The sequence below is a fragment of the Triticum urartu genome, chromosome 3 (genome assembly GCF_003073215.2).
Source record: "Triticum urartu cultivar G1812 chromosome 3, Tu2.1, whole genome shotgun sequence".
NCBI classification, from domain to species: domain Eukaryota; kingdom Viridiplantae; phylum Streptophyta; class Magnoliopsida; order Poales; family Poaceae; genus Triticum; species Triticum urartu.
The window spans coordinates 490,111,954-490,184,042 of NC_053024.1; the positions used below are offsets into that span (position 1 = coordinate 490,111,954).

General features: G+C 43.8%; 2 protein-coding genes across 3 annotated transcripts; one reads left to right on the plus strand and one right to left on the minus strand.

The window, feature by feature from the left end:
- The first annotated feature begins 20,808 nt into the window (after positions 1 to 20,808).
- LOC125544538 (glycosylphosphatidylinositol anchor attachment 1 protein) lies at positions 20,809 to 25,115 on the plus strand. Of its 2 annotated transcripts, XM_048708264.1 has the most exons (6): positions 20,809 to 21,336; positions 21,429 to 21,520; positions 21,805 to 21,901; positions 22,607 to 23,429; positions 23,522 to 23,655; positions 24,007 to 25,115. In XM_048708264.1, exons 1-6 carry the CDS (start codon positions 21,245 to 21,247, stop codon positions 24,878 to 24,880), a joined length of 2,112 nt encoding a protein of 703 aa, XP_048564221.1. In that variant the 5' UTR covers positions 20,809 to 21,244; the 3' UTR covers positions 24,881 to 25,115. The 2 variants fall into 2 exon arrangements, with proteins under 2 accessions (XP_048564221.1, XP_048564223.1); XM_048708266.1 differs by lacking the exons at positions 20,809 to 21,336; positions 21,429 to 21,520 and having other exon boundaries at positions 22,587 to 23,429.
- Positions 25,116 to 26,103: 988 nt separating this feature from the next.
- Positions 26,104 to 35,609, minus strand: LOC125544539 (splicing factor SF3a60 homolog). Its single transcript, XM_048708267.1, has 12 exons — positions 35,227 to 35,609; positions 34,688 to 34,798; positions 34,036 to 34,140; positions 33,187 to 33,329; positions 30,979 to 31,075; positions 29,808 to 29,969; positions 29,658 to 29,729; positions 29,457 to 29,570; positions 28,761 to 28,838; positions 28,546 to 28,674; positions 27,030 to 27,176; positions 26,104 to 26,465 (listed from the first exon to the last, which is right to left on the minus strand). The coding sequence occupies exons 1-12, from the start codon at positions 35,398 to 35,400 to the stop codon at positions 26,319 to 26,321; spliced, it is 1,479 nt and encodes a 492-aa protein (XP_048564224.1). The 5' UTR covers positions 35,401 to 35,609; the 3' UTR covers positions 26,104 to 26,318.
- Positions 35,610 to 72,089: the final 36,480 nt, after the last annotated feature.

Here is a 72,089-nt window from a genome sequence, read left to right on the forward strand (position 1 = left end):
TTACTGCACAGAAGAATTACATCCTGGAAGCACCGTTGGGTGCCAGCCTGGTGCAGATGCTACTGACAATGTTAAGAACGTTTGGCAGAGTAAAGCTGATGACTACTCGATAGTCCAGTGTGCCATGCTTTACGGCTTAGAACCGGGACTTCAACGACGTTTTGAACGTCATGGAGCATATGAGATGTTCCAGGAGTTGAAGTTAATATTTCAAGAAAATGCCCGGATTGAGAGATATGAAGTCTCCAATAAGTTCTATAGCTGCAAGATGGAGGAGAATAGTTCTGTCAGTGAACATATACTCAAAATGTCTGGGTATCATAATCACTTGACTCAACTGGGAGTTAATCTTCCTGTTGATAGTGTCATTAACAGAGTTCTTCAATCACTGCCACCAAGCTACAAAAGCTTTGTGATGAACTATAATATGCAAGGGATGAATAAGACAATTCCCGAGCTCTTTGTGATGCTAAAGGCTGCGGAGGTAGAAATCAAGAAGGAGCATCAAGTGTTGATGGTCAACAAGACCACTAGTTTCAAGAAAAAGGGTAAAGGGAAGAAGAAGGGCAACTTCAAGAAGAACAGCAAACAAGTTGCAGCTCAAGAGAAGAAACCCAAGTCTGGACCTAAGCCTGAGACTGAGTGCTTCTACTGCAAGCTGACTGGTCACTGGAAGCGGAACTGCCCCAAGTATTTGGCGGATAAGAAGGATGGCAAGGTGAACAAAGGTATATGTGATATACATGTTATTGATGTGTACCTTACTAATACCCGCAGCAGTAGCACCTGGGTATTTGATACTGGTTCTATTGCTAATATTTGCAACTCGAAACAGGGGCTACGGATTAAGCGAAGATTGGCTAAGGACGAGGTGACGATGCGCGTGGGAAATGGTTCCAAAGTTGATGTGATCGCGGTTGGCACGCTACCTCTACATCTACCTTCGGGATTAGTTTTAGACCTAAATAATTGTTATTTGGTGCCACCATTGAGCATGAACATTATATCTGGATCTTGTTTGATGCGAGACGGTTATTCATTTAAATCAGAGAATAATGGTTGTTCTATTTATATGAGTAATATCTTTTATGGTCATGCACCCTTGAAGAGTGGTCTATTTGAATCTCGATAGTAGTGATACACATATTCATAATATTGAAGCCAAAAGATGCAGAGTTGATAATGATAGTGCAACTTATTTATGGCACTGCCGTTTAGGTCATGTCGGTGTAAAGCGCATGAAGAAACTCCATACTGATGGACTTTTGGAACCACTTGATTATGAATCACTTGGTACTTGCGAACCGTGCCTCATGGGCAAGATGACTAAAACGCCGTTCTCCGGAACTATGGAGTGAGCAACAGATTTGTTGGAAATCATACATACAGATGTGTGTGGTCGATGAATATTGAGGCTCGCGGCGGGTATCGTTATTTTCTCACCTTCACAGATGATTTAAGCAGATATGGGATATCTACTTAATGAAACATAAGTCTGAAACATTTGAAAAGTTCAAGGAATTTCAGAGTGAAGTTGAAAATCATCGTAACAAGAAAATAAAGTTTCTACGATCTGATCGTGGAGGAGAATATTTGAGTTACGAGTTTGGTCTTCATTTGAAACAATGCGGAATAGTTTCGCAAATCACGCCACCCGGAACACCACAGCGTAATGGTGTGTCCGAACGTCGTAATCGTACTTTACTAGATATGGTGTGATCTATGATGTCTCTTACTGATTTACCGCTATCATTTTGGGGTTATGCTCTAGAGACATCTGCATTCACGTTAAATAGGGCACCATCTAAATCCGTTGAGACAACGCCTTATGAACTATGGTTTGGCAAGAAACCAAACTTGTCGTTTCTTAAAGTTTGGGGCTGTGATGCTTATGTGAAAAAACTTCAACCTGATAAGCTCGAACCCAAATCAGAAAAATGTGTCTTCATAGGATACCCAAAAGAGACTGTTGGGTACACCTTTTATCACAGATCCGAAGGCAAGACTTTTGTTGCTAAATTTGGAATCTTTCTAGAGAAGGAGTTTCTCTCGAAAGTGAGTGGGAGGAAAGTAGAACTTGATGAGGTAACTGTACCTGCTCCCTTATTGGAAAATAGTTCATCACAGAAACCGGTTCCTGTGACACCTACACCAATTAGTGAGGAAGTTAGATGATGATCATGAAACTTCAGATAAAGTTGTTACTGAACCTCGTAGGTCAACCAAAGTAAGATCCGCACCAGAGTGGTACGGTAATCCTGTTCTGGAGGTTATGTTACTAGACCATGACGAACCTACGAACTATGAAGAAGCGATGGTGATCCCAGATTCCGCAAAATGGCTTGAGGCCATGAAATCCGAGATGGGATCCATGTATGAGAACAAACTGTGGACTTTGGTTGACTTGCCCGATGATCGGCAAGCCATTGAAAATAAATGGATCTTTAAGAAGAAGACTGACGCTGGCGGTAATGTTACTGTCTATAAAGCTTGACTTGTTGCAAAAGGTTTTTGACAAGTTCAAGGGATTGACTATGATGAGACTTCTTAAGTCTGTCTGAATCATGTTAGCAATTGCTGCATTTTATGATTATGAAATTTGGCAAATGGATGTCAAAACTGCATTCCTGAATGGATTTTTGGAAGAAGAGTTGTATATGATGCAACCAAAAGGTTTTGTCGATCCAAAGGGAGCTAACAAAGTGTGCAAGCTCCAGCGATCCATTTATGGACTAGTGCAAGCCTCTCGGAGTTGGAATAAACGTTTTGATAGTGTGATCAAAGCTTATGGTTTTATACAGACTTTTGGAGAAGCCTGTATTTACAAGAAAGTGAGTGGGAGCTCTGTAGCATTTCTAATATTATATGTGGAGGACATATTGTTGATTGGAAATGATATAGAATTTCTGGATAGCATAAAAGGATATTTGAATAAGAGTTTTTCAATGAAAGACCTCGGTGAAGCTTCTTATATATTGGGCATCAAGATCTATAGAGATAGATCGAGGCGCTTAATTGGACTTTCACAAAGCACATACCTTGACAAAGTTTTGAAGAAGTTCAAAAATGGATCAAGCAAAGAAAGGGTTCTTGCCTGTGTTACAAGGTGTGAAGTTGAGTAAGACTCAATGCCCGACCACTACAGAAGATAGAGAGAAAATGAAAGATGTTCCCTATGCTTCAGCTATAGGCTCTATCATGTATGCAATGCTGTGTACCAGACCTGATGTGTGCCTTGCTATTAGTTCAGCAGGGAGGTACCAAAGTAATCCAGGAGTGGATCACTAGACAGCGGTCAAGAACATCCTGAAATACCTGAAAAGGACGAAGGATATGTTTCTCATTTATGGAGGTGACAAAGAACTCGTCGTAAATGGTTACATCGATGCAAGCTTTGACACTGATCCAGACGATTCTAAATCGCAAACCGGATACGTGTTTTTATTAAACAGTGGGGCTGTCAATTGGTGCAGTTCTAAACAAAGCGGCATAGCGGGATCTACATGTGAAGCAGAGTACATAGCTGCTTCGGAAGTAGCAAATGAAGGAGTCTTGATGAAGGAGTTCATATCCGATCTAGGTGTCATACCTAGTGCATCGGGTCCAGTGAAAATCTTTTGTGACAATACTGGTGTAATTGCTTTGGCAAAGGAATCCAGATTTCACAAGCGAACCAAGCACATCAAGAGACGCTTCAACTCCATCCGGGATCAAGTCCAGGTGGGAGACATAGAGATTTGCAAGATACATACGGATCTGAATGTTGCAGACCCGTTGACTAAGCCTCTTCCATGAGCAAAACATGATCAGCACCAAGGCTCCATGGGTGTTAGAATCATTACTGTGTAATCTAGATTATTGACTCTAGTGCAAGTGGGAGACTGAAGGAAATATGCCCTAGAGGCAATAATAAAGTTATTATTTATTTCCTTATATCATGATAAATGTTTATTATTCATGCTAGAATTGTATTAACCGGAAACATGATACATGTGTGAATACATAGACAAACAGAGTGTCACTAGTATGCCTCTACTTGACTAGCTCATTAATCAAAGATGGTTATGTTTCCTAGCCATAGACAAAGAGTTGTCATTTGATTAACGGGAACACATCATTAGGAGAATGATGTGATTGACTTGACCCATTCCGTTAGCTTAGCACTTGATCATTTTGTTTGTTGCTATTGCTTTCTTCATGACTTATACATGTTCCTATGACTATGAGATTATGCAACTCCCGTTAATCGGAGGAACACTTTGTGTGCTACCAAACGTCACAACGTAACTGGGTGATTATAAAGGTGCTCTACAGGTGTCTCTGAAGGTACTTGTTGGGTTGGCGTATTTCGAGATTAGGATTTGTCACTCCGATTGTCGGAGAGGTATCTCTGGGCCCACTCGGTAATGCACATAACTTAAGCCTTGCAAGCATTGCAACTAATGAGTTAGTTGCGGGATGATGTATTATGGAACGAGTAAAGAGACTTGCCGGTAACAAGATTGAACTAGGTATTGAGATATCGACGATCGAATCTCGGGCAAGTAACATACCGATGACAAAGGGAACAACGTATGTTGTTATGCGGTTTGACCAATAAAGATCTTCGTAGAATATGTAGGAGCCAATATGAGCATCCAGGTTCCGCTATTGGTTATTGACCGGAGACGTGTCATGTCTACATAGTTCTCGAACCCGTAGGGTCCGCACGCTTAAAGTTCTATGACGGTTATATTATGAGTTTATATGTTTTGATGTACCGAAGGTAGTTCGGAGTTCCGGATGTGATCACGAACATGAAGAGGAGTCTCGAAATGGTCGAGACGTAAAGATCGATAAATTATACAAATATGTTTGGACACCGGAAAGGTTTCGGACATTTATCGGAGTACCGGGGGTTACCGGACCCCCCCCCCCCGGAACTAATGGGCCTTGTTGGGCCCTAGTGGAGAGAGAGAGGGGCCGGCCAGGGCAAGAGGCGTGCCCCCTCCCCTTGAGTCTGAACAGGACAAGGAAGGGGGGCGGCGCCCCCTTGCCTTTCCCCTCTCCCACTCCTTCCTTCCCCCTCCTTCTTGGACTAGGAAAGGGAGGGGCAAACCTACTTGGAGTAGGTTTCCCCCCTCCTAGGGCGCGCCACCCCCTTGGTCGGCCCTCTCCTCCTCCCCCCTTTATATACGGAGGAGGGGGCACCCCATAGACACAACAATTGATCTCTTGATCTCTTAGCCGTGTGCGGTGCCCCCCTCCACCATAATCCACCTCGATCATATCGTAGCGGTGCTTAGGTGAAGCCCTGCGTCGTTAGAACATCATCATCGTCACCACGCCGTCGTGCCGATGAAACTCTCCCTCAACACTCGGCTGGATCGGAGTTCGAGGGACGTCATCGAGTTGAACGTGTGCAGAACTCGGAGGTGTCGTGCGTTCGGTGCTTGATCAGTCAGATCGTGAAGACATACGACTACATCAAACGCGTTGTGCTAACGCTCCCGCTTTCGGTCTACGAGGGTACGTGGACACACTCTCCCCTCTCGTTGCTATACATCACCATGATCTTGCGTGTGCGTAGGAATTTTTTTTGAAATTACTACGTTCCCCAACACATTTATACAAATAGTGCAGTAATCAGAAGGCTATTTAATATGCCTTAACCAAGGAAGAGCTGCGTGTGGATCCTGATAACAGGTAGAGGGATCGTTAAACAAACCACCTAAAAATTCCCTAGTATGTCCATGCTTCGTGCCGTCTTGGTGTGTTTATCCTTCGAAAAGAACCGATGGTCAAGCCGTCAGAGAAGGCCTATGAGAAAGAAACCTGAAAAGAAGAAAAAAGAAAACAGTGAAAGTATGTGTGTCTGGGAGCGGTTGAGCCGTATTGTGGATCACAAGCTAGTTGTGCCTCCATCTATGCCCATGGTATTTTGAGTGCGTAGTTATGTACGCGTGGTACGGATGCCACCGCTTGATCGGGGCTGGGACGGAGGTTGAATTGCTAGTCGAGCTCTTGACGAGCCGAGCTGTCGTGCTGCAGAATAGTTCGGACTCTTTTGACAGTGTCCGGGAGCTCATCCGTTGAATTAAGGTTCTGCTTGAAAAGGCCGCTCTGTACTTCTGCTGCTAAGGCAGCGGTGTGCTCCTCAGTGCGGAGGGAGCGTTCTGTGTTTCCATTAACTGTTATGATGCCGCGTGGTCCGAGCATCTTGAGCTTGAGACAAGCGTAGTGTGGCACCGCGTTGAATCGAGCAAATGCGGTTCGTCCAAGCAGTGCGTGATAGCCGCTGCGAAAAGGGACGATATCGAAGATTAACTCCTCGCTTCAGAAGTTATCCAGAGATCCGAAGACAACCTATAGTGTGATTGAGCCCGTACAGCGGGCCTCTACACTTAGTATGACTCCTTTAAAGGTAGTCTTTCTGGCCTTGTGGGCTCGATCCTGTTGGGGACCGTAGCAGAAATTTAAAATTTTCTACGCATCACCAAGATCAATCTATGGAGTAATCTAGCAACGAGGGTAAGGGGAGTGCATCTACATACCCTTGTAGATCGCTAAGCAGAAGCGTTACTAGAACGCGGATGATGTAGTCGTACTCGTAGCGATTCAGATCACGGTCGATTCCGATCTAAGCGCTGAACAACGGCGCCTCCGCGTTCAACACACGTGTAGCCCGGTGACGTCTCCCATGCCTTGATCCAGCAAGGAGAGAGGGAGAGGTTGGGGAAGACTCCGTCCAGCAGCAGCACGACGGCGTGGTGGTGGTGGAGGAGCGCGGTACTCCAGCAGGGCTTCGCCAAGCACTACAAGAGACGAGGAGGGAGAGAGGTAGGGTTGCGCCTTGGGAGAGAGAGACTCATGCGTTGTGCAGCCCCAAAACCTCCACTATATATAGGGGCAAGGGCAAGGGGAGGCGCCCTAGGGTTTCCCCTAGGGGGGCAGCGGCCAGGGCAGATGGGATCTCCCCCTTGGGTGACTTGGCCCCCAAGCCAGGAGGTGGGAACCCTAGATGGGGCGCCCCAAACCCCCTGGTCACGTGGGAATAGGTGTGGGGGGCGCACAGCCCCTTAGTGGGCTGGTTTGCCCCCTTCCCTTGGCCCATGAAGCCCCCCAACACTTGTCGGGGCTCCCGAAACACCTTTCGGTCATGCTGGTCATCACCCGGTACCTCCGAAACACTTCCGGACTCCAAAACCCTTCGTCCAATATATCAATCTTCACCTCCGAACCATTCCGGAACTCCTTGTGACGTCCGGGATCTCATCCGGGACTCCGAACAACATTCGGTAACCGCGTACATACTTTCCCTATAACCCTAGCGTCATCGAACCTTAAGTGTGTAGACCCTACGGGCTCGGGAACCATGCAGACATGACCGAGACATCTCTCTGGTCAATAACCAACATCAGGATCTGGATACCCATGTTGGCTCCCACATGTTCCACGATGATCTCATCGGATGAACCACGATGTCAAGGATTCAGTCAATCCCGTATACAATTCCCTTTGTCTACCGGTATAGTAGTTGCCCGAGATTCGATCGTCGGTATCCCGATACCTTGTCCAGTCTCGTTACCGGCAAGTCTATTTACTCGTTTCGTAACATATCATCCCGTGATCAACTCCTTGGTCACATTGTGCACATTATGATGATGTCCTACCGAGTGGGCCCAGAGATACCTCTCCATTTACACGAAGTGACAAATCCCAGTCTCGATTCGTGCCAACCCAACAAACACTTTCGGAGATACCTGTAGTGCACCTTTATAGCCACCCAGTTACGTTGTGGAGTTTGGTACACCCAAAGCATTCCTACGGTATCCAGGAGTTGCACAATCTCATGGTCTAAGGAAATGATACTTGACACTAGAAAAGCTTTAGCAGACGAACTATACGATCTTGTGCTAGGCTTAGGATTGGGTCTTGTCCATCACATCATTCTCCTAATGATGTGATCCCATTATAAATGACATCCAATGTCCATGGTCAGGAAACCATGACCAGCTATTGATCAACGAGCTAGTCAACTAGAGGCTTACTAGGGACATGTTGTGGTCTATGTATTCACACATGTATTACGGTTTCCGGTTAATACAATTATAGCATGAATGATAGACAATTATCATGAACAAGGAAATACAATAATAACCATTTTATTATTGCCTCTAGGGCATATTTCCAACAGTCTCCCACTTGCACTAGAGTCAATAATCTAGTTCACATCACTATGTGATTGCAATGAATCCAACACCCACGGGGTTTGTTCATATCTTGCTTGTGAGAGAGGTTTATTAGTCAATGAGTCTGAACCTTTCAGATCCATGTGTGCTTTACAAATCTCTATGTCATCTTGTAGATGCAGCTACCACGCGCTATTTGGAGCTATTCCAAATGACTGTTCTACTATACGAATCCAGTTTACTACTTAGAGTCATCCGGATTAGTGTCAAAGTTTGCATCGACGTAACCCTTTACGACGAACTCTTTTACCACCTCCATAATCGAGAAAAATTCCTTAGTCCACTAGTTACTAAGGATAAGTTCGACCGCTGTCGTGTGATCCATTCCTGGATCACTCTTGTACCCCTTGACTGACTCATGGCAAGGCACACTTCAGGTGCGGTACACAACATAGCATACTGTAGAGCCTACATCTAAAGCATAGGGGACAACCTTCGTCCTTTCTCTCTCTTCTACCGTGGTCAGGTCTTGAGTCTTACTCAATACTCACACCTTGTAACACAGCTAAGAACTCCTTCTTTGTTGACCTATTTTGAACTCCTTCAAAATCTTGTCATGGTATGTATTCATTCGAAAGTACTATTAAGCGTTTTTTGATCTATCCTTATAGATCTTGATGCTCAATGTTCAAGTAGCTCAATCCAGATTTTCCATTGAAAAACACTTTTCAAATAACCCTGCATGCTTTCCAAAAATTCTACATCATTTTTGATCAACAATATGTTAACAACATATACTCGTCAAAAGTTCTATAGTGCTCCCACTCACTTCTTTGGAAATACAAGTTTCTCATAAACTTTGTATAAACCCAAAATCTTTGATCATATCATCAAAGCATACATTCCAACTCCGAGATGCTTACTCCAGGCCTTAGAAGGATTGCTAGAGCTTTGCATACTTGTCAGCATCTTTCAGGATTGACAAAACTTTTTGGTTGTATCACATACAACCTTTCCTCAAGAAAAATGTCGAGGAAACAATGTTTTGACATCCTATCTGCAAGATTTCATAAATAATGCAGTAACTGCTAACATAATTCCAACAGACTCTTAGCATCGCTACGAGTGAGAAAGTCTCATCGTAGTCAACTCCTTGAACTTGTCGGGAAACATCTTAACAACAAGTCGAGCTTTCTTAATGGTGACACTTACCATCATTGTATGTCTTCCTTTTAAAATCCATTTGCACCCAACAGCCTTACGACCATCAAGTGGTTCTTGCAAAGTCTATACTTTATTTTATACATGGATCCTCTCTCGGATTTTATGGACTCGAGCCATTCTTCGGAATCTGGGCCCACCATCACTTCTCCATAGCTCGTAGGTTCATTGTTGTCTAGCAACATGACTTCCAAGACAGGATTGCGTACCACTCTGAAGTAGTATGCATCCTTGTTGACCTATGAGGTTTGGTAGTGACTTGATCCAAAGTTTCATGATCACTATCATAAGCTTCCACTTCAATTGGTGTAGGTGCCACAGGAACAACTTCCTATGCCCTGCTACACACTAGTTGAAGTGACGGTTCAATAACCTCATCAAGTCTCCACCATCCTCCCACTCAATTCTTTGAGAGAAACTTTTCCTCGAGAAAGGACCCGTTTCTAGAAACAATCACTTTTGCTTCCGGATCTGAAATAGGTATACCCAACTATTTTTGGGTATTCTATGAAGATGCATTTATCCGCTTTGGGTTCGAGCTTATCAGCCTGAAACTTTTTCACATAAGCATCGCAGCCCCAAACTTTTAAGAAACGATAGCTTAGGTTTTTCTAAACCATAGTTCATACGGTGTCATCTCAACGGAATTGCGTGGTGCCCTATTTAAAGTGAATGCGGTTGTCTCTAATGCCTAACCCATAAACAATGGTGGTAATTCGATAAGAGACATCATGGTATGCGCCATATCCAATAGGGTGCAGTTATGATGTTCGGACACACCATCACACTATGGTGTTCCAGGCGGTATTAGTTGTGAAACAATTTCCACAGTGTCTTAATTGTGTGCCAAACTCGTAACTCAGATATTCATCTCTATGATCATATCATAGACATTTTATCATCTTGTCACGATGATCTTCAACTTCACTCTGAAATTACTTAAACCTTTCAATAATTTAGACTTGTGTTTCATCAAGTAAATATACCCAACATCTACTCAAATCATTTGTGAAGTAAGAACATAACGATATCCACTGCGTGCCTCAGCACTCATTGGACTGCACACATCAAAATGTATTACTTCCAACAAGTTGCTTTCTTGTTCCATCTTACTGAAAACGAGGCCTTTCAGTCATCTTGCCCATGCGGTATGATTTGCATGTCTCAAGTGATTCAAAATCAAGTGAGTCCAAACGATCCATCTGCATGGAGTTTCTTCATGCATATCTACCAATAGACATGGTTCGCATGTCTCAATCTTTTCAAAAACGAGTGAGTCCAAAGATCCATAAACATGGAGCTTCTTCATGCGTTTTATACCAACATGACTCAAATGGCAGTGCCACAAGTACGTGGTACTATCATTACTATATTATATCTTTTGGCATGAACATGTGTATCACTACAATCGAGATTCAATAAACCATTCATTTTAGGTGCAAGACCATTGAAGGTATTATTCAAATAAACAGAGTAACCATTATTCTCCTTAAATGAATAACCGTGTGGTGATAAACATAATCCAATCATGTCTATGCTCAACGCAAACACCAAATAACAATTATTTCGGTTTAACACCAATCCGATGGTAGAGGGAGCGTGCGATGTTTGATCACATCAACCTTGGAAACACTTCCAACACATACCGTCATCTCACCTTTAGCTAGTCTCCGCAGCCTTTTATTTCGAGTTACTAACGCTTAGCAACTGAACCGGTATTTATTACCCTGGTGCTACTAGGAGTACTAGTAAAGTACACAATAATATGACGTATATCCAAAATACTTCTGTCGACCTTGTCAGCCTTCTCATCTACCAAGTATCTAGGGTAGTTCTGCTTCAGTGACTGTTCCCCTCATTATAGAAGCACTTAGTCTCGGGTTTGGTTCAACATTGGGTTTCTTCACTAGAGCAGCAACTGATTTGCTGTCTCATGAAGTATCCCTTCTTTCCCTTGCCCTTCTTGAAACTAGTGGTTTAACCATCAACAATTGATGCTCCTACTTGATTTCTACTTTAGCGGTGTCAAACATCGCGAGTTGCTCAAGGATCATCGTGTATATCCCTGGTATGTTACAGTTCATCACGAAGCTCCAATAGCTTGGTGGCAGTGACTATGGAGAACCATCACTATCTCATCTGGAAGATTAACTCCCAATTGATTCAAGCGATTGCAGTACTCAGATAATCTGAGCACATGCTCAACGATTGAGCTTTTATCCCTTAGTTTGCAGGCTTAAGAAATTTGTCAGAGGTCTCATACCTCTTGATGTGGGCACTAGTCTGAAATTCCAATTTCAATCTTTGGAACATCTCATATGTTCTGCGATGTTTCAAAAATGTCTTTGGTGCCACAATTCTAAACCGTTAGTATTACGTACTGAACTATCACGTAGTCATCAAAACGTGTATGTCAGATGTTTCCCAACATCTACAGACGATGCTTGAGGTTCAACACACTGAGCGGTGCATTAAGGACATAACCCTTCTGTGCAGCAATGAGGACAATCCTCAGTTCACGGACCCAGTCCGCATAATTGCTACTATCAACTCTCAACTAAATTTTCTCTAGGAACATATCGAAAACAGTAGAACCAAAGCGTGAGCTATGACATAATTTGCAAAGACCTTTTGACCATGTTCATGATAATTAAGTTCATCTAATCAAATTATTCAATGAACTCCCACTTAGATAGACATCCCTCTAGTCATCTAAGTGATACATGATCCGAGTCAACTAGGCCATGTCTGATCATCACGTGAGACGGACTAGTCATCATCGGTGAACATCTTCATGTTGATCGTATCCACTATACGACTCATGTTCGACCTTTCGGTCTTCCGTGTTCCGAGGCCATGTCTGTACATGCTAGGCTCGTCAAGTTAACCTAAGTGTATTGCGTGTGTAAATCTGGCTTACACCCGTTGTATGCGAACGTTAGAACCTATCACACCCGATCATCACGTGGTGCTTCGGAATAACAGACCTTAGCAACGGTGCACAGTTAGGGGGAACACTTTCTTGAAATTATTGCGAGAGATCATCTTATTTATGCTACCGTCGTTCTAAGCAAATAAGATGTAAACATGACAAACATCACATGCAAATCATAAAGTGACATGATATGGCCAATATCATCTTGCGCCTTTGATCTCCATCTTCGAGGCGCGGCATGAACACCATCGTTACCGGCATGACACCATGATCTCCATCATCATGATCTCCATCATCGTGTCTTCATGAAGTTGCCTCGCCAACTATTACTTCTACTACTATGGCTAACGGTTAGCAATAAAGTAAAGTAATTACATGGCGTTTTCATTGACACACAGGTCATAAATAAATTAAAACAACTCATATGGCTCCTGCCGGTTGTCATACTCATCGACATGCAAGTCGTGATTCCTATTACAAGAACATGATCAGTCTCATACATCACATATATCATTCATCACATCCTTTTGGCCATATCACAACACATAGCATACCCTGCAAAAACAAGTTAGACGTCCTCTAATTGTTGTTGCATGTTTTACGTGGTTGCTATGGGTTTCTAGCAAGAACGTTTCTTACCTACGCAAAACCACAACGGTGATATGCCAATTGCTATTTACCCTTAATAAGGACCCTTTTCATCGAATCCGATCCGACTAAAGTGGGAGAGACAGACACCCGCCGGCCACCTTATGCATCAAGTGCATGTCAGTCGGTGGAACCTGTCTCACGTAGTGTACGTGTAAGGTCGGTCTGGGCCGCTTCATCCCACAATGCCGCCGAATCAAGATAAGACTAGTAACGACAAGCAAATTGAACAAATCATCGCCCACAACTACTTTGTGTTCTACTTGTGCATAGAATCTACGCATAGACCTAACTCATGATGCCACTGTTGGGGATCGTAGCAGAAATTTAAAATTTTCTATGCATCATCAAGATCAATCTATGGAGTAATCTAGCAACGAGGGGAAGGGGAGTGCATCTACATACCTTTGTAGATCGCTAAGCAGAAGCGTTACTAGAACGCGGATGATGTAGTCGTACTCGTAGCGATTCAGATCGCGGTCGATTTCGATCTAAGCGCCGAACAACGGAGCCTCCATGTTCAACACACGTGCAGCCCGGTGACGTCTCCCATGCCTTGATCCAGCAAGGAGAGAGGGAGAGGTTGGGGAAGACTCCGTCCAGCTGCAGCACGACGGCGTGGTGGTGGTGGAGGAGCGCGATACTCCAGCAGGGCTTCGCCAAGCACTACAAGAGACGAGGAGGGAGAGAGGTAGGGTTGCGCCTTGGGAGAGAGAGACTCGTGCGTTGTGCAGCCCCAAAACCTCCACTATATATAGGGGCAAGGGCAAGGGGAGGCGCCCTAGGGTTTCCCCTAGGGGGGCGGCGGCCAGGGCAGATGGGATCTCCCCCTTGGGTGACTTGGCCCCCAAGCCAGGAGGTGGGAACCCTAGATGGGGCGCCCCAAACCCCCTGGTCACGTGGGAATAGGTGTGGGGGGCGCACAGCCCCTTAGTGGGCTGGTTTGCCCCCTTCCCTTGGCCCATGAAGCCCCCCAACACTTGTCGGGGCTCCCGAAACACCTTTCGGTCATGCTGGTCATCACCCGGTACCTCCGGAACACTTCCGGACTCCAAAACCCTTCGTCCAATATATCAATCTTCACCTCCGGACCATTCCGGAACTCCTTGTGACGTCCGGGATCTCATCCGGGACTCCGAACAACATTCGGTAACCGTGTACATACTTTCCCTATAACCCTAGCGTCATCGAACCTTAAGTGTGTAGACCCTACGGGCTCGGGAACCATGCAGACATGACCGAGACATCTCTCTGGTCAATAACCAACAGCGGGATCTGGATACCCATGTTGGCTCCCACATGTTCCACGATGATCTCATCGGATGAACCACGATGTCAAGGATTCAGTCAATCCCGTATACAATTCCCTTTGTCTATCGGTATAGTAGTTGCCCGAGATTCGATCGTCGGTATCCCGATACCTTGTCCAGTCTCGTTACCGGCAAGTCTATTTACTCGTTTCGTAACACATCATCCCATGATCAACTCCTTGGTCACATTGTGCACATTATGATGATGTCCTACCGAGTGGGCCTAGAGATACCTCTCCATTTACACGAAGTGACAAATCCCAGTCTCGATTCGTACCAACCCAACAGACACTTTCGGAGATACCTGTAGTGCACCTTTATAGCCACCCAGTTATGTTGTGGAGTTTGGTACACCCAAAGCATTCCTACGGTATCCGGGAGTTGCACAATCTCATGGTCTAAGGAAATGATACTTAACATTAGAAAAGCTTTAGCAGACGAACTATACGATCTTGTGCTAGGCTTAGGATTGGGTCTTGTCCATCACATCATTCTCCTAATGATGTGATCCCGTTATCAATGACATCCAATGTCCAGGGTTAGGAAACCATGACCATCTATTGATCAACGAGCTAGTCAACTAGAGGCTTACTAGGGACATGTTGTGGTCTATGTATTCACACATGTATTACGGTTTCCGGTTAATACAATTATAGCATGAACGATAGAGAATTGTCATGAACAAGGAAATACAATAATAACCATTTTATTATTGCCTCTAGGGCATATTTCCAACAGATCCGTGATGGATTAATGCCCATTTTGCGCACTGTATCCTGATAGAGCAGGTTGAGGCTGCTGCCACTGTCCACCAGGACTCGCGTCAGGTGGAACCCATCAATTATTGGGTCCAGGACCAGTGTGGCTGAACCGTCGTGGCGGATACTGGTCGGATGATCCTGACGATCAAAAGTGATCGGGCATGACGATCATGGATTAAATTTTGGGGCGACTGGCTCTATCGCGTAGACGTCCCTGAGCGTGTGCTTGTGCTCCCTCTTGGGGATGTGGGTAGCGTATATCATGTTAACCGTTTTGACCTGAGGGGGAAACTTCTTCTGCCCCCCTGTGTTTGGTGGCCGGGGCTCCTCGTCGTCGTCCTCGCTTTGTGATCCCTTCTCCTTGCTTTCGGCATTTAACTTGCCGGCCTGTTTAAAAACCCAACAATCTCTGTTGGTATGATTGGGTGGTTTGTCTGGGGTGCCATGGATCTGGCATGGACGATCGAGTATGCGGTCCAAGCTTGATGAGCCCGAATTGTTCTTTTTGAATGGCTTCTTCCGCTAACCGGACTTAGAGCCACTGAATCCGGCATTGACCGTCGTATCATCGGTGTTGTCATTGTTGTTTCGACGCTTGTGTCTGTTGCGTCGGGACTTGTCGTTGCTATTTCTGGCTTCAGGGGTGCCGACGTCACTTGCATTGTTTTTGCTACGGGCCAGCCAACTATCCTCACCCGCACAAAAGCGGGTCATGAGTGTCGTGAGGGCTGCCATGGACTCCAGCTTTTCTTGGCTGAGGTGGCGAGCGAGCCATTCGTCGCAGATGCTGTGTTTAAAGGCCGCTAGGGCTTCAGCATTCGGACAGTCGACGATCTGGTTCTTTTTAGTTAGGAACCTAGTCCAGAATTTCCTGGCTGACTCTCCGGGCTATTGAACTATATGGATTAAGTCACCAGCATCCGGAGGTCAAACATATGTACCTTGGAAGTTGTCCAGGAAGGCTTCTTCCAAGTCCTCCCAGCTGTCGATGGAATTTTTGGGCAGGCTGTTCAGCCAGTGCCGGGCTGGCCCTTTGAGTTTTAGGGAGAGGTATTTAATGGCATGAAGGTCATCGCCACGGGCCATATGAATATGGAGAATGAAGTCTTCGATCCATACCGCGGGGTCTGTGGTTCCATCATATGATTCGATATTCACGGGTTTGAACCCTTCCGGGAATTCATGTTCCATGACTTCATCAGTGAAGCAGAGAGGGTGTGTGGCGCCTCTATATCGGGCCAGTTCGTGACGTAGTTTGGATGGAGTCCGTCTACGGCTTACGGCTCAGACGTAATTGTACTTGCCATGCTCGGCTTGATAGCCGTCCTCGCGCGTCGAGGCACGCCCCCGTGATCCGTAGATCGATCTGGCCAGACTTGTTTTATTCTTCAGGCTCTGCCGGAGATCATACATGTATCCCTGAGCAGTTTTGTCTCTACCTTTACGGCGAGGTAAGGCGGGCTGGTGTGCGGCTTGTGTTGCTGCTTTGTCCCGGCCACGTGGTGGTCGGTCAGCCGCATTGTGTGCTGATGGCATGGGCTCCAGCACCTCGTCATCGAATTGAGGTAGTAACTTGCGCTTCGGGTAACTTTTGAGTGGTCGCTTGAGGTCATATTCCTCGGCTTCCAGGACGTTAGTCCATCTGTCGTTGAGCAGGTCTTGATCAGCTAGAAGTTGTTGTTGGTTCTTTTTCAGGCTCCTTGCAGTGGCTATTAGCTGGCGCTTGAAGCGCTCCTGCTCGAGAGGTTCCTCGGGCACGATGAAATCCTCAGTGCCAAGGCTCGCCTCATCCTCGGAGAGCAGAAGATAATTACTGTCCTCCGAGTATTGTTGTGTGGCATGTTCATCAGGGCTAACTTGCATGTCTTCCCGTTCGTTTTGTTCGGCAGTTGCCTCAACGGGGTCTTCGTGGTCTTCGGCACCTTCTAGAGTGTTATCTTCTCATGTGCCAGTGTTGTTGTCTTTGCTGCGGCGTGACTTAGAGCGGCGCCGCTGACGCCAGCGCTTTGATTGTATCTCGGGAGGTTTATCCTCAACTGGATCTTCCTTGTCATCGCCGCTATTCTCTTTTGGTGCATCCACCATGTATACATCATACGAGGAAGTGGCCGTCCAGCGTCCGGTAGGTTTTGGGACTCTTCTTCTCCGGCATTGTCATCCATACCACCGATGTCATCGGAGCCGTAATCTAGCATGTCAGTTAAGTCTTCGACAGTGGCTATGAAGTGGGCGGTGGGTGGGAAGCGAAATTCTCCATCATCAGCCTCCGGTTCGAACCGGATACAATTCGGATGTGAGCCCCCTGCTAAGGATAGTGCTCTTAACGAGTTTAACACGTTGCCCAAAGGCGAGTGCCGGAAGATGTCTGCGGAGCTGAATTCGACGATCGGTGACCGATCAAGCTCAACGTACGCGGACGCGCAAGGTTCGGAACCTGTAGCCAGAGACGAGTCCATGGTTCTGGTGACACAGATGTCACTTGAAGTTAGGTATGTGTGCGGCTCCAATGCCGCTGAGTCTGCGGCTTCCGCGGTGGGGTTGAGCTTCCCGTCCTTGGATGGCGTGATCTGCTCCGAATCTAAGGCCAGAGAAGCTACGGGTACTATCTCTTGGGTATGGTCCGATGACAGATTTACGTCATGTTCATCGTGGTGGCAGGGAGCGGCTGCCGTGGTCTCGAATCCGTCGAAGATCAAGTCTCCGCGGATATCCGCGACGTAGTTCAAGCTTCCAAATCTGACATGATGTCCAGGGGCGTAGCTTCCGATCGGCTCCAGCTGGCCAAACGAGTTGGCCCGCAGTGTGAAGCCGCCGAATACGAAGATTTGTCCGGGAAGGAAGACTTCTCCTTGGACAGCGTTGTTGTAGATGATCGAAGGAGCCATCAAACCTTTTGACGACGGCACAGTGGAACTCTCAATGAAAGCACCAATGTCGGTGTCAAAACCGGCGGAGCTCGGGTAGGGGGTCCCGAACTATGCGTCTAAGGTCGATGGTAACATGAGACAGGGAACACAATGTTTACCCAGGTTCGGGCCCTCTCTATGGAGGTAATACCCTACTTCCTGCTTGATTGATCTTGATGAATATGAGTATTACAAGAGTTGATCTACCACGAGATCGTAATGGCTAAACCCTAAAAGTCTAGCATGTCTGACTATGATTATGAGGATATATCTGTCTACGGACCTAGCCCTCCGGTTTATATAGACACCGGAGGGATCTAGGGTTACATTAGGTCGGTTACAGAGAAAGGAATCTTCATATTTAGACGCCAAGCTTGCCTTCCACGCCAAGGAGAGTCTCATCCGGACACGGGTAAAGTCTCCGGTCTTTGTATCTTCACAACCCATCAGTCCGACCCATGTCTAATAGGTCGAACGCCCGAGGACCCCTTAGTCCAGGAATCCCTCACCCACTGCCACGGGAGGGTAGGACAAAACATGTCATGCAAGTTCTTTTTCATAAGCATGTATGACTATTTACGAAATATATGCCTACATTATATTTATGAACTGGAGCTAGTTCCGTGTCGCCCTAGGTTATGACTGTTATATGATGAATATCATCCAACGAATTCACCGATCCAATGCCTATGAGTTTTTCACATATTGTTCTTGCTGCGTTACTATTGCTATTGCTACTGTTACAACTACTACAAAACTGCTACTGATGTTACCATTACCATTGCTACTGTTACCACTGCTATCAAAACTATCATATTACTGTGCTACTGATCACTATGCTACAGATATTTAATCTCTATGTGTGGTTGAATTGACAACTCAGCTGCTGATACTTACAAATATTCTTTGGCTCCCCTTGTGTGATTAAATAAATTTGGGTTGAATACTCCACCATCAAAAACTATTACGATCCCCTATACTTGTGGGTTATCATGTTGTAGCGGCTACGAACGGCAGCCTGATTCCTTCAGGATGAAGCTCCCGGCAACACCGGCGTCTTGCACGAGCGGAGGTGGCGGCATCTGCTCTCGGCTGCTGCCCCCGGCGAGCCTCAGCTGGTGCTCCAGGTCACCCTGGGCTATTGCTCTTGACGCCCCGTCCGTGAGGAAGGAGGGTCGATGTGGCTGCTCCGGGCTGTTGCTGCTCCCGGCCAGGAAGACAAACTTGTCTCAGTGCCAGCAATGATTTCTTGTGTAATTGGGTGATTGTTTTCTGATATTTTCATGATTTTAGAAAAAAAATGCTAAACATGGCTTAGCGCCGCTATAGCTTCCTTAGCTGCCTGAAGAAGGCGCCGCTAAACACCTTAGCCCGCTATTTAAAACATTGGGTCGAACCCACGAAGACAACTTAGACAGAGATCACCCGAGTGGATCCACTTCCTATGATCTCGAGTGCTTCAGCCGGTACATGCATGCCACAGACATTCCGGCCAACTTCAGGTTGGCGACTGGGATCAGCAAGTTCATCGGTGAATCAAAGTCAGAAACTTGGTTGGAAGATTACCGAGTGACCGTCCAGATTGGTGGCGGCAACCATAATGTGGCTATGAAGCATTTGCCTTTGATGCTCGAAGGGTTCACAAGAGCCTGGCTCAACCAGCTACCTCCTGGCAGCATTTACTATGACCTGGCCCGAGTGTTCGTGAAAAGCTTTGAAGGCACGTACAAACAGTCGGGTGGACTGGCAGAGCTGCAACACTGTGTGCAGAGGAACAACGAGACTCTCCGAGAGTACATCCAGCGATGGACCACTTTGCACAACACAATGGAGAATGTTAGTGAGCACCAAGCAATCTGTGCTTTCAAGGCAGGTATCAAGTACCGGGAGCTCATCCTGAAGTTTGACCGAACGAACACTCCAGCTCTGAGCCGAGTGATGTAGATAGCCAGTCGGTATACAAATGGCAAAGAAGACTAAATGAGAAGCGGCAAGGGGAAGGCTGGAGAGCCCAATTAGCTTGGTAACAACTTCAGTCGAAAGCAGAAGCGTAAGGCCGACGCGACCGGCAATGTCGAAGCAGCGGCCCTGGCTGGATAGGGGAAAGGCATGGGTCTATCGAAGCAAAAGAAGGAATGGGCTTCCAAGAAGAAGAAACACTCAGAGAGTGACATACTTGATCAGCCCTGTCAAGTTCACACAAAGAAAGATGAAGATGGCAACCTGATTTTGCCAAAGCACACCACTCGAGAGTGCAGATTGCTAAAGCAAGCTGCGACAGAAGACCCTTCAAATGACAAGGATCAGGACGATGATGACAGGGGGAAGAAGCCCGCTAGAGGTTATCCCACTGTGGAGAAAGTTCTGATGATTTTTGCAGATGTCGAATGCAAAAGAAATCTGCGGGTGTGGGCTGTATGGCCCACTCACGGCCCCGCGGGCTAGTTACCCCTTTGGGGGTCTACCGGCGCAGGATCAGATGGTAGGGTTAGTGGCCTACTACCGAGGTTAGTGGTGGTACTCCTTTGCCACATAGGCACAATCAACGGGTCTAGACCAGCGTCTACCGGGTGGTAGCCTGTTAGCTTTACCATCGCTGTGTATGGTGGTAGACTAAAGGGTCAGACCGTGCAAAACTTTAAACCAGAGTCATTTTATGCTAAACTCAATGTTACAATGTCAAAAGCAATGTTTTTTTTTAACATGAGTAATTCCATGCTAAAAACACAAAATCAAAACAGTGATTTTGGGCTTTTGGCCCTCCCATGCGATTGATCGAAATGACATAACATTTGGGCCCGATTCTCTCTCAAAAAATAAACTGGGCCTGAGGAATCATGTATAGTCCAAATATCCAAGAGATTCCAAGGTCCTGTCTGGCCTTCTTCAACCCCACGCCGCGATCTCCCATCGTCCTCACTGAGACCGACCACTCGCCGTCGTCCCCTTCCGAGCAGCAGCAGCGCGCGCGCTCGCTCTTCGGCTTTGCCTCCTCGACTTGCTCCGCAGCTTCTGCTCCACCCCCGGCTATACGGCGCGCCTTCTCGGAGAACCTTCCTCGTTGACCTCCTCGCCTGGAGCCGCATCGCTTCTGCCGCGCTGGGCGCGGCGGCTAGCGCTACTGACTCCTGCTGGCCCTTCCCCCACCACTCGCCACCCCAACCCCACCTTTCCTCTTCTAAGACGAAACCAAGGGCCGCCACTGCGTCAGTCGATGGGAGATCGTGCCCCGCCGGCCGAGATTCGGTAAGGATCTGCACGCCCACCTGAAGACCTAGACCAAATTGCAGCCATGGAGCCGTCAGCTAAGGAAGATAAGCAGCCGAAGCCGCGGCTCATCGTTCGCCTTGGCATATTCCTCGCTTCTCACCACATACTCTTCAGGTCTGCTCCCCATCTCTCCCTATTTAGCACCATGCTCAGTCATTTCCTTTTTCTTGTTCCACTGACAAAGTTCTTCGCCATTTTGTCGCCAGCGCCTTGTGCTGTTCCGCGGGCATTATGGCACTCCTCTTCCTCCCATCGCTTGCAAAGAACACATACCTCTCGGAGAACGCTCTTATACCTGGTACGCAATCTTCTTTTTCACCGTGGTTATTCAGATCCCCTGTACAATAAATTTGTAGTGGAGCGATCGGTACCTTAGCAAAATTAAGGGTTGAGTATGATATACCCGAGTGGCTTCCCATGGTTATGATTCAATAGTGAAGGCAAACCATCCATATCCACCGCGTCAAGTATTCATCTTATCGTGCTAGTGGCAATTTATCAGTTCATATGTTCATGTAACGCAAGCAGCATATGGCCGTTCAAAGACGGAACATAATGTTGATTTGGAACCTTTGCATGTAGGCTCTGCAAATCCATTGTTCTCCAGCGAGGATGTCACGGAAGCTAACAAGTTTATCAAAGGAATTGAAGCTGCAGCTGGGGAATCAAGAGGAGGAATGTAGGTTATTCTATCTAAATCCCTTGTTCTATGTTCAACTTCCTTTTCTGACAACAGTGGGTTCATCCTTATTTTTATTATGCTGAATCTGCATCCTTGTTTGTACAAATGTATGGATAGATGTGTAATGTTCAATATTTCAAGCCTGCCATTAAAGCGTTTGTCATGATGAAATCTGTGATGGTTATTCCAACAATATATAGTAATTTTATTAATAAACATACGCATGGTATCCATGGAATTCTAAATTCGAAGAGTAATGCTTGTAAACATACACAAAGAATCAATTTTGTCCATATGTTAGTTAAACTGAAGTTAAAGACATGCCAATTTCAGATGGTGATATAACGCAAGTGAAGGGTGTCATACTAGATTGTCAAGAGTAAATAGTACAACCTCCGTCCAGAATTAACTGTCGCTGAAATGAGTGTATCTAGACGCGTTTCACTCATTTCAGCGACAGTTAATTCCGGACGGAGGGAGTAGTTCTTTCCTGTCTCTGCTTTAATGTACAGTTTTATTACAAATGTCGCGGGGAAATGCCAAAATTCCTAGTGCAACAAATGAAAGATCTGGGTGCAAAAGTGTGTTACCGCGAATTCCTCCCTCATAGCAAGCATTTTCAGCGACATGCCTGTGTCTGCTTTAATTCATAGTTCTTACCTGTGTCTGCTTTAATGTACAGTTTTATTACAAATGTCACAGGGAAATGTCAAAATTCATAGTGCAACAAATGAAAGATCTGGGTGCAGAAGTGTGTTACCACGAATTCCTCCCTCATAGCAAGCATTTTCATCCTCTGAAGTTCTTTACTTCCATGACAAACGATTTGGCAGTTCGACCCAATGGCACCTATTCCAACTCTGGAACTAATACAATTGGCATTATACGAGCTCCTAGGGGTGATGGAAAAGAAGCTATAGTATTGGTTACTCCTTACAATCCTCAGAAAGTTCAGGCAAATGAAGTATTATCACTCGCACTTGGTTTCTCTGTCTTCTCCCTCTTAAGTCGAGCTGCATGGCTGTCAAAGGATATTGTGTGGTTATCTGCAGACTCGCAATTTGGGGAGTACACCGCAGTCTCTGCATGGTTAAATCAGTACCATAACCCTATGTTTGTGGGTGGTGTTAAACATGAACCTGATGGTATTGCAGAAAAGGCTGAATTTACGGATTTCAAACGTGCTGGAACGATGGCTGCTGCTCTCATATTTAAAGTTGGGGAAACTAGGAACTATGGTGATAGAGATAGTGTTACAATGTACGCGGAGGCATCTAATGGCCAAATGCCAAACTTGGACCTTCTGAATGTGGTGCACTATCTAGCTGTTCATAGACAAGGTTTTCGTGTGAACATTGAGACAATTAGTTCGTTGTTAAGTTCTGCATGGCTTAGGGCTATTGCTGAAGTGATTCATACTCTTGGGAGTATATTGAGAAAAATAAATCCTGACTGGAAGCTTGATATTACTGCCTCTGATTATGTGGAGGGGACTGCCAACCTTGCTAGCTCTATTTATAATCAGGTAATTGGACTGGGTATTTTCCATTCTATCTTAAACAACACTAGCTTTTCAACTGAACCTAATCACTTCTTGTTGGGTTTTTGTTAAAGCAGGCTCTTGGAGTGCCCACTGGATCTCATGGTGCGTTCCGTGACTATCAAGTTGATGCCGTTTCTTTAGAATTTTCACCAACATTTTATATCAGAAATGAGAATGCCAAATCGTCATTTCTTGTAAGGGGTGGAAGGTCAGTTCTTACCGGGTTACTTCAGGATGCATTGCTATGAAATATTTCAAACGTCTTGTGATTATTGACATGTGTTGAATAGCTTAGTAAGAGGAAATATATAAGGTTAATGTTCTTGATTATCAGAGACAAGATAATTATAGACCCTGGAAGTTGTAACAATTAGCTATGGATCTTAAGACTTGGCCTGCTGATAACCTTACGCTGTTATAATAGGCCTGTTCAATTCCAAAGGTTTATTTTCATTTTTCAGCAAAAGATGCCTACTCTACATTTTATACAGCGCATGATTGAAACATAGTTTATACTGATTTGTTCAGATATTCATTTGACATGCTGCTTTTTGTTCAGGTTACTTGAAGGTGTGGTACGTTCTGTGAACAATCTGCTCGAGAAGTTCCATCAATCATTTTTCCTATATTTCCTCACAGCTCCGAGCAAGTTTATTTCAGTTGGTGTCTATATGATTCCTTTTGCACTGCTTGTGGCACCCCTCCCAATAGTTGCTGCTGCTCTTGCCGATGGCAGTAGAAAAAAGGGAGAATCAATCGATGCCAGTAAAACAAAGGGCAGTGCTGATAATCTCCCAACCGAGGTTGGATCATGGAAATGGCTTCAAGCTGCAAGAGTTCTGCTTGTTATCCAACTTTGGGCAGTGATTGTTTCACTACTACCGTACTATATCAGTCAAATTCCCGATGGTACACCAATACAAAGTTCAGTGATCTGGGTGGTGCTCGCCATTTTGACGTTGATCGTCCTATATGCCATGTTTGGTTCACCATACTCTGCTGGTGTTGAATGGAAACTTCTGAAGGCCACGATGATCACTTCAATCTCAATAGGGCTGGGGCTTATGTCGATAATAAATTTCGCTACTGCTCAGCTTGGGGCGTTGATTGTGATCCCAATGTGCCTGTTTTCTCGACCGCTGAAAGCACAGCTTGGTATGAGCTTCCTTCCACGGACAGTATTGTGTGCTTCAAATATACTTCTTGCCATCTTTGGTTTCCCTCCAGCTGCATTGTTGATTATGAAAGGGCTGTCCAAGGGGTCCTGGACGGTAGACCTTGGAGATTTCTGGGCGTCAATGGAGTTCTTGTGGGAATGGAGTAGCGCCACATATCTGTATCTGTTTCTTGTCCATCTTCCCTGCTGGCTTCTATGCATCCATGTCTTGCTGCATCCATGTCGCCAAGTGGGATCAAAGGTTAAGCGGGAGTAGATTGTTTGATCTGGGAATGTTTCAAGATCTAGAACAGTGTAACAGATGTGTCAATTTCTACGTTCTTCGGTTTGCTAACCTTTTTTATTATAAGAATTGCTTATTTTTTTCTGAGATGGAGGATCTACAGGCGACAGCAAGTGGGAGAAAATTGATCTGTCTTACAGTGTCAACTTTGCAAAACAATGTAAAACATTGCTGTTCGTAAGGATGCTGGATTGTTGTGGACGCATCACAACTTCACAAGTAGTCCAGAGATATGTGCAAAAGCGCAAATGGTGCATCCTCAGTGGGCTGTGCAAATACCAATGCTGTTCCTGAACTACCTGGTCTGATTTGAACCATGAAACTGTTTATATTGAACAGTGAATTTATTTTTAAGCATAACCTATCCTGGTTTTTAAAAGTGATTTTGTAGTTCATGATTTTCAAATTTAAACGGAAAAATCATTGGTGCAGGAAAACTTTCGAAATGATAACCTGCAAAACTGGAAGACATGAGAATTCATTCTTTTTTTTTACTGGAGCAACATTGATTCTGCATATCATATGACTGAAATTTATTGTCTCGCACTCCCTCTGTAAACTAATATAAGAGCGTTTAGATTACTAAAATAGTTTACATCATTCTTTGGCACCAACCAATCGTTTCAGATTTTTTTTTTGGGTCCCTTCTGAGACATAACCACTACTCGAACCTTAAGACCGGTTCTTACCTCTAGGGTCTAAATTTTTTGTGAAAGAATTCATGTACATGGACATGTGGCCATTTTTGCTTTGTACAATGCTGAAATGATGCAAAAACCACTTTCAAACACCTGCCTGGGGTTCAGCTTATTTTAGAAAATAAGGTACTCCCTCCATCCCATAATATAAGAACATTTTTCAATCTATGTTAGCTCAAAAAACGTTCTTACATTATGGACAAAGGGAGTAATACAAATGATTTCAAGCTTCAAAGGCTGAGACCAACCAAAACGCCATGGTTCAAGATTTTACCAGGCTTCTTAGAGAGAGAAAATGGGTACACTAAACCGCCTTTGCTTCCGTTTGCCTCAGTTTGCAGATTCATACTTCGATGCAGATTTATACTTCGATCGAACAGCACACAACTTTCAGCCCACCCCACTGAGCGCTTAAGCATCAAACTGTCACTGACTAAGATTGCTTTCTCCAGGTTGACACTATAAAGTAAGCATAATGAGATAGGAGATTTGGTCGAATAAACAAAGACCGCTGACTAAGATTGACCAGTAAAGCATAATATGCAATGCAACCCAAAGAAGGAAATTGTAACTCCGAGGTGCCATCTGGCTACATATAATGTAATCTAATAAAAAGTCACAACGACCATCAAGTTCAGCAGGTATCAATAGAACAGTAGACCAACGATTTTAGCGTCGCGTTCCTTCAAAGCACTAGAATCACATCCAGAATTCTATATCAGGCCTTGGCGCTGCAGATCAGTATAGGTCTTTTTGTTGTAGATGTTTCCATCCTTATCTTCATACTCTTCTTCCAAGTCTGGCCGCCACTTGTTCTGCCCTTGCTTTGCTTGTATTCTCTCCCAGAGTGTCGTCGCCTCCTGGAGATACAAATCAGAGATGTCAAAGCAACTTCGTGACGACCAAACAGAAACAGTACATGACACAGCACATGTTCAATATGATTCAGATCAACTTACGGGTCAAATTTAATGACATTTTCTCCTTTTTTCCTAATTTAACTTCTTTCAGCAATTATGACCACACTCGACAATAATTTATCTCTCTTAGTCCGAGACATTAATACAATGGACACCATGGTCTCCCTCTATTAATATCTCGGTTTCATGACTTCTATCCATGTGACTAACCAAAGTATGGCTTACAAATTATTCAAACATGGGGGATGCTTCATAAACCCTAAACATGGTATAGTGTTCATGTATCCTTGAGGAAAGTTAAACTCAACTTCAAATTACTGTTTATTCCAACATTATGAAGTTGGAAAATATGAAGCAAGCAAAAGGCATGACTATCAGTTTAAAAAAACTAAGTTACAGGCACTTGCTCACAATGTACACGACCCTGAGCCCGAGAAGAATATTTTGCAAACATTATCCTAAAGACAGGACACAAACAAGACAACAGTAAAACGGCAGGTGTACCTTGATGGATGTAATTTCATTGAAGTTCTTAGTATTAGGAATGCCAAGGCATCGCATCCCATGCTGATGGCGCCACTCCTTGAAATGGCGCTCATAAGCCCTTCGCCCCCAGTAACTGTGGTTACCACATATTTCACACTTGAATTCCTGACAAGAAATAGTTAAAACATTAGAAGTCTAGTACCAAATTTGATGCTGATATCTGGGCATATAATAGAAATGATGCTATCGATGTTCAAGTCGAGTCTAATATTTGAAAACAAGTAAAACACAATAACTAGATGAAACTATGTGCAAGCTATCAAACATTAAAATTTAGCATTCATTTTTGGAAACATACCATTCTGTAGCTCCAAACATCATATTGATAGTAGTATTAAAGAAAGATAAAATCATAAAAATGTGAGCCTTTATTTGTTGGTTGACAGTTCCTCAAATTACAGAACATATATAAGTAGTTGACACCCAGCAAAGCTGATCCAAGATCAAGTAGTTGAGATCGGTCCTCGCCTGGACCGATGTTGGACGGCCGACCGCCTCGCCCGCCGTGGCCTGCAACACCCCGCACGATGCCCCCTCTGCGACCAGGCCCCCGAGACCATGCACCACCTCACCCTTGCCTGCCCCTTCGCCAGGCAGATCTGGCACGAGGTGCTGCACTGGCTCAGACTCTCCTGCGCCCCGCCCGACAGCGAGACTTCCCTCAACGACTGGTGGCGCACGGCGCGACAGGACACCCCAAAGCCCATGCGCAAGGGCCTCGCCTCCGCGACCCTCCTCGTCCCATGGATGAAACTGCGTCTTCAACAGTGGCCGGCCCTCGACGACTGACCTGCTCACAAAGATCAAAGACGAGGCCGCCCTCTGGGCCAGAGCCGACGCCCTAGGGCTTCGTGCCATTTTACCGCAAACATGGGACGTGCACTGATATGCCTCCAGGTACTGTAATTCCCTCCTAGGAGGATTGTAACCGAAACTTCATTTCTTTCCAAAGCAATGAAATGCAAGCTCTTCTTGCGTTTTCTTGAAAAAAAAGTAGTTGATATAAATAATATAGGCGCATTTGGTTCGCTACCACACATTGCCACATCTAACAGTGTCAAACTGTGGCAAGCCACAAAATTGTGGCTAACAAATTGATGGCCATCTCTTGAGCAATGTTTGGCTAGAAATGTGCCACTGAATGTGGGGTTACAAGACTAAGAAAGTATGGCATGACAAGAGTTTGGCAATGAAGCCATACTAGCCTAACTAGGTTAACTTACATGCAGCATGTCGTGGTATACAACCGTACATGCCCTATACAGGTTGCCACTGCCCATCAGTCAATTAATTGGCGGTCACAAACATTAGGTGACTATCTATACATTCATGTAGGAAGAACATGTAATAAAATGACATGGAAATATTCAGCAAAACAGCAAGATGAGCTATTGACGTAGACTGAAGGCAAAAAAAAGTATGGATAAATGATACTGACTAATTAAGCTGTTAGCGATAAGATAAGGCCGGTTACCTGACCAAGACCGTGAAGCTTATAGAGCCAATAAGGGATAGGTTTCCCGTCCCAGCCCATTGGTAACTTGAGGGGGTTGTAGATTTGTTGGTCTTCATCATCACTTTCACTATCAGCTTGCACTTCTTCCTATAAGAAGTCACAGAAGATAGAAGTTCAGATAAACAGACAGAAGAAAATGTAAGTAAGTTGAAGTTAAGGGAGAAACTAAGTACCTCTTCCCGCTCTGCTTCCATTTCTTCATAGGTCAAGGTCAGCTTCTTCTCCGCGTTTTCCTTTGTTCTTACAATGACCTGCACACAAAAAAAAAGATAGACATAAAAAATTAAAAAACATGTCGTGAACAATGCTGATGACCCGTAGTCCTACCAAGATAAAAGGGAACTTTGTAAACTATACCACGAAAAGTAGATCATGCTAGAATTCCATACACATGGAAACACTGATTTGAAATCTAGGAGCTTCTGGTTCACCAATGATCACTTTCGTGGGGAACATGATAGAAAAGGTGCATCATGGCATTGGTGGCAGCAGGACTCAGGCGATGGCAACTTTTGCTATTGTCTTCATTATAGATGTTGTTCAATCATTTTGTTCACTTGCTAAGTTGCTATATACATCATGCCGAGGATCACTTTTAGATAGGTTGATAAATGTTGAGATTCTAGGGTAAGTTAGGATATAATGGTCCCAGTACTTATATTCACGACCATCCTACATTCCTAACCTATGCACAAATAAACCAAAAGATGGCTCATTACATGGTGGGAGCATCTGCAAGGGATATTAGCCTATCCTAGCACAAGGCCATTCCTCAAGCTGTGATTATGACCTTACTAACCGACCCATGCTGAAATGGATAATTGACTGCACATGTTACTGCACAACACATAAAAGGAATAAGAGCTGACCTCATCGAGAATCTCACATAAGCGCTTCATCTTCATTTCAGTCAAAGCAATTTCCTTCTTCAAATCATCACCTTTGGCAAAATGCTTACGATCCAGTTTTTCCAAGGGTGTATGCTGCAAAAGTATGGCCAATGATAATAAATTTAGGACTGATAAATAGCCATAAAAACAATAAAATTAGCAACAGCCTTTGGTAGTCACCTTCAGCAAGAAAAGCCGCTCAGCACGCTGTTGAACAGTGCCGCCACCCTTCAATCCACGAGCAGTTAAAGCCTGAAAAAAAATGTTATTACATAAGGCCATTTCAAGTACGAAGTAAAATAGAACCTGAACTATGTTACAAGATCAAACCTCCTTCAACTTTTCCGGACCAAGCTCTACAAGCTCTTCAACAGTACTGTAGTAATCAAGGTCTACTGCAGACTCTTGCAACACAGATTCTTTCTCTGTGCCCTTATTCTCCCATCCAGGAACTTCGCCATTGGTCCACTGTTCTTCAAACTCACTTTCCAACTGCACAAGTATAGATACTATTTGCTTGTCAGTTGTCACTTATCAGTTATCATAGAAGTGCGAACCTATATGTGGATGATAGTGGTTCTTTCTAGCTCTATGTTAAACTTGTATCATAGAAGTGCAAACCTATATGTGGATGATAGTGGTTCTTTCTAGCTCTATGTTAAACTTGTATCATAGAAGTGCAAACCTATATGTGGATGATAGTGGTTCTTTCTAGCTCTATGTTAAACTTGTATCATAGAAGTGCAAACCTATATGTGGATGATAGTGGTTCTTTCTAGCTCTATGTTAAACTTGTATCATAGAAGTGCAAACCTATATGTGGATGATAGTGGTTCTTTCTAGCTCTATGTTAAACTTGTATCATAGAAGTGCAAACCTATATGTGGATGATAGTGGTTCTTTCTAGCTCTATGTTAAACTTGTATCATAGAAGTGCAAACCTATATGTGGATGATAGTGGTTCTTTCTAGCTCTATGTTAAACTTGTATTCTCAACCCACCACCAGCAATGCTACAATTAATCATAACAGTGATAGATAATGGGTGAGATCTGCTTAAAAGTATTCCTCCGTCCACGGTCTGCTTAAAAGTATTACCTCCGTCCACGAATAAGTGTACATATAGAAATTTTAGGACAGAATATGAAGCGAACTAGAAAATGCATTGGAAAGATGCAAGGCACCATCTCTCTCCTCTTCAATTACCCCACCCCCAATGAGCTAAGTGCATGTAGAAAGTGAGGAGACCATGCGTTGAATGTTATTGGTCTTGATTACCGTGTGATGAGAGAGAAGCATCTTTTTCTACTTTATTGAAAGTGCATTGGGAAGATAGAAGTACACTCTTTTGTGGACAAAATTTGAATGCCAAACGTACATATTCATGGACGGAGGGAATATATAACAAGTCTCAAGTAATGCACTATGTCATCACATAAGCAGGTGTGAGCACAGACCACAGAAGAAAGACAGTATACTTGAATGTACACAAGAGGATTGACCTTTGTAAAAATCTTCTCAATATCTTGCAACGGTTCTGTACGATACAGAAATGACATCAGATATTCCAAAATATGCTCCAAATATTCTTTGTAAGGCCTGCGAAATTGAAGAAAATGGAAGATAAATCATCTTTACAGAAATGTATGGACTTCAAAAATATATGGTTGACCAAACAAATGTTAGACATATTAATAGTAAATTTTAGTTAATCCCATATACTTGAATACAGATCTTACTACGACCCCACCACTCTAGTAATTACCTGTTATGTTAAATGAACACGGTATTCTTAGTTTAATAAACAGATTGCAGTGGAAAAGAGGGAATTCAGGGACAATGGACAAAACTAATACTCCCGTTCCAGAATACTCCCTCCATTCCTAAATATACTGTGCGCTTTGTTCAGTTCTAATACCAATGTGTGTGCTGGCACTTGTACTTTGGACAAATATAACCCTCCACCAACTCTGTCTCTGGCCCATGTGCACGTCGCCTCTGCCACTCTGCTAGCGACCTGCCCCACCCACACCGCTCAGCCATTTTCCTCTCCCCATCGCATTTCTCTCTAGTTCTTCACCCAGCAATGGCAGAGTTAGATTTAAAGAGCCAAATCAACTGGGAAGATGTCCAAGAAGATTACACCGGTCTTGCCGGAGAGCTAGACTACGATCTGGAGCTGATCGTTTCGGATGAAGTGAAGGCGCCCTCTCTCTCCTTGCTGCAGTTCATTTTTTTTGTTGGAGTTCTCGTCTCGGATGTGTATGCTGAAGCTGAGCCCCCGCGCGTACTGGAACTCGGAGAAGGAAATCAAAGCGCCGGCCACCGCAAGCATGCACTTGAAGTTGGAGAAGGAAGCGGCAGCATGTTGTTGCGGCTCGGTCTTGTCGGCGGCCTGGCCTTGCATCTTGGTGTTGCTAATCGTGGACACGGAGAAGGCCATGGTCGCGGAGACGCCAGCCACGGTCATGGAGACGCCAGCCATGGTCATGGACACGCCGGCTGCGGAGACACCGGATGCGGTCATGGCCGGCGCGAATGCGGACGGGCGGGGATCGTTGGGGAGGTCAGGAGGTGGGAGGCCGGAGTGGATCAAGGTGAGCAGGGAGGTCAGGAAAAGCGGCGACAGGAAAGAGACAAGGGGGAGAGAGAGACGATGGAGCTATGCGGTGGGGTGGGGCTTTGGCTGTTCGGTGGGAGGGCAGTTTTGTCCAAAGTCGCTCGTCGCGAGAGATACGCACTACATTGCGGAATTTCTCTAGAAAGCTTATGCGCACTAGATTTAGGAACAGAGGGAGTATAATGTGTATCGATTTCCGTGCAAGTCAACCATTTGAATGTTTGACCAAGATTATAGAATAAAATAACAACATCTTCAATACCTAATAGATAAAATATGAAACTACTTTTCATGATGGATCAAATGATATAAATTTCATATTGTGGATATTGATATATTTTTCTAAAAACTCGGTCAAACATGCACTCGTTTGGCTTTTGAAAAACAAATACACCTTATATAAAGGAACGGAGGGAGTACTTGTTGGTAACTTGAGATTCATGCACAACCTATATCTCCTTGTATATTAGAGATTCCAGCTCCATGCAAAGGGAAGGGGAATCCTAACATGACTAATCCTGACCTGATAAGAACCTATCAATCTGGTATTCAGCACATCAGGATGAAGAAGTGGTGTGGCAATTCCATCGTGAGTGGCATCCAGCAAGAAGGTAGTAGGCTTGGCTGGAGCTAGAGGTACAAGGGTGATCCCGTCCAGTGTGGGGAACATCATTGGCGCAAGTTAATTTGGAGGAGGTTTGGATGGAAAGAGGCAGTAGGTGACTCAAGTACAACCTAGAAATTGGGTGAATGGGGCTAACGTTACTTTGTGTCATGAGCTTTTCATCATGGGCACTGGTATTCGACGGGGTTGTTACTGCATGCGACAGATTTTTCGGATTTCCATTTCCTTAGTTTATAGCATCCATCACGTGATTATTTTGTTGCTACCATACCGAATACCAATAAAACTGGATTGGCTGGGAAGGTATGCCTTTCGGGGTTCCATTTGGTCGGGAATTGGCCATTCTAGTTCTAACCAACACAAGATGAAATCAAGGGAAATATATCTAAGATGGATGTAGAATTTTGAGATAAGCTCGCGCCAGGAGATATGTTATTGGTCTTAGAGAAAATGCTGATAACATACCTGGTAGCTTTTAGATTATGTGCGATTTTTTCAGTCTGAGCAAAAGTGCCAACATATGCTGAGTATTCCATTAGTGATCCAAACTTGGAATTTATGAACTCGTTGTAGAGCTCATGTAGGTCCAAGTACCGGCCAAATGCTTCCTATCAAAACACAGCGCAAGAACATTAGCAAACTTAAAAGTGACTGCGATTAGAACAGCATATAAATATAAAAAACACCAACGGGATGAACGTGCAATGTGGATTAGAACTACATGATAATGCAAACAGTAACAATAAATGAGCAGTAATTGGTTCTCAAGTTATCAAGCTCCATCTAGTATCTTGTCATTAACCTAAATCTTACCATGCATAGCACCGTGATCCTACAAGAGGAATCAAATAACCCTGCAGAAATTAAAATACACGTATCACAATAGAGATACCCTCGAGTTCAAGACTGCTGCAGTAAAATGGAAAACAAGGCTGCTACTTGACGCTAAAATGTTCTTAGCAGACATTATTGATGATTTACCCCAACTTTGCCACTTAATATAATCAGCTAAGTAGTTCTTAGCAGAGACTTTATGGATGATTTACACCAACGTTGGCACTTAATAATCAGCTAAGTATGGCAGAACGAAGCAGTGCTAGACAATTTAGAAAAAGGCGTCCAGATGAGGTTGCCATGAATTTCACTTCTCAAAAAAGGAATATATAAACATAGGTAAGTAAAGAAAATCAAGTAAACATGGCTTAGGATAATCAAGTAAAGAAAATCAGATCAACCACAACATGGCTTAGGATAAAACAGTGCGCAAATCATCGCAACCAGGATTATCTAAGTGAAAATTATACTGGACAGTACCTCGCCAGTGAATTCAATAGCTGGTTCCTCCTTCAGTAGCTCCTCATAATCATCAGTTTCACTGACGAAACGGGCAGAGTGATTCCGTCTATGGTAATCACGAATCTGCAAGCATGCAACAAACTGTAAATGAAAGATTAATCACCACTGAAGAAACAGTATAAGTTCAAGTTTTCCGATAACACTCAGTTCTGATCTGCCTCACGTGTGTCAACCAGATGGTCATGGTTGAGATGAAGTGCAGGATAACATAACCGGAAAATTCACCAGTGTGTATGTAGTGTAATTTCCAAGTAGGATTGCTAGAAAACATGTTCTAATCTTATTATTTGGCTTTCTGAGGGTTGTCATGTCGTCAAGAAAATCTAGATAGTCACTGAATAATTTGGTTTCCTATCATCCAAATTTTGGTGCGAGGGTCCGAGATCAAATTATTGAAAAGAACTACACCCTCCGTGTACTAAATTAGAGACACTTAATATGGAACGGAGGGAGTACCAACTAAACAACGATAGCATGGAATGCTTTTGTCAGTGCATGAACTGCAGCATCCACCGCCTGGCTAGCATTTTGCCACTTTTAACTGTCTGATTCCATGGCGTGCTTAAGTGATTCTTGGGCAGAGTCAGACAAGCTAGAGTTGATTATTTACCTCTTTCAGCCTTTCATAGTACTTGGGGAAGATGTCACTTTGCACCGGCGCGGTAAGATGGGTGGAGATCTCATCCTTCCTAGCACCGTCCTTGTCTTCATAGATTTCCACCTAATTAGTCATATTAGCAAAAATCGCATTAGAAAGAAAAACAGACGATTCCCAAAACAACAAAAACGGGGAAATAGAAGCACGAAAATAGAAGTCCTAAGATAATCCAATGAGTTTATCTACCCTCGCCCGTATATTATAAAAATAAGGCCGAGAAATCAATTTATCTAGCTAGAGTTCGGAATTCCCCAGAATTAGCACGGGTCGACCAACGCCAAACCATAACAGGTGGAGCTAACACACAGGCAACCCTAGGCATCTCAATTCAAGATGTCGCAAATGACATGGAACAAAACCAATCCTAACCAACAGAAAGCAGAGATGCGACACGGCCAAGCTCTGGCCACGGCAGACAAGCATTGTACGAAAGCTACAGCCACTAAAATCAGGCACGAAACCCTAGATAGACAGGAGGAGGAGGAGCTTACCAGCTTGTCGGACGTGGAGACGACGAGATCGAGCATGTGACGGACGCGGTGGGACTGGAAGAGGCGGTCGCGGGCGTTGGCCGGGTCGCGCTGGAGCTCGCGCACCGCCAGGCGCTCCAACCGCTCGAGGTCCTCGTGCGCCGCCCGCGTGGCCTCCAGCACAGACGACGCCATGGCTGCCGCTTCAGGTAGGGCGCCCTAGCCCTCTCCTCTGCTGGTACCCCGTGTGGTACCAACAGAGCCCGGGGGTCACGCTGCGCCGCAGTGAGTCTGGGAGCGGCGAGGGGAAGTCGGGAGGGGAGAGCGTCGTGGCTAGGGTTTTGAGATTTCGCGGCCAGGGACCGACTGTCGGGAAGACGAGCGGAGAGGAACGGCTCGGGTAAATCGGGTTCGTCTATTTCTCCCTCGTAGCGAGAGGGAGCGAGCGCTCGCTCAAGTTTTTCGCCGTCGTGCCGCTCGCGTGCTGGGCCGGCCCATCAGTTACCCTGTACCCGATTTTTTCCTGCGATCTGCGTAACTTTCACTCATTTTGCTCCGGTAGGGACTGTTTGGTTTATGCCTCAATTAGTCGCACCAAAATTTTGGTATGATCAATTTTTTGGCAAGTCATTGTTGTTTGGTTGCCATTGTATCATCCAGAAGTATGTCAAAATAGCCCTTTATTTGGTTTGCAACCATTCGTGACTTGATGATTAAAACATTTTTTGCAAAATTATTAATTTAAATTAAGATGTTGTTCCCTGTAAAAATTCTAAGATGCACCCAACAGAAAAAAAAAACAGAAATGTCACGCGATTGTTGTAGCCTGCAAAGTGTTATTCGTGGATAGTTGCATCACTGCATGCACTTGCTTAATTGCGGGAGGACCCACCAGTTAATTACTACCTAACGGAATCAAAACAGCTTTGCATGCACCGATCCGACTTAGTCCATGTTTGGTTCATAAGTCTTAGGATTTTTTTTAGTCCCAACTTATAAGTCCCAAGTCTCTAAAAAGTCCCTATATGTTTGGTTCCTGAGACTTAACATGGACTAAAAGACCATATTACAATTATAAGTCCCTCCTTGAGAGTCTTATTTCATAAGTTCCAAATGCCCACTTTAAGTCCCTATAAGTCCCTCATGTTTGGTTTAGATGAGACTTATAGAGACTTATTTAAGTCCCTAAATTAATAAGTCCCTGGAAACAAACACCCTCTTAGGGATAGCTTAGCTATGACGCCAAAAAATTGGCGAAGGTTTTCCACGCCACGATTTTGCCCGCGCGTTGGCGGAAATTATGTGGGCGGACGACGAGCGCACGGGGCGAGCCAACTTTTTGGTACTGATCCAAACAACCACCAAATATCATGGGCTAGCCAATGTTTTGGTATGGTCACTGTTGGTTGCAATCCAAACAGATCCGTAATTCATATTAGAATCTCTAAAAAGACTTGTATTTAGAAACAGAGGGAGTATGATTTAAGTTCTCTGCCCGAAGATATTTTTTTAACCATTGATTCATACCTTCCATTGATTCCTTTGTTGATATCTCGAACCACCTGTTTCGAGTCACATGCAATAACGAAGTTTTGAAGTAGGAGATCTTCAGCCGGTGAGAGAGCCTCACGACAAGTGATCGCCTCGAGAGTTGCAACGTCGTGCACGCCTAACATGACCAACGTCGAGCTGCCAATATATTCAACTCGTTCATCACGACAGATTGCGGTTGCCATTCCTCCCCTCTGATTTCTTTCTACAGTTGCGTCCACACGATTTTTTGTAAAACCCCTAGGGGGTGCTTTTGGCCGAGTTACTCTTGAAGCGGTTGTACTAACTGTGGTTGCTCCAGTGCTCTTCTCCTTAGGGATATCCAAGTCTGAGATAAGCCTCTGGATGAATGCTAGTGTAGCTTGTGGGCTTTGAAATATCCCCTTGTGGATCGCCTGGCGTCTAGCCCACCACGATGCCCAAAGGGTTACTGCTAGCTTGATGAACGCCTCATGAAATAAGGAGTTCAGTATGGTGAAGAGCCATTGCTTCGTGTTTGGTTCAGTAGTTGCAATCAAATGACCCACAAGTTCCTCATCGACGAGCGCCCAGATGCATCTCGATATGGTAAACTCTAACAATCAGTGCCGCCATGAATCAGGAGCACCACAAAGACCACATGCGCATGAAGGAGACATTTTTCGATGGGCTCGGACATCTTCGGTCGGGCTTTGAGGGTACTTGTAACACCCCATATGTAACTTTTCCCAATTTGGCAATATATCCATTTTGGTCTTCATCCAATTCCTTGGGTCTATCATGGTTGGCTTCTTTTTGTTTGCCTCTGTTTTGTTTCTTTATTGCATTGCTATGCCATCATCTTGTTGCATCATGGCCTCATCATGTGTTTGCATTGTGCTTGGTGTCATTTTGCATATCCCCATCATCATGTGCATCTTCATATTGTAGCATATTGCATTGTGGCATGTTTGGGATCCACGCTTCATCACTTCCCCCCTCATCACCACCTCTCCTTCTCTTTTCTTTCACTTTTGCAAGTGCACCTCTACCCTCCTTCATTAATGTTCATCTTTTCCCCAAAATTCTAGCATCATGCCCTAAACCTCTGTGCCAAGTTTCACCTATTTTGGAGTTGATTTGGTTAGGTTTTAAAATGACTCAAGTTTGAATTTAATTCAAACTTGAATTATTTTACTTCCTTTAAAAATCTCCAAACCAATTCTATTAAATAGGGCATAATTCCATGAGCTTGGGGATATTTTACTATTCTCAGATTCTTCTTCTAGCCCCCTGCACTTTTTCTTTTAGTTTTCTGTTTGAGGAAAATGATTAAGGGAAAAGAGAGAGGGGCAGCGCAGCAGCAGACACCTGGGCCTCGGCCTCCAGGCCGGCCCAGCAGCGCGCGCGCCAGCCCACCCGCGCGATGCCTCCGCCTTTTCTCACCAACGCACCCTCTCACCCCCCGCTGCTTCGCGACCACATGGCCAAGCTGGCCCCAGCCGTCAGCGACTGCCCTGTAGCCCGCACCCACCTTTTCCCTCTCCTCTCGCCTTCGCCATGGGGACCATGAGCACGAGCGTGACAGTGTGCTCCGTCTCGTCGCCCTAGCCCCCTACTTAACGCCTCTCCTTGCCCAACCACTTCCTAGGGTTCCCCTCTTCCTTCCCCCGCCGCCGTTGGGCGTTTAGACCACCAGATCCGTCGCGCCACCACCGTCCCGAGCGCACCCGAGCGCACGGCCTCGTCGCCGGCGTGCTCATCGTCGACCTCCGCCTCGCGAACCGTGTCCTTCTTCTTCCCCGTCGCCGTCTACCTCCACGACGTCGACTACGTGGAGCCGAGGGCCACGTCCGCGTCGTCTTCTTCCTTGTCTTCGACTCCGGCAACCGCAGCTGTTTGATCACCCTCACCGTCGACTCCGTCCACCTCCCGATCAGCCGAGGCCACCGCCGTGATCGTGGTGAGCAGCCGCGTCACCCCGCCCTTCTTTCCCCTTCATTCGCTCGCTCTAGCATCCCTAGCCGCGCACGCCCGAACGCCTCTCCGTCGGACCTCGTCGCCGGCGAGGACCCCGACCCCCGTAGAGCTCTCGCTCTTGCCCGTCTACGACGTTGATACGTCTCCAACGTATCTATAATTTTTGATTGCTCCATGCTATATTATCTACTGTTTTGGATGTTTATGGGTTTTATTATACACTTTTATATCATTTTTGGGACTAACCTATTAACCCAGAGCCCAGTGCCAGTTTCTGTTTTTACCTTGTTTTAGGGTTTTGAAGAAAAGGAAAATCAAACGGAGTCCAATTGACCTGAAACTTCACGGAACTCATTTTTGGAACGAAAGAAGTCCAAAAGTCTTGGAGTGCACGTCAGGGGACCTTCGAGGAGGCCACGAGGTAGGGGGCGCGCCAACCCCCCTAGGGCGCGCCCTCCACCCTCGTGGGCCCCTCGTGCCCCCCTGACGTACTTCTTCCGCCTATATATCTCCATATACCCTAAAAACATCGGAGGGCACAATAGATCGGGAGTTCCGCCGCCAGAAGCCTCCGTAGCCACCGAAAACCAATCTAGACCCATTTCGGCACCCTGTCGGAGGGGGGGAATCCCTCTCCGGTGGCCATCTTCATCATCCCGGTGCTCTCCATGACGAGGAGGGAGTAGTTCTCCCTCGGGGCTGAGGGTATGTACCAGTAGCTATGTGTTTGATCTCTCTCTCTCTCTCGTGTTTTTGAGGTGATACAATCTTGATGTATCGCGAGCTTTGCTATTATATTTGGATCCTATGATGTTTCTTCCCCCCTCCACTCTCTTGTAATGGATTGAGTTTCCCCTTTGAAGTTATCTTATCGGATTGAGTCTTTAAAGATTTGAGAACACTTGATGTATGTCTTGCCGTGCGTATCTGTGGTGACAATGGGATATCACGTGATTCACTTGATGTATGTTTTGATGATCAACTTGCGGCTTCCGCCCATGAACCTATGCATAGGGGTTGGCACACGTTTTTGTCGTGATTCTCCGGTAGGAACTTTGGGGCACTCTTTGAGGTTCTATGTGTTGGTTGAATAGATGAATCTGAGATTGTGTGATGCATATCGTATAATCATACCCACGGATACTTGAGGTGACATTGCAGTATCTAGGTGACATTAGGGTTTTGGTTGATTTGTGTCTTAAGGTGTTATTCTAGTACAAACTCTAGGGCTGTTTGTGACACTTATAGGAATAGCCCAACGGATTGATTGGAAAGAATAACTTTGAGGTGGTTTCGTACCCTACCATAATCTCCTCGTTCGTTCTCCACTATTAGTGACTTTGGAGTGACTCTTTGTTGCATGTTGAGGGATAGTTATGTGATCCAATTATGTTAGTATTGTTGAGGGAACTTGCACTAGCGAAAATATGAACCCTAGGCCTTGTTTCAACGCATTGCAATACCGTTTGCGCTCACTTTTATCATTAGTTACCTTACTGTTTTTATATTTTCAGAGTACAAAAACTATTATCTACTATCCATATACCACTTGTATCACCATCTCTTCGCCGAACTAGTGCACCTATACAATTTACCATTGTATTGGGTGTGTTGGGGACACAAGAGACCTTTGTTATTTGGTTGCAGGGTTGCTTGAGAGAGACCATCTTCATCCTACGCCTCCTACGGATTGATAAACCTTAGGTCATCCACTTGAGGGAAATTTGCTACTGTCCTACAAACCTTTGCACTTGGAGGTCCAACAACGTCTACAATAAGAAGGTCGTGTAGTAGACATCAAGCTCTTTTCTGGCGCCGTTGCCGGAGAGGTGAGTGCTTGAAGGTATATCTTTAGATCTTGCAATCGAGTCTTTTAGTTTCTTGTTTTATCACTAGTTTAGTTTATAAAAGAAAACTATAAAAAAATGGAATTGAGTTTGTCTCATACGCTTCACATTTTTAATATCTTTCATAAGTATGATGGAAAGGAAAATTGTGCTCAAGTGCTAGAAGAAGAAATCTATAAAATGTTTGGCACTAAATCTTTGAATGATGAGCATGATTGCAATGTTGTTAGTACGAATTCTTTGAATATCCATGATACTAATGATGATTGCACTAGTTATGATGTTTCCTATAAACATGTCAATTTTTGTGGAGTACATTGGGTTTGTACGAACACACCAAATAGGGAAGATAGATATTGCAAGAGCCATACGCATTTAGAAACTAAATGGTTGCAAGAAAGGCTAGATGATTGTGCTGAAAATTTATATTTTCTTAGCCGTACTTGTGAACTTTGAAGTGAGCATGATCATTTCAATACCCAATGCAAATTGTTTCATGATCGTATCGTGTCCAAAAATTGTGATGACTTGATTTCCCTTGCACATCATAATGAACTTAGTTTGCTCTTGGGTTATGAAGAAATGAAACGTATAACTAAGGATATTCCAAAATTTGCCCTTGATAGAGTTCTTCATTTTGATCTAGAGGAAATTTATATGTATTGTGCGGTGAATTGTATTGAAAATCCTTATATTGCCAAATGCATAAAGAAAATAAAACAAATAGAAGATGAAGAGAATACTAATGAAAGGGAAGAGACTTCCCAATATCCTCCTATTATTTCTTATGATGAATTAGGTAACGAGGAGGAACCTCCTATTCAACCAATCTCATTAATAAGGAGCTCCAAAAAGAGGATTGAACCCACACATGATGTGGTAAAGAAGAAGAAAAGAAAAACGAAGAGAGGTAAAAAGACATCTCTCCCAAATAGTGATGCTCCTATTACTATTGTGCCTCATGAAAATATAATTGTGGAAGATAATGATACTTATTATGATCTTGAAAATCTTTTTGGCACTTGCTTGGAAGAATATGATAATTGCTATACTATTGGTGTTATCCATACTATTAATGATGAGAGTGATTATGCTTATGATATGAAAAGGCCCAAGCTTGGGGATGCTATGTTTGATGAAGATGATGTTTTTGAGAATATATTTGCTGCAATTAATGTTTGTCCCAAGCTTGGGGATGCTACGTTTAACGAAGATGATATTTTTAGTCTCCCAAGTTTTGATATGCAAATTTATAATGATGATAGCATGCCTCCTACTTATGATGATTATTGTGATGATACTTATGCTATAAAAAGTAGTGATTATATTTATAAAACTTGTCATGATTATGGTTACCCCTTTTCTGAACATTACTCTTTTAATGTGGAAACAATTTATAGTATTCGAGTTTCTTATGATACTCCCACTATTTCGAATGAGAATAGATTTGCTTATGTGGAGAGTAATAAAATTTCTATGCTCGTAGATCATGAAAAGAATGCTTTAGGTGCTGGTTATATTGTTGAATTCATTCATGATGCTACTGAAAATTATTATGAGGGAGGAATATATGCTTGTAGGAATTGCAATAATATCAAGTTTCCTCTCTATGTGCTTAAAGTTTTGAGGTTATGCTTGTTTTGCCCTCCTATGCTAGTTGATTATTGTTCCCATAAGTTGTTTGCTCACAAAATCCCTATGCATAGGAAGTATGTTAGGATTAAATGTGCTAGTCATATTCTTCATGATGTCCTATTTATGTTACAATTCTTATCTTTTATGTGAGCATCATTGAAATCATCATGCCTAGCTAGGGGCGTTAAACGATAGCGCTTGTTGGGAGTCAACCCAATTTTATTCTTGTTCCTTGCCTTTTGTTCCTGTTTAGTAATAAATAATTAATCTAGCCTCTGTTTAGATGTGGTTTTATGTTTTTAATTAGTGTTTGTGCCAAGTAGAACCTTTGGGAAGACTTGGGAGAAGTCTTGTTGATCATGTTGTAAAAAACAGAAACTTTAGCGCTCACGAGAATTGCTGCCATGTTTATTTGGAGAGTGCTATTTAGTTAATTATTTTTGAAGATGATTAATAGATAAATCCCTCAGGTCCAGCAATTTATTTGAGAATTTTATGAGTTCCATAAGTATACGTTTGATCCAGATTACTACAAACTGTTCTGTTTTTGACAGATTCTGTTTTTCATGTGTTGTTTACTTATTTTGATGAATCTATGGCTAGTAAAATAGTTTATAAACCATAGAGAAGTTGTAATAAAGTAGGTTTAACACCAATATAAATAAAGAATGAGTTCATTACAGTACCTTGAAGTGGTGATTTATTTTCTTATACTAACGGAGCTTACGAGTTTTCTGTTAAGTTTTGTGTTGTGAAGTTTTCAAGTTTTGGGTAAGGATTCGATGGACTATGGAATAAGGAGTGGCAAGAGCCTAAGTTTGGGGATGCCCAAGTCACCCCAAGGTAATATTCAAGGATAGCCAAGAGCCTAAGCTTGGGGATGCCCCGGAAGGCATCCCCTCTTTCGTCTTCGTTCATCGGTAACTTTACTTGGAGCTATATTTTTATTTACCACATGATATGTGTTTTGCTTGGAGCGTCATTTTATTTTATTTAATTTTGCTTGCTGTTTGAATAAAATACCAAAATCTGAAATTCTTAAATGTTAGAGAGTCTTCACATAGTTGCATAATTATTCAACTACTCATTGATCTTCACTTATATCTTTCGGAGTAGTTTGTCAATGCTCTAGTGCTTCACTTATATCTTTTAGAGCACGGTGGTAGTTTTATTTTGAAGAAATAGATGAACTCTCATGTTTCACTTAGATTATTTTTTAGAGTCTTAAATAGCATGGTAATTTGCTTAAAATCCTAATATGCTAGGTATTCGAGATTAGTAAAATTTTCTTATGAGTGTTTTGAATACTAAGAGAAGTTTGATGCTTGATGATTGTTTTGAGACATGGAGGTAATAATATCAAAGTCGTTCTAGTTGAGTAGTTGTGAATTTGAGAAATGCTTGTGTTGAATTTTGCAAGTCCCGTAGCATGCACGTATGGTAAACGTTATGCAAGAAATTTGAAACATGAGGTGTTATTTGATTGTCTTCCTTATGAGTGGCGGTCGGGGACGAGCGATGGTCTTTTCCTACCAATCTATCCCCCTAGGAGCATGTGCATAGTACCGAGGTTTTTGATGACTTGTAGATTTTTGCAATAAGTATGTGAGTTCTTTATGACTAATGTTGAGTCCATGGATTATACGCACTCTCACCCTTCCATCCTTGCTAGCCTCTTCGGTACCGTGCATTGCCCTTTCTCACATTGAGAGTTGGCACAAACTTCGCCGGTGCATCCAAACCCCGTGATATGATACGCTCTTTCACACATAAACCTCCTTATATCTTCCTCAAAATAGCCACCATACCTACCTATTATGGCATTTCCATAGCCATTCCGAGATATATTGCCATGCAACTTTCCACCATTCCGTTTATCATGACACATTCATTATTGTCATATTGCTTAGCATGATCATGTACTTGACATAGTATTTGTGGCAAAGCAACCGTTCATAATTCTTTCATACATGTCACTCTTGATTGATTGCATATCCCGGTACACCGCCGGAGGCATTCATATAGAGTCATCTTTGTTCTAGTATTGAGTTGTAATCATTGAGTTGTAAATAAATAGAAGTGTGATGATCATAATTTTCTAGAGCATTGTCCCAAGTGAGAAATAAAAAAAAAGAAAGGCATAAAAAAGAGAAGGCCCAAAAAAGAAAAAAAAAGAAAAAAAGAAGAGAAAAAGGCCATAAAAAGGAGAAGGCCCAAAAAATGAGAGAAAAGGAGAGGAGGGACATGCTACTATCCTTTTACCACACTTGTGCTTCAAAGTAGCACCATAATCTTCATGATAGAGAGTCTCTTGTTTTGTCACTTTCACATACTAGTGGGAATTTTTTATTATAGAACTTGGCTTGTATATTCCAACAATGGGCCTCCTTAAGTGCCCTAGGTCTTCGTGAGCAAGCAAGTTGGATGCACACCCACTTAGTTTCTTTTGTTGAGCTTTCATACATTTATAGCTTTAGTGCATCCGTTGCATGGCAATCCCTACTCCTTACATTAACATCAATCGATGGGCATCTCCATAGCTCATTAATTAGCCTCGTTGATGTGAGACTTTCTCCTTTTTGTCTTCTTCACATAACCCCCTCATTATTCTATTCCACCCATAATGCTATATCCATGGCTCGCCCTCATGTATTGCGTGAAAGTTTATAGGTTTGAGATTACTAAAGTATGAAACAATTGCTTGGCTTGTCGTCGGGGTTGTGCATGATGAGAGCATTCTTGTGTGACGAAAATGGAGCATGACTAAACTATATGATTTTGTAGGGATGAACTTTCTTTGGCCATGTTATTTTGAGAAGACATAATTGCTTAGTTAGTATGCTTGAAGTATTATCATTTTTATGTCAATATGAACTTTTGTCTTGAATCTTTCGGATCTGAATATTCATGCCACAATTAAGAAGAATTACATTGAAATTATGCCAAGTAGCTCTCCGCATCAAAAATTCTGTTTTTATCATTTACCTACTCGAGGACGAGCAGGAATTAAGCTTGGGGATGCTGATACGTCTCCAATGTATCTATAATTTTTGATTGCTCCATGCTATATTATCTACTGTTTTGGATGTTTATGGGTTTTATTATACACTTTTATATCATTTTTGGGACTAACATATTAACCCAGAGCCCAGTGCCAGTGCCAGTTTCTGTTTTTACCTTGTTTTAGGGTTTCGAAGAAAAGGAAAATCAAACGGAGTCCAATTGACCTGAAACTTCACGGAACTCTTTTTTGGAACGAAAGAAGCCCAGAAGTCTTGGAGTGCACGTCAGGGGACCTTTGAGGAGGCCACGAGGTAGGGGGCGCGCCCTCCACCCTCGTGGGCCCCTCGTGCCCCCCTGACGTACTTCTTCCACCTATATATCTCCATATATCCTAAAAACATCGGAGGGCACAATAGATCGGGAGTTCCGCCGCCAAAAGCCTCCGTAGCCACCGAAAACCAATCTAGACCCATTCCGGCACCCTGTCGGAGGGGGGGAATCCCTCTCCAGTGGCCATCTTCATCATCCCGGTGCTCTCCATGACGAGGAGGGAGTAGTTCTCCCTCGGGGCTGAGGGTATGTACCAGTAGCTATGTGTTTGATCTCTCTCTCTCTCGTGTTCTTGAGGTGATACGATCTTGATGTATCGCGAGCTTTGCTATTATATTTGGATCCTGTGATGTTTCTTCCCCCCTCCACTCTCTTGTAATGGATTGAGTTTCCCCTTTGAAGTTATCTTATCGGATTGAGTCTTTAAAGATTTGAGAACACTTGATGTATGTCTTGCCATGCGTATCTGTGGTGACAATGGGATATCACGTGATTCACTTGATGTATGTTTTGGTGATCAACTTGCGGGTTCCGCCCATGAACCTATGCATAGCGGTTGGCACACGTTTTCGTCGTGATTCTCCGGTAGGAACTTTGGGGCACTCTTTGAGGTTCTATGTGTTGGTTGAATAGATGAATCTGAGATTGTGTGATGCATATCGTATAATCATACCCACGGATACTTGAGGTGACATTGCAGTATCTAGGTGACATTAGGGTTTTGGTTGATTTGTGTCTTAAGGTGTTATTCTAGTACGAACTCTAGGGCTGTTTGTGACACTTATAGGAATAGCCGAACGGATTGATTGGAAAGAATAACTTTGAGGTGGTTTCGTACCCTACCATAATCTCCTCGTTTGTTCTCCACTATTAGTGACTTTGGAGTGACTCTTTGTTGCATGTTGAGGGATAGTTATGTGATCCAATTATGTTAGTATTGTTGAGGGAACTTGCACTAGCGAAAGTATGAACCCTAGGCCTTGTTTCAACGCATTGCAATACCGTTTACGCTCACTTTTATCATTAGTTACCTTGCTGTTTTTATATTTTCAGATTACAAAAACTATTATCTACTATCCATATACCACTTGTATCACCATCTCTTCACCGAACTAGTGCACCTATACAATTTACCATTGTATTGGGTGTGTTGGGGACACAAGAGACCTTTGTTATTTGGTTGCAGGGTTGCTTGAGAGAGACCATCTTCATCCTACGCCTCCTACGGATTGATAAACCTTAGGTCATCCACTTGAGAGAAATTTGCTACTGTCCTACAAACCTCTGCACTTGGAGGCCCAACAATGTCTACAAGAAGAAGGTTGTGTAGTAGACATCAGAAGTCGTGTGGCGAAGGGCCCGATGTCGCCGTTAGTTGCTAGGTTAGGCCGCTGCACCGCCGTGCACGAGTGCGTCGTCGCCGCCCCTGCCGCATGTCGCTGGTGTTGCCTTCATCGTCGTTAGGTGCTTCGAGTGCCAGGCGGGTGTGCGGGTTCTCCATGCGACCCCGTTGCGCGTCTTCGCCGCTCCTTTTGGCCACCGGAGCAACTCCGACGAGCCTTCCGCCATGTTCTGCCCGTCGCCGGTGACCTCCCCTGTTCCTCTTCTCGGGCACCGTGTGGGACCTCGCGGGCCCCACCAGTCGGCCACACACAAGCCGGACCTACTGCTCAGCCTCTTAGGGGACCAGGTCCCACCTGTCATCCCCTCTCCCTTTATTTTTCTTTTTCTTTTCTTTTAAATTCCATGGATATTCCATTTCTAGATATGGAATCTTTCCATTTCGGGCTAGTCCATTTCTGGACATTTCCAGTTTTGGAAATTACCTGTTGTGTCAATTTCCATTTAGGGCAGTATTTCACTTATAGCATTTGTGATGATTTTTCTACAGTAACCTAGACATATTATATATGTTTTTGGGGTAGAAAAATCGCACCAATCCAGTGGTGGCATTAGTTTTTGCATTTGAGCAAGTTCATGACCATGTCATTTTACATCATGTTTCTGTTTTGTCATTTCTACGTGATTAAATTCAAACATGCTATGTGGTATTTTGGCACATGTGTAGCTTCCTTTTCATGTCTACTCCATGCTAGATTTTATTCCATGCCATAAAGTGCACTGTGATGAGTGCCACAAGCTTGCAAAGTTGCTATCATGAATTTGTTTCTGCCATACCATGATTTCTACATTGGTGCTATCATCAATTCTGTAGCTCTTTGGAACTAGTTCAGTAAGGGAGTCTTGTTGCTTGCATTTAGTAATAGCATGCCATGCTCAAGTTTGCCATGATATGTTCTTGAAGCATATGGTTTACTATGCATAAACTTTGCTACCTGATGCTGTTTCTATCATGCTCAGTGAATTTCTGCTAAGTCTGTTAAACTGTTGTCATCTGCATTTTTGCCATGTTGTTTTAGACTTGTTCTAGTGAGTTGTAGTAGTAGCTCATTGTTCATGATTTGTAGAGCTTCACCTGTACTTCATTGCCATGTATTTTGTTTTCATGTTTGGGTGATGTAGCATGTTTAAACTATGCATCTAAGTGGCCATGTTGTTGTGTTAAGCAGATTGCATCATATTTTGTTTTGCTTGTCATTTGCAAATCGTGCATCCATTTCTGGTGATCTTCATATCGAGTCCAACCGAAATCTCTCAACCTATCCAGTGGCATGCTTGGTTTGCCAAGTTAATGCCATGATAATCTTTCCCCTTCCAGAGTACCCATATGCATTGCACATCATATATTGCATCCAATGCCAGGTCTTGCATCATGTTGCTTGCGCATAGCACCGTGATTGATTGTTGCTCCCTTGCTTGTGTTCTTGCTTTGGGTAGAGCCGGGAGACTAGTTCATGAATGAGGATCCTGTCGAGTACGTTTAGAGGACAAGCTTTCGACAACCCTGAGAACGTTGCAGGCAAGATGATAATTACCCCCAATATCACTTCTATCTTTGCTTGCTAGTTGTTCATTCTATCGCTATGTCGCGCTACCTACCACTTGTTTATAAAGCCTCCCTTATTGCCATGTCAAACCTCTAAACCACCTTCCTAGCAAACCGTTGTTTGGCTATGTTACCGCTTTTGCTCAGCCCCTCTTATAGCGTTGCTAGTTGCAGGTGCAGTGCAGGTTGTTCCATGTTGGAACATGGATATGTTGGGATATCACAATATCTCTTATTTAATTAATGCATCTATGTACTTGGTAAAGGGTGGAAGGCTTGGCCTTTTGCCTGGTGTTTTGTTCCACTCTTGTCGCCTTAGTTTCCCTCATACCGGTGTTATGTTCCTTGAATTTTGCGTTCCTAACACGGTCGGGGTGTTATGGGCCCCCCTTGTCTCTTCGCCTAAAGTAAAGCTTTCCCGAGGAGATCCAACATTGGTTTTACCATTTGCCTAATAACAACTAAAATTTTGCATAGGGAGTAATTAACCCGAGGACTCTTAATCAACCCCCGGGCCAGTGCTCGCCATGAGTGTTGGTCCACCTACCTAGCAGTCGGCGGTGCCGCCCTTTGGCTATCGTCCACTTCGCATAGACGGATGAGTCTGTAGATAGAGAGCGTGCGACTCTGGACACGGATCTGACTCACCGGGAGATCTCCTTCGGATAGTTTTCCTTTCTTCGAAGAGCTTGTGCACCGGGATTCCGAGATTACTCGGGGTGTCCTGCGATGGAGGATTGTCTCCGCGGATCGTGATCTTGTCATGGGCTAAGTTGGGACACCCCTGCAGGGTTTAAACTTTCGAGAGTCGTGCCCGCGGTTATGTGGCAGATGGGAATTTGTTAATATCCAGTTGAAGATAACTTGACACTTGACTTAATTAAAATGCGCCAACCGCGTGTGTAACCGTGATGGTCTCTTTTCGACGAGGGTCGGGAAGTGCACACGATGGGGTTATGTTTGAACGTAAGTAGTTTAGGATCACTTCTTGATCACTTCTAGCTCTGCGTCTGTTGCGTAGTTTCTCATCTTACTCTATACCCGTATGTTAGCCACCATATTTGCTTAGTGCTTGCTGCAACTCCATCATATGACCACATATTACGTTTAAGCTTAAATAGTCTTGATATCGTGGGTTTTGAGATTGTTGAGTCCTCGTGACTCACCAAATACTACAAACACAGTTGCAGGTACCGATGAGACTAATGCAGGTGATGCCACTGAACTCAAGTGGGAGTTCGACGAAGACCTTGGCCATTACTACGTTTCCTTTCCGGACGATCAGTAGTGGTGCCCAGTAGGGACGATCGGGACTTAGCATGGGTGGTTGTCTTTATTCGTTTGATTCCGTCTATAGACAGACTTTGTGATCTTCTTGAATGATTGTACAACTTGATGATATTGTGTGACATTGTGGCGATTGTAAGCCAAAGCTCGTATTCTATCTATTCAGTACATGAGATGAGCAAAGATACAACCATTCTTGCGACCATACCAATATGCGCTTATACCCCAAGTCGTGCCTCGACACGTATGGAGTATAGTCACATATTGGGCGTTACAGTACTGAAACTTTCCAGAGCATTTTCGAACCATGGGTGTCATCGACTGAAGTTGAAGATCCAACAGCTCCATCCAGACACGCCTCACGTCGTTTCCTTATTGCAACCAACATAGCATAGGCCGACTGCATGGAAAATATTCCATTCTTTTCGAAATTCCAAGCCCAAAAATCAGAGATGTTCCTTGTACAAAGAGGGATCCCTGGTATAGTGTATCAATTGAGGGAAAGGTTTGATTAACCCGATCCATGTTGTTGTTGTTGCGTCAAAAAGCTTAGACACGCGGACATGGTGGTTATCGATCAAGCAACCGTACGGGTGCATCATCTCATCCCTCGGAATCCAAATTGTTTGTCCATATGTTGGTCGAATCACTATTTCCAGTTTGTCTAATCAATCCTTGCCTCATCACTTCCTTCCCTTTGATGATTGCCCTCCATACTTGGTTAGGGTGGACACCCAGTTCCACACCAAGGAAGGATGATGAAGGTAAGCTTCTGTCTACATAAAACAGTCAACATCCACTAAAAACATAAAATGGTCAACACCAAAGACATCCCGCTGAAAACATTGCCAATCATGGTAGTTATTACTATAATGGTGCAACATAATCCCTTGAAAATAATATTCAAAAAATTAGATACATTTAGAACATATCAAATGACCATTGGGGAATGGTTGTAGGCGATTCACCCATAGCCCTTGTTACATTAGTTATTTTTTGAGGGGTTGCTACTGGATACATAGTTTTTTCGGGGGGGGGGGGGGTAAAGCCAGGTTTTATTCAAAAAAATCACAATGTGAGATACAAATGGGATCATTGGTTTGGCCAAACCAGACGTGGCTGATACGTCTTCGACGTATCTATAATTTATGAAGTATTCATGCTATTATATTATCAACCTTGGATGTTTTATATGCATTTATATGCTATTTTATATGATTTTTGGGACTAACCTATTAACCTAGAGCCCAGTGCCAGTTTCTGTTTTTTCCTTGTTTTTGAGTTTTGCAGAAAAGGAATACCAAACGGAGTCCAATTGACGTGCCAATTTTTGACGATTTTTTATGGACCAAAAGAAGACCCCGGAGTAAAAGAGTTGGGCCAGAAGAGTCCCGGGCCGTCCACGAGGGTGGGGGCGCGCCCACCCCCCGGGTGCGTGGGCCTGCCTCGTGGACGACTCGGGCACCTCCTTGACGTGAGACCGACGCCAAAAATTCCTATAAATATAGAAACCTCCAGAAAATAACCTAGATCGGAAGTTCCGCCGCCGCAAGCCTCTGTAGCCACGAGAAATCAATCTAGGCCCTCTCTGGCACCCTGCCGGAGGGGGCCATCATCACCGGAGGGCATGGAGGAGGATCCCGGAGGGGCCATCATCACCATGAAGGCCAAGGACCAGAGGGAGAACCTCGCCCCATCTAGGGGGCATGGAGGAGGAAGCACAAGGGGGAGAAGCTCTCCTCCTCTCTCTTGGTGGAACCGGAGTGCCATCGGGAGGGGAATCATCGCCGCAGTGATCGTCTTCATCAACATCACCATCATCATCACCATCCTCATTTCTTTTACGCGGTCCACTCTCCCACACCCCGTTGTAATCCCTACTTGAACATGGTGCTTTATGCCACATATTATGATCCAATGATGTGTTGCCATCCTATGATGTTTTGAGTAGATATTCTTTGTCTTTGGGTTGATTAATGATCTAGATTGGTACGAGTCGTATGTTTTATTTTGGTGTTGTCCTATTGTGCCCCCGTGTCACGCAAACGTGAGGGATTCCCGCTGTAGGGTGTTGCAATACGTTCATGATTCGCTTATAGTGGGTTGCGTGAGTGATAGAAGCATAAACCCGAGTAAGGGGATTGTTGCGTATGGGATAAAGGGGACTTGATGCTTTAATGCTATGGTTGGGTTTTACCTTAATGATCTTTAGTAGTTGCGGATGCTTGCTAGAGTTCCAATCATAAGTGCATATGATCCAAGAAGAGAAAGTATGTTAGCTTATGCCTCTCCCTCATATGAAATGCAATGACGACTATCGGTCTTGTTAACAATTGCCTAGGACAATTCCGCACACCGACCCATCATCATTCCATACTCGCTATTTATAATATTTAGTAATATATTCTAACTTTATGATAACAGCACCTACTTTTATATTTTAGCTCTCTGATATCATACAAAGTTATCCACTTCATACCCACAATATAGTTTTATTTCTCGTTTCTAGTTGGAAGCAAACGTTCGGTGTACGTAGAGTCGTATCAGTGGCAGATAGGGCTTGAGAGAATATTGATCTTACCTTTAGCTCCTTGTGTGTTTGACACTCCATACTTATCACTTCCACCTTTGGAAATTTCTACGATGATTCCCTGTACTTGGGGATTATCAAGCTCTTTTCTGGCGCCATTGTCGGGGAGCAATAGCGTGGGGTTGATAATCTCGTGTGTGCTTGTTTGCTTTTTTCACTAAGTAGTTTTTTCCTTTTTTGTTTCTGTTTAGTTGTGGGTGAAACATACAAAATTTTTTTAAAAGAATGAAAATAAAAAAATACTTGCCTCTCATGCCTAAAATATTTTTCAAAAAGAGAAGTGATTGGAAAGTTGCATTGAAGAAGTGAGGGTCGACCTTGAGCACTCGTGTTCATGCTCCCGGAAACAATGTAGAATTTTTCATGGAAGTTTCTCTGCAAATAATTATCCCCATATATATATATATATATATATATATCCGTTGTATTATAAAAATAATGTGCCAAGCTTTGGTTTTAGGATGATTAGATTGCTTGTTTACTATGTGCAGAACAAAAACAGAAACTTTGGCTGTAGCGTGTGATTTTACATTTTTTACTGGAAAGTCAAATGGGTCTGAAACCTTTTGCACCTTACTTCTGTATAATTTTCTCAAATTTTCAAATTTATTTCATAATTTTTGGAGTTACACAAGTTTACTAAGCCTCCAGATTACTACAGACTGTCTTGTTTTAGACAGATTCTGTTTTTCGTGTGTTGTTTGCTTATTTTGATGCATCTATGGCTGGTATCAGAGGGTATGAACCATAAAGAAGTTGGAATACAGTAGATATACTTCTAATATGAAATTGGAATGAGTTTGCAACAGTACCTAAAGGTAGTGATTTGCTTTATTATACTAGCGGATCTCACAAAGTTTTTGGTAAAGTTTTGTGTGGATGAAGTGTTCGAAGAACGAGGAGTTACCGATGTGAGAAGAATAAAGAGAGGCAAGAGCTCAAGCTTGGGGATTCCCAAGGCACCCCGATTAAATATTCTAAGAATACTCAAGCAACTAAGCTTGGGGATGCCCCGGTTGGCATCCCATCTTTCTTCTTCAACAATTATCGGTATACCTCGGTTTTTGTTTTGTTCACATGATTTGTGTCCTTTGTGTTTTTCTTTTTCTTTAAGAACCATGCTAGTATGAGATGTCCCTTCGTCAATTTATAGAATACTTCATGTGCTTCACTTATATCTTCTAAGTATGATCTTATAGAATTGCTCTTTGAGCTTCACTTAAATCTTTTGAGTATGGCTTTATAGAATGCTTCGTGTGCTTCACTTATACATTTTGAGCTTTGATATTGGTTAGTCTATATTAATTGTAGAATGCTCCATGAACTTCACTTATATATTTTGGAGTATGAATAATACTATCATCTAAAGCGGGTTTGGAAGAGTGTCAACTTTACGAACTAGTAATCCCGCTATTCCGAATGAGGAGAATTTTGCTTATGTGGAGAGTAGTAAAATTTATATGCTCGTAGATCATGAAAAGAATGCTTTATGTGATGGTAATATTGTTGAACTCATTCATGATGCTACTGAAAATTATTATGAGGGAGGAATACATGTTTGTAGGAGTTGCAATAATATCAAGTTTCCTCTCTATATGCTTAAAGTTTTGAAATTATACTTGTTTTTCCTTCCTATGCTAGTTGATTCTTGTTCCTAAAAATCACGTGCTCACAAAATCCCTAGGCATAGGAAGTGGGTTAGGTTTAAATATGCTAGTCATATTCTTCATGATGCTCTCTTTATGTTTCAATTCTTATCTTTTATGTGAGCATCATTGAAATCATCATGCCTAGCTAAAAGGCATTAAAAAAACGCTTGTTGGGAGACAACCCAATATTTACCCTTACTGTTTTTGTGTGTTCTCATGATTAAGCTAATGTATTAATCATGTATTATAGCTTTTGTTTCAATAAAGTCCCAAGTAAGACCTTTGGAAAGACTTGGGTGAAAGTTAATGTGATCTTGCTGTAAAAAAACAGAAACTTTGCGCTCACGAGATTAGCTGCCATTTTTTAGAGAAGAGTGATTTGGTGCTGATTCTTTTTGCAGAGGATTAATAGACAAATTCCTCATGTCCACCAATTTATTTCATAATTTTTTGAGTAGCAGAAGTATAGTTAGTGTTCAGATCATTACAGACTGTTCTGTTTTTGACAGATTCTGTTTGCATTGCATAGTTTGCTTGTTTTCTAGTTTCTATGACTTATATTTCTCAATATAAATTGTAGAAATGATATGGTACAGTAGGCATTGTGTGAGAACAATGCCTTGTCTTTGACAGTACCGAAGTGAATGGTTTACTCTTTATTATACTAACCTATCTCACGAAGTTCCATTAAGTTTTGTGTGATTGAAGTTTTCAAGCTTTGGGTGGGATATCGATATGAGGATAATAAGGAGTGGAAAGACCCTAAGCTTGGGGATGCCCAAGTCACCCCAAGGTAATTTTCAAGGAACACTCAAGTACCTAAGCTTGGGGATGCCCCGGAAGGCATCCCCTCTTTCGTCTTAAAAAACTATCAGTATGCCTTACTCGGAGCTATATTTTTATTCGTCACATGATATGTGTTTTGCTTGGAGCGTATTTTCAATTTTACTTGATGTTTGAATAAAATCATTGTATCTGAAATCTTAAATGAAAAATAATCCTCCCATGGCTAGTTAATTATTTGACTACTCAGTGTCCTTCACTTATATCTTTTGGAGTAGTTTTTCATTTACTCACGTGCTTCACGTATATCCTACGAGTAAATGGTCGAATAATAGAATATCATAAATCTGAATTTACATATGTTTCATATGCTTATACCATGGGGAGTAATGACTCCACACAGAGTAAGTATAGGTAGTAAACTTATTGAAAGTTAGCAAACGTAGAATTGGTCACTTGAACAATTCATGAAAGAATATTGAAGGAAGAGAGATTTCACATATAAATATACTATCTTGGACATATTTTGTAATTGTGAGCACTCATTAAAATATGACATGCTAAAAGGTTGATGTCGGACCAGGAAGACAACGCAATGGGTTATGTTTTTTTATATCCAAAATAAAGTATATTGTCTTGGATCATCCAACATGTTGAGCTTGCTTTCCCCCCTCACGCTAGCCAAATTCTTTGCACCAAGTAGAGATACTACTTGTGCTTCCAAACATTCCTTAAACCCGTTTTGCCATGAGAGTCCACCATACCTACCTATGGATTGAGTAAGATCCTTCAAGTAAGTTGTCATCGGTGCATGCAATAAAAATTGCCTTCTAAATATGTATGATCTATTAATGCGGAGAAAATAAGCTTTATACAATCTTGTGATGTGGAAGAAATAAAAGCGACGGACTGCATAATAAAGGTCCATATCAGAAGTGGCAATATAAAGTGACGTTCTTTTGCATTAAGATTTTGTGCATCCAACCATAAAAGCGCATGACAACCTCTGCTTCCCTCTGCGAAGGGCCTATCTTTTACTTTTATCTTCTACCTTATGCAAGAGTCATGGTGATCTTCACCTTTCCTTTTTACATTTTATCCTTTGGCAAGCACATTGTGTTGGAAGGATCCTGATATATATATCCAATTGGATGTAAGTTATCATGAACTATTATTGTTGACATTACCCTTGAGGTAAAAGGTTGGGAGGCGAATCTATAAGCCCCTATCTTTCTCTGTGTCTGATTAAAACTTTGAACCCATAAATATCACGTGAGTGTTAGCAGTTGTGAAAGATTAAATGATAGTTGGGTATGTGGAGTTTGCCAAATCAAAGCTTTGACAAAGACCCTTCCTGAAAATAAGATGAATTGCAATTGTTTGATGACTGAGAATATAGTTTGTTAGTTTTAAGAAAGTTTATGGTCTATACTTTAACATGTGAATAGCTTGTTACTTGATCATGAAAAGTTTTATGAAAATGAGCTACTGTTATGATACATAATGATGCTAGAAAAAGTGATTGGAGCTATCATTGATGAAACTTATGCACTTGCTAGCATTCACACTTCATAAATTATTTCTTTTATCATTTACCTACTCGAGGACGAGCGGGAATTAAGCTTGGAGATGTTGATACGTCTCCAATGTATCTATAATTTATGAAGTATTCATGCTACTATATTATCAACTTTGGATGTTTTATATGCATTTATATGCTATTTTATATGATTTTTGGGACTAACCTATTAACCTAGAGCCCAGTGCCAGTTTCTGTTTTTTTCCTTGTTTTTGAGTTTTGCAGAAAAGGAATACCAAACGGAGTCCAATTGACGTCCCAATTTTTGACGATTTTTTATGGACCAAAAGAAGACCCCGGAGTAAAAGAGTTGGGCCAGAAGAGTCCCGGGCCGTCCACGAGGGTGGGGGGCGCCCCCCCCGCCCCAGCACGTGGGCCTGCCTCATGGATGACTCGGGCACCTCCTTGACGTGAGACTGCCGCCAAAAATTCCTATAAATACAGAAACCTCCAGAAAATAATCTAGATCGGAAGTTCCGCCGCCGCAAACCTCTGTAGTCACGAGAAATCAATCTAGGCCCTCTCTCGCACCCTGCCGGAGGGGGCCATCATCACCGGAGGGCATGGAGAGGACCCCGGAGAGGCATCATCACCACGAAGGCCAAGGACCAGAGGGAGAACCTCTCCCCATCCAGGGGAGGGGCATGGAGGAGGAAGCACAAGGGGGAGAAGCTCTCCTCCTCTCTCTTGGTGGCACCGGAGTGCCATCGGGAGGGGAATCATTGCCGCAGTGATCGTCTTCATCAACATCACCATCATCATCACCATCCTCATCTCTTTTACGCGGTCCACTCCCCCGCACCCCGCTGTAATCCCTACTTGAACATAGTGCTTTATGCCACATATTATGATCCAATGATGTGTTTCCATCCTATGATGTTTTGAGTAGATATTCTTTGTCTTTGGGTTGATTGATGATCTAGATTGGTACGAGTTGTATGTTGTTTTGGTGTTGTCCTGTTGTGCCCTCCGTGTCGCGCAAGCGTGAGGGATTCCCGCTATAGGGTGTTGCAATACATTCATGATTCGCTTATAGTGGGTTGCATGAGTGACATAAGCATAAACCCGAGTAAGGGGATTGTTGCGTATGGGATAAAGGGGGCTTGATGCTTTAATGCTATGGTTGGGTTTTACCTTAATGATCTTTAGTAGTTGCGGATGCTTGCTAGAGTTCCAATCATAAGTGCATATGATCCAAGAAGAGAACGTATGTTAGCTTATGCCTCTCCCTCATATGAAATTGCAATGACGACTATCGGTCTTGTCAACAATTGCCTAGGACAATTCCGCACACCAACCCATCATTATTCCACACTCGCTATTTATAATATTTAGTAATATATTCTAACTTTATGATAACAGCACCTACTTTTATATTTTAGCTCTCCGATATCATACAAAGTTATCCACTTCATACCCCACAGCATAGTTTTATTTCTCGTTTCTAGTTGGGAGCAAACGTTCGGTGTACGTAGAGTCGTATCAGTGGTAGATAGGGCTTGAGAGAATATTGATCTTACCTTTAGCTCCTTGTGGGTTCGACACTCCATACTTATCACTTCCACCTTTGGAAATTGGTACGATGATTCCCTGCACTTGGGGATTATCAGTGGCGCACCTGATAAACAGTAAGAGCAAACTTAGCTATACTACATGCTTCAACATTAACAACACAATACTAGAAAGTAAAACTACACAGAAACTGAGTAGACTAAAGTTGTATCTCATTGATAATAGCACCATATCTTCCCCGGTCCCCTTATTAATGTGTGATATCACTTGTTTAGAATCAGATGTCCACGGGAGATACTTAGTTGCGAGTCGAACAACTGGGTGAGGTCGGGCGAGTCTTTCTGAAGGAAATATGCCCTAGAGGCAATAATAAAGTTGTTATTTATATTTCCTTATATCATCATAAATGTTTATTATTCATGCTAGAATTGTATTAACCAGAAACTTAGTACATGTGTGAATACATAGACAAACAGAGTGTCACTAGTATGCCTCTACTTGACTAGCTCGTTAATCAAACAGGTTAAATTTCCTAGCCATGGACAAAGAGTTGTCATTTGATAAGAAGGATCACATAATTATGGAATGATATGATTGACTTGACCCATCCGTTAGCTTAGCGTGATGATCGTTACAGTTTCATTGCTACTGCTTTCTTCATGACTTATACATGTTCCTCAGACTATGAGATTATGCAACTCCCGAATACCGGAGGAACACCTTGTGTGCTATCAAACGTGACAACGTAACTGGGTGATTATAAAGATGCTCTACAGGTGTCTCCGATGTTGTTTGTTGAGTTGGCATAGATCAAGATTAGGATTTATCACTCCGAGTATCGGAGAGGTATCTCTGGGCCCTCTCGGTAATGTACATCACAATAAGCATTGCAAGCAATGTAGCTAATGAGTTAGTTATGGGATGTAGCATTACGGAATGAGTAAAGAGACTTTCCGGTAACGAGATTGAACTAGGTATTGAGATACTGATGATCGATCTCGGGCAAGTAACATACCGATGACAAAGGGAACAAACATATACCGTTATGCGGTTTGACTGATAAAGATCTTCGTATAATGTGTGGGAACCAATATGAGCATCCATGTTCCGCTATTGGTTATTGACCGGAAGTGAGTCTCAGTCATGTCTACATAGTTCTTGAACCCATAGGGTCCGCACGCTTAACGTCCGGTGATGAACGGTATTATGAGTTTATGTGTTTTGATGTACCGAAGGTAGTTCGGAGTCCCGGATTTGATCACGGACATGACAAGGAGTATCGGAATAGTCGAGACATAAAGATCGATATATTGGAAGCCTATGTTTGGACATCAGAATGGTTCCGAGTGGTTTGGGCATTTTTCCGGAGGACCGGGAGGTTACCAGAACCCCCCGGGGAGTATATGGGCCTTATTGGGCCTTAGTGGAATAGAGGAGAGGGAAGGGAAAAGAGGGAGGCGCGCCCCTAAGCACAATCCAAATTGGGAGGGGGGCCGAGCCCCCTTTCCTTCCTCTCTCTCTCCTCCTTCCTTCCTCTCCTACTCCTACTTGGAAGGGGGGGGTCCTACTCCCGGAGGGAGTAGGACTGCCCTAGGGCGCGCCATAGAGATGGCCTGCCCTCCCCCTCCTCCACTCCTTTATATACGGGGGAGGGGGCACCCCATGGACACACAAGTTGATCATTGATCTTTTAGCTGTGTGCGGTGCCCCCCTCCACCATAATCCACCTCGATTATATTGTAGCGATGCTTAGGCGAAGCCCTGTTCTAGTAGCATCATCATCACCATCATCACGCCGTCGTGCTGACGAAACTCTCCCTCAAAGCTCTAATGGATCATGAGTTCGCGGGACGTCACCGAGATGAACGCGTGCAGATCGCGGAGGTGCCATATGTTCGGTACTAGGATCAGTCGATCGTGAAGACATACGACTACATCAACCGCGTTGTCATAACGCTTCCACTTACGGTCTACGAGGGTACGTAGACGATACTCTCCCCTCTCATTGCTATACATCACCATGATCTTGCGTGTGCATATTTTTTTTTGAAATTATTGCGTTCTCCAACAGTGGCATCCGAGCCAGGTCTATGTGTAGATGTTATATGCACGGGTAGAACACAAAGGAGTTGGGGGCGTGGGTATATACATATTGCTTGTTGTCACTAGTTGATTCTTGATTGAACGGTATTGTTGGATGAAGCGGCTCAGACCGACATTACGCGTACGCTTAAGCGAGACTGGTTCTACCGACGTGCTTCGCACACAGGTGGCTAGTGGGTGTCTGTTTCTACAACTTTAGTTGAATCGGATTCAATGAACATGGTTCTTTCTGAAGATAAAAAAGCAATTAGTATACCGCGTTGTGGTTTTTGGTGCGTAGGTGAGAACGGTTCTTGCTCAGCCCGTAGCAGCCACGTAAAACTTGCAACAACAAAGTAGAGGACGTCTAACTTGTATTTGCAAGGCTGGTTGTGATGTGATATGGTCAAGACGTGATGAGATATAAGTTGTTGTATGAGCTGATCATGTTTTCGTTGAAGTTATCGGTAATTGGCAGAAGCCTTATGGTTGTCTCTTTATTGCATAAGATGCAAGCACCAAAAAATTGCTTTACTTTATCGCTATGCGATAGCAATAGTTGGCGAGACGACCATGTGATGACACGTTGATAGAGATCAAGATGATGGAGATCACGGTGTCATGTCGGTGACGATAGAGATCATGACAGTACTTTGGAGATGGAGATCAAAGGCGCAAGATGATCTTGGCCATATCATGTCACATATTTTGATTGCATGTGATGTTTATCCTTTATGCATCTTATTTTGCTTACTTCGGCGGTAGTGTCGGTGTCAAAACCGGCGGATCTCAGGTAGGGGGTCCCGAACTATGCGTCTAGGATCGATGGTAACAGGAGGCGGGGGACACGATGTTTACCTAGGTTCGGGCCCTCTCGATGGAGGTAATACCCTACTTCATGCTTGATTGATCTTGATGATATGAGTATTACAAGAGTTGATCTACCACGAGATCATAGAGGCTAAACCCTAGAAGCTAGCCTATGGTATGATTGTTGTATATGATCTATCGACTAGCCTGGCCTCGGTTTATATAATGCACCAGAGGCCTAGGATAACAAGAGTCCTAGCCGAATACGCCGGTGGGGAGGAGTCCTTGTCTTGATCACCAAGTCTTGTGGAATCTTCCATGTATGCGGCAGCTGTCTGAACTGGCCCATGAGTATACGGCCATGGGGGTCCTCGGCCCAATCTAACAGATCGGGAGATGACGTGGTGAGTACCCCCTAGTCCAGGACACCGTCAGTAGCCCCCTGAACCGGTCTTCAAATTAGGGACGCTCCTCGATTCTTCCGAACTGTTCTTCATCTTCGGTTGTCGGTCTTGAAAACTGGTTCAACAAATCTTCTCATCTTCGATCTTGAGGATCGCCGAAATGCATTCGACGAGTTTGCACGTCAGGTATCCGAGGAGCCCCTTTAAGTTTCCGGCCTTTATCAATGCCTTGTTATTTTTATGCCACACTTCGGGTTTGAAGTTGTTCCCGGGAGGCAGTGTCCTCTTGCGTCTGAGCTCTAACGCCGGATTGCATTCGAGGTATCTTTTGCAACCGAGCACCAATGTTGGACTGCTTCCGAGCTCCAACGCCGAAATGTATCCGAGCTCCAACGCCGGACTGTGTCCAAGCTCCAACGCCGGACTATATCCAAGATGTCATAGATCATCTTGGTCCAAAAAATTTGAAGGAGTTTAGCCGAGCTTAATGCCGGAATCTAGCCGCTAGCGCCCGAGATTTATGCCGAACTGCTTCCAAGGTGGTGCACCACACCGACCGCTGACTGATTTTTTGTGAATATTTTTAACTGGTCCAGTAGCCCTCAAGGTGTGTATCAGTCTAAAACCCGAGATGCACCTGAAGGCAAGCATAAAACTGTTGTTCCCAGTAGCCCCTGAGACTCAGGTCGATGCGCGAAATCGGCCTAAGGATCAACTCCTAGCTCGGCAGCATACATAGGAATAAAAAACGCAGTATAATATATTAAAGATAATAGTGATCGGCGAACGGGCCCCTGAGAGAGGGTCGTGAGAAGTCGACGTGATATATTAGCTTGATGCCAGATAAGTCCAGATGGTACTTATTGTTGTCCGAAGACACGCTTTCCCATAGTTCGATCAAGCCGAACACTGAGCCCTTTGAATTTTCTCCATTGAATAGTGAAAGGATCGAGAAGAGGTGTCTAGAGGGGGGGGGGTGATTAGACACTAAGTACCAAAAGTTGCAGTTTTTAATTTCTTTAAGTTGAAGTGGAGTTTTGGCACAAGTTTAACAAACACAATACATATCAAGCAAGCATGCAAAGAGTATCTGATCAGCGGAAAGTAAAGCATGCAACTTGCAAGAATGTAAAGGGAATGGTTTGAAGAATTCAAACGCAATTGGAGACACGGATGTTTTTGTCGTGGTTCCGATAGGTGGTGCTATCGTACATCCACGTTGATGGAGACTTCAACCCACGAAGGGTATGTAACGCCCCGGACACACCCGCCGGTGGTCGTTACTCTTGGCGGGATCTAGACTGGCCCCACAGATCAATACTAGTCTTTTCTATGCACTTTGTCCTCACTTGTGCGCACCCGGGAGCAACTTCCCGGTCGGTCACCCATCCTGACACTACTCCAAGCTGAGCACGCTTAACTTTGGAGTTCTGTCCGAATGGGCTCCCGGAAAAGAAAGAATTCCTTATTGATATGAGTAGTCTATCATCCCTAATAAGCCAGGCCATTACATACACCCCCCCCTTAGAGGAACCGACGTCCTCGTCGGGCCACAGGAACGTTTCCCCTTGGCACATACGTTTGTGCATCCAGTCCGGTACATGTACCATGCCGTGTGCCACGACGGGTCACAAACGTCATGAACAACATGACCGCGCACCTGTCCGCAAACATCCGTATAACCGCGAGGGTCGGCTCTGATACCAACTTGTAACGCCCCGGACACACCCGCCGGTGGTCGTTACTCCTGGCGGGATCTAGACTGGCCCCATAGATCAATACTAGTCTTTTCTATGCACTTTGTCCTCACTCGTGCGCACCCGGGAGCAACTTCCCGGTCGGTCACCCATCCTGACACTACTCCAAGCTGAGCACGCTTAACTTTGGAGTTCTGTCCGAATGGGCTCCCGGAAAAGAAAGAATTCCTTATTGATATGAGTAGTCTATCATCCCTAATAAGCCAGGCCATTACATACACCCCCCCCTTAGAGGAACCGACGTCCTCGTCGGGCCACAGGAACGTTTCCCCTTGGCACATACGTTTGTGCATCCAGTCCGGTACATGTACCATGCCGTGTGCCACGACGGGTCACAAACGTCATGAACAACATGACCGCGCACCTGTCCGCAAACATCCGTATAACCGCGAGGGTCGGCTCTGATACCAACTTGTAACGCCCCGGACACACCCGCCGGTGGTCGTTACTCCTGGCGGGATCTAGACTGGCCCCATAGATCAATACTAGTCTTTTCTATGCACTTTGTCCTCACTCGTGCGCACCCGGGAGCAACTTCCCGGTCGGTCACCCATCCTGACACTACTCCAAGCTGAGCACGCTTAACTTTGGAGTTCTGTCCGAATGGGCTCCCGGAAAAGAAAGAATTCCTTATTGATATGAGTAGTCTATCATCCCTAATAAGCCAGGCCATTACAGGAAACAGTTGCGCGAGTCCACGGAGGGCTCCGCCCACGAAGGATCCACGAAAAAGCAACCTTGTCTATCCCATCATGGCCATCGCCCACGAAGGACTTGCCTCACTAGCGGTAGATCTTCACGAAGTAGGCGATCTCCTTTCCCTTACAAACTCCTTGGTTCAACTCCACAATCTTGTCGGAGGCTCCCAAGTGACACCTAGCCAATCTAGGAGACACCACTCTCCAAGAAGTAACAAATGGTGTGTTGATGATGAACTCCTTGCTCTTGTGCTTCAAATGATAGTCTCCCCAACACTCAACTCTCTCTCACAGGATATGGATTTGGTGGAAAGAAGATTTGTGTGGAAAGCAACTTGGGAAGGCTAGAGATCAAGATTCATATGGTGGGAATGGAATATCTTGGCCTCAACACATCAGTAGGTGGTTCTCTCTCAGAAAATGTGTATTGGAAGTGTAGGTATGTTCTGATAGCTCTCTCCACGAATGAAGAGTGAGTGGAGGGGTATATATAGCCTCCACACAAAAACTAACCGTTACACACAATTTACCAATCTCGGTGAGACCGAATTGAGAAACTCGGTCGGACCGATTTAGCAAACCTAGTGACCATTAGGATTTTCGGTGGGACTGAGATGCAACTCGATGGGACCGATATGGTTAGGGTTAGGGCATAACGTAATCTCGGTGAGACCGATTACACAAACTCGGTGGAACCGATTTTGGTAATAAGCTAACCAGAGAGTTGGTCAGGCAAACTTGGTGAGACCGATTACACAAACTCGGTGGGACCGATTTTGGTAATAAGCTAACCAGAAAGTTTGCATTGTAATCTCAGTTGTACCGATTGCTCAATCTTGGTGGGACCGATTTTGGTAATGGACATACACAGAGAGATTACAATCCCATCTCGTTGAGACCGAGATCCCTATCGGTGAAACCGATTTTCCTAGGGTTTGTGGCAGTGGCTATGACATCTGAACTTGGTGGCGCCGGATAGAAAGAATCGGTGGGGCCGAGTTTGACTTTTGGTTTAGGTCATATGTGGATGTGGGAAGGTAGTTGAGGGTTTTGGAGCATATCACTAAGCACTTTGAGCAAGCAAGTCATTACGCAACACCTCATCCCCTCTTGATAGTATTGGATTTTCCTATAGACTCAATGTGATCTTGGATCACTAAAATAGAAAATGTAGAGTCTTGATCTTGAAGCTTGAGCTAATCCTTTGTCCTTAGCATCTTGAAGGGGCTCCACATCTTTTAGTCCATGCCACTTAATTTGTTGAACTTGTCTGAAACATACTAGGTAAAAGTATTAGTCCAACAAGAGATATGTCGTCATTAATTATCAAAATCACCCAGGGAGCACTTGTGCTTTCAATCTCCCCCTTTTTGGTAATTGATGGCAACATACATCAAAGCTTTAGATAAAGATATAGAGAATAGCAAGTAAAGCTTTGGAAAGACATGTAACAAGCATAGGCTCCCCCTACATGTATGCAGTCATGTGAATATGGAATATAGAAGCATGTGAGATCATAACCATGGCAGAGTAGCAATGTGTTACATGTATCTTGGCTATATGCATCAGGTCAAAAGATATGAATATGGGAAATGTACCTTCATGCCCATGAGTCCTTCTTGCAAACAGTATGTACATCAGCAAGAATTTCTCATACACATGACTGTGATGCATATACTTACTTTGTGGTCTTGAGTTGGCTAGGATGGGATGAGCCTGCGTAAACAAGGTTAGATAACACAGATGCACCCACTAGCTAGAGCAAACAAAAGAAACCACAAGAGTACCAAGACTGGGATGACATGTAGAGTGAGTACAGAGCACCACGATAGATATTGACATGTCCCCAAAGAGAAAGATATGCAATGAATTTAACAAATTTCTTTCCCTTGGATGTCTTGCTCCCCCTGAATCTAGCATGTGATACTGGGAGAAGATAGGGAACAGAAAAACAGAGCTCAAAGAAACAAATGAACAGAGCTAATGCAAATAAGCACATATGAACATGTCTTTCCCCCAAGAAGACATGTGGCATCTCTCCTCTTGAACATCAAGCATCTGGGATCCTTGAAGATTACTCTTTCCTGGAGTATTCCCCCCTAGAGATCTCTCCCCTAGAGATATGATTAAGCTTTGATGTGATCTCTCTCCCCCCCTTTGACATCAATTTCCAAGAAGGGTCTTCTGGAATTTGTTGTGAATGGGTTTGGTCCTTGAATCACAGTACAAAGCATTAAGGTAAATGTGATGCTTGCAGAGGACAAGATTCATTGAGTGGAGCTGGATCAAGAATAAAGCAGGAATAAATGGCAAAATGTTTTTCCTGTAGTGAAATCGGTGTCACCGAGTTGTATGCTTCGGTTGCTCCGAAAATCTTCGGCTAGACCGGAGACATGAAACCGGTGGGACCGAGTTCATCACAGAGAAAAACACTTGTCACCTCAGCTCACTGAACAAATAAGATCTCACGAAGATTTGCAATGAATTGGATGCAGAAAATGCAGAACAAAAAGCAAAGAAAAGAAACTAAAATATCTAGATGAAGTTTTTTGAAAGGGGAAACAAATATGCATGGGACAAATACAAGAACACAGAAAAGAACACAAGAGAACTTCATCTAGAGATGGGCGGTGACAGAGTCACCTATGTTAGAGTATATTGACTTAGGAGTCAAGTGAGATCACTTGATCATAGGTCGTACCCATCGTTTAAGCTCAAAATGGGGTTACCATTTTTCGTTTAAGTATCTTGATGTATTCACATCTTGTCGAGTTGCTTTGACTCATGACTTGGAGTAAAGCTACTCTAAGATGGAATAACATACTTTGGGTGGCGGTGTTGATCTTGATCATGTAGTTGAACTTGTGTGGGTTGCTCAAGGTTGATGTAGCCGTTGGGGAACGTAGTAATTTCAAAAATTTCCTACACACACGCAAGATCATGGTGATGCATAGCAACGAGAGGGGAGAGTGTTGTCCACGTACCCTCATAGACCGAAAGTGGAAGCGTTTAGCACAACACGGTTGATGTAGTCGTACGTCTTCATGGCCCGATCGATCAAGCACCGAAACTACGACACCTCCGAGTTCTAGCACACGTTCAGCTCGATGACGATCCCCGGACTCCGATCCAGCAAAGTGTCGGGGAAGAGTTCCGTCAGCACGACGGCGTGGTGACGATCTTGATGTTCTACCGTCACAGGGCTTCGCCTAGGCACCGCTACAATATTATCGAGGAGTATGGTGGAAGGGGGCACCGCACACGGCTAAGAAAACGATCACGAGGATCAACTTGTGTGTCTATGGGGTGCCCCCTGTCCCCGTATATAAAGGAGTGGAGGAGGGGAGGGCCGGCCCTCTCTATGGCGCGCCCTAGGGGAGTCCTACTCCCACCGGAGTAGGATTCCCCTTTTCCTAGTCCAACTAGGAGTCCTTCCATGTAGCAGGAGTAGGAGACAAGGAAGGGGAAGAGGGAAGAGAAGGAAGGAGGGGGCGCCGCCCCTCCTCCTAGTCCAATTCGGACTAGTCAATGGGGGGGGGGCGGCCTGCCTCTTCCTCTCCCCTAAAGCCCAATAAGGCCCATATACTTCTTCCCCCGTATTCCCGTAACTCCCCGGTACTCCGAAAAATACCCGAACCACTCGGAACCTTTCCGATGTCCGAATATAGTCGTCCAATATATCTATCTTTACGTCTCTACCATTTCGAGACTCCTCGTCATGTCCCCGATCTCATCCGGGACTCCGAACTCCTTCGGTACATCAAAACTCATAAACTCATAATATAACTGTCATCGAAACCTTAAGCGTGCGGATCCTACGGGTTCGAGAACAATGTAGACATGACCGAGACACGTCTTCGGTCAATAACCAATAGCGGAACCTGGATGCTCATATTGGCTCCTACATATTTTACGAAGATCTTTATCGATCAGACCGCATAACAACATACGTTGTTCCCTTTGTCATCGGTATGTTACTTGCCCGAGATTCGATCGTCGGTATCTCAATACCTAGTTCAATCTCGTTACCGGCAAGTCTCTTTACTCGTTTCGTAATACATCATCTCGCAACTAACTCATTAGTTGCAATGCTTGCAAGGCTTATGTGATGTGCATTACGAGAGGGCCCAGAGATACCTCTCTGACAATCGGAGTGACAAATCCGAATCTCGAAATACGCCAACCCGACATGTACCTTTGGAGACACCTGTAGAGCTCCTTTATAATCACCCAGTTACGTTGTGACGTTTGGTAGCACACAAAGTGTTCCTCCGGTAAACGGGAGTTGCATAATCTCATAGTCATAGGAACATGTATAAGTCATGAAGAAAGCAATAGCATCATACTAAACGATCGAGTGCTAAGCTAACGGAATGGGTCAAGTCAATCACATCATTCTTCTAATGATGTGATTCCATTAATCAAATAACAACTCTTTTTGTTCATGGTTAGGAAACATAACCATCTTCGATTAACGAGCTAGTCAAGTAGAGGCATACTAGTGACACTCTGTTTGTCTATGTATTCACACATGTATTATGTTTCCGGTTAATACAATTCTAGCATGAATAATAAACATTTATCATGATATAAGGAAATAAATAATAACTCTATTATTGCCTCTAGGGCATATTTCCTTCAGTAGCCCATCAAGAGTTGGGAGCACCCTTTGGATTTTGAGTTCATCTACCTACATGGGTTAGTTTTCGCAAGGAAGAGCACTTGTGTATCCAACATGACAATCATGAAACTCAACATAGAATTTGTCAAAGGATATGTTGGAAAGGTTTCGTGCTTCCTTGTCATCAACCACCCTTGTGTAGAGACTTGGTGATGTAGAGATTGCTCAAGATGTGAGTGAGTTGCAATCTCATAGAATTAGATTCATCCAAGTACCTACAAGGGTTCGATAACATGCAAGATGCAAATTTTCAAGACATAAGATAATCATCATAGGAGAAATATCAAGTGATTAGTCGTAAGCTCAAGTCTTGCATGTATCCAATGGAGTTCCTACTCCAAGTTTGAAGCATCAATGATGTTCAATTCACCTCTTAACCTACAAAACACTTTCTCATCAAGTGGTTTAGTGAATATATCCGCTAATTGCTTATCAGTGCGAACATGCTTAAGGTTTATGTCACCCTTAGCAACGTGATCTCGAATGAAATGATGACGAACTTCAATATGCTTAGTTCGAGAGTGTTGCACGGGATTGTGAGCAATCTTGATAGCACTTTCATTGTCACAAAGTAATGGAACATGTTTCAAATATATCCCATAATCTTTAAGAGTTTGGGTCATCCAAAGTAATTTAGCACAACATGAACCAACGGCAATGTATTCCGCTTCGGCGGTGGATAAGGATACCGAGTTTTGTTTCTTGGAGACCAAGACAGAAGCGATCTACCAAGGAATTGACAAGTACCCGAAGTGGACTTTCTATCAACCTTGTCACCGGCATAGTCCGAGTCGGAGTAGCCAACAAGATCAAAGGAAGCCCCTTTGGATACCAAATGCCAAAATTTGGTGTATGTATTAAGTATCTCACTATCCTCTTGACGGCCTTAAGATGACATTTTTTAGGAGCAGCTTGATATCGTGCACACATGCACACACTTAGCATGATATCGGGACGTGAAGCACATATATATAATAATGAACCAATCATAGAGCGGTAAACTTTTTGATCAACTGGTTCACCATCTTTGGTCAAATCAACATGTCCACTGGTAGGCATGGGTGTAGTCATACCTTTGCATTCTTGCATATTGAACTTCTTGAATAAGTCCTTGGTGTACTTCGTTTGAGAGACAAAGGTGCCTTCCTTAGTTTGCTTGATTTGCAAACCAAGAAATAATTTGAGTTCACTCATCATAGACATCTCAAACTTCTCAGACATTAGCTTCCCAAACTTTTCACTAAAATGAGGGTTAGTTGATCCAAATATAATATCATCAACATAAATTTGGCATACAAATAGTTCTCCATTAACCCTTTTAGTAAAAAGAGTAGAATCTATTTTTCCAATTTCAAAGCCTTTTTCAATAAGGAACTTGGTCAAGCATTTATACCATGCTCTAGGAGCTTGTTTAAGACCATAAAGGGCTTTGTGAAGTTTGTAGACATGATTAGGTTTCTTAGGATTGACAAAGCCGGGAGGTTGCTTAACATAAACTTCCTCCTCAATTTCACCATTTAGAAAAGCACTTTTAATGTCCATTTGGTACAAAGTGATATCATGGTGATTAGCATAAGCAAGTAAGATGCGAATGGACTCAAATCTAGCAACGGGAGCATATGTCTCACCATAGTCCATACCTTCGACTTGTGTGTAGCCTTGAGCGACGAGACGTGCTTTGTTGCGAACCACTTGTCCATCTTCATCTTGCTTGTTGCGAAACACCCATTTGGTACCGATGATGTTGTGGTTGTTGTCAGGCTTCTCGACCAATGTCCACACTTGATTTCTCTCAAAGTTGTGTAGATCTTCATGCATAGCGTTTATCCAGTCCGGATCCTCCAATGCTTCTTCATCCTTCATAGGTTCAATGCTAGAGATGAATGAGTAATGTTCACAAAAGTTAGCCAAACGAGTTTTAGAGCGAGTGATTCTCCCGGTTTGGATATCATTGTAGATTTGCTCCACGGGATGATCTTTAGCAATTCTTGCTCGAACTCGTGAAAGCTTTTGCTTGGGTCTTGGTTGAACATCTTCTTCCTCTTGTTCTTCTTCTTGGCCTTCTTCATTGTTAGCGTTGTCGTTCTCTTGTCGTGGTGGAGAAGGAGGTTGTTGACATTCGTCTTGGTGCACTTCCTCGTTTTCTTCATCTTGGTGTGTCCCACTCGTGGATGCTTCCGTATCAACTCTTGGTTCACCTTGTCGTGAGGTAGAAGCTTCCACTTGGACGGACGAGGTACTCTCCTTTATCTCCATTGGACGAATCTTGTGTTGGGGAACGCAGTAATTTCAAAATTTTCCTACGCACACGCAAGATCATGGTGATGCATAGAAACGAGAGGGGAGAGTATGATCTACGTACCCTTGTAGATCGCAACGGAAGCGTTGACACAACGTAGAGGAAGTAGTCGTACGTCTTCTTCCCGATCCGACCGATCAAGCACCGAAACTACGACACCTCCGAGTTCGAGCACACGTTCAGCTCGATGACGATCCCCGGACTCCGATCTAGCAAAGTGTCGGGGAAGAGTTCCGTCAGCACGATGGCGTGGTGACGATCTTGATGTACTACAGCAGCAGGGCTTCGCCTAAACTCCGCTACAGTATTATCGAGGACTATGGTGGCTGGGGGCACCGCACACGGCTAAGGAATAGATCACGTGGATCAACTTGTGTCCTTGGGGTGCCCCTTGCTTCAGTATATAAAGGATGGAGGAGGAGGAGGCCGGCCAAGGTTGGTGCGGCCAGGATGTGGAGTCCACCAAGAGGGGGGGGGAAGGGAGAAGGAAGTGGAGGAGAAGGAGAGGTGGCCGGCCCCCTTTTCCCTAGTCCAATTCGGACTAGAGGGGAGGGGGGGGGGCGCAGCAGCCCCTTGGCCCTTTCTCCTCTTCCCACTAAAGCCCATCAAGGCCCATTGCTTCTCCCGTAACTACCCGGTACTCCGAAAAATACCCGAATCACTCGGAACCTTTCCGATGTCCGAATATAGTCGTCCAATATATCAATCTTTACGTCTCGACCATTTCGAGACTCCTCGTCATGTCCCCGATCTCATCCGGGACTCCTTCGATACATCAAAACTCATAAACTCATAATATAACTGTCATCGAAATCTTAAGCGTGCGGACCCTACGGGTTCGAGAACAATGTAGACATGACCGAGACACGTCTCCGGTCAATAACCAATAGCGGGACCTGGATGCCCATATTGGCTCCTACATATTCTACGAAGATCTTTATCGGTCAGACTGCATAACAACATACGTTGTTCCTTTTGTCATCGGTATGTTACTTGCCCGAGATTCGATCGTTGGTATTCCAATACCTAGTTCAATCTCGTTGCTGGCAAGTCTCTTTACTCGTTCTGTAATACATCATCCCGCAACTAACTCATTTAGTTGCAATGCTTGCAAGGCTTAAGTGATGTGCATTACCGAGAGGGCCCATAGATACCTCTCCGACAATCGGAGTGACAAAACCTAATCTCGAAATACGCCAACCCAACATGTACCTTTGGAGACACCTGTAGTACTCCTTTATAATCACCCAGTTACGTTGTGACGTTTGGTAGTACCCAAAGTGTTCCTCCGGTAACTGGGAGTTGCATAATCTCATAGTTATAGGAACATGTATAAGTCATGAAGAAAGCAATAGCAACATACTAAACGATCGGGTGCTAAGCTAATGGAATGGGTCATGTCAATCAGATCATTCTCTTAATGATGTGATCCCGTTAATCAAATAACAACTCATTGTTCATGGTTAGGAAACATAACCATCTTTGATTAACGAGCTAGTCAA

What these genes read in the sequence shown, in the direction of transcription:
- LOC125544538 (XM_048708264.1), top strand. Translation starts at nt 21,245, where the DNA reads ATGGAGCCGTCAGCTAAGGAAGATAAGCAGCCGAAGCCGCGGCTCATC. An exon ending in TCTCACCACATACTCTTCAG is followed by an intron (nt 21,337 to 21,428) that starts GTCTGCTCCCCA and finishes TTTTGTCGCCAG; the next exon opens with CGCCTTGTGCTGTTCCGCGG. An exon ending in GGGGAATCAAGAGGAGGAAT is followed by an intron (nt 21,902 to 22,606) that starts GTAGGTTATTCT and finishes CAAATGTCACAG; the next exon opens with GGAAATGTCAAAATTCATAG.
- LOC125544539 (XM_048708267.1), bottom strand. Translation starts at nt 35,400, where the DNA reads ATGGCGTCGTCTGTGCTGGAGGCCACGCGGGCGGCGCACGAGGACCTC. An exon ending in ACTATGAAAGGCTGAAAGAG is followed by an intron (nt 34,141 to 34,687) that starts GTAAATAATCAA and finishes GCATGCTTGCAG; the next exon opens with ATTCGTGATTACCATAGACG. An exon ending in ATGAAATTACATCCATCAAG is followed by an intron (nt 26,466 to 27,029) that starts GTACACCTGCCG and finishes TTGTATCTCCAG; the next exon opens with GAGGCGACGACACTCTGGGA.